The sequence below is a fragment of the Saccostrea echinata genome, unplaced genomic scaffold (assembly GCF_033153115.1).
Source record: "Saccostrea echinata isolate AGI-Se365-2 ecotype Australia unplaced genomic scaffold, CSIRO_AGI_Sech_v1 ptg000016l, whole genome shotgun sequence".
NCBI lineage: Eukaryota > Metazoa > Mollusca > Bivalvia > Ostreida > Ostreidae > Saccostrea > Saccostrea echinata.
In genome coordinates, this window is record NW_026889765.1 from 20764678 (window position 1) to 20836766 (window position 72089).

At 33.3% G+C, this 72089-nt stretch overlaps 1 long non-coding RNA gene and 1 pseudogene across 2 annotated transcripts; one reads left to right on the top strand and one right to left on the bottom strand.

The window, feature by feature from the left end:
• Positions 1–3932: 3932 nt before the first annotated feature.
• On the top strand, positions 3933–14811 carry LOC133188549 (uncharacterized). 2 transcript variants are annotated; one of them, XR_009721305.1, is made up of 4 exons: positions 3933–3969; positions 4559–4633; positions 8585–8978; positions 13221–14811. It is a non-coding gene; the product is annotated as an uncharacterized LOC133188549 (long non-coding RNA). The 2 variants fall into 2 exon arrangements; XR_009721306.1 differs by lacking the exons at positions 3933–3969; positions 4559–4633 and adding an exon at positions 7309–7343.
• An 11075-nt stretch (positions 14812–25886) lies between these two features.
• LOC133188214 (uncharacterized) lies at positions 25887–51271 on the bottom strand (annotated as a pseudogene).
• Positions 51272–72089: the final 20818 nt, after the last annotated feature.

Below are 72089 nucleotides of genomic sequence, written 5' to 3' on the forward strand. Positions count from 1 at the left end.
CAAAAATTTTAACTTTTCTTTTTTAAATTAAAACTTGCATCACTTTATTGCATCTCATCACCGTTTTGAAATATGTTAGATTCCATCGGAAACAAAAACGTCAACTTCCGGTTTTAGGAGATAAACTACGTTATTTTTATATTTGACTTTCTCATAAATATTGCTTATCGATAAAGTACTTGAAATAATTTTATGTATGTTGTAGATACTGCAAATGTCTAGAGAAAAGTCAGATATTTTTATAAAATTCACTTCCGTTCGCGTGTCTATCTGTCCTCAAAATTAGAATTTGTTCTCATAATACTGCTCGGCAACAGTAAACGACTGAAGTCTAAAACTTTCAGGACTGATAGTCAGTCATCAGTTTATTTGAATCGTGAGAAAATCTTGTATCGCCGTTACTTCTGGTTGTGACAGAAAGTGTTCCAAAAAAGTGAATTGTTAATGTTCCAGGATTCGTAGTGTTGTTAGTACGTTGGATTTTCACGCTGACGACCAGGGTTAAATCTGCAGAGTGTCTGAATTTCTTTTATCACTTTTTCAGCTCGGATTTTCGTTTTATTTTCAGAATCGGATGGAAGACCTCTCATTGCTCGCAATGAGTTTCTAGTTATTATTCTTTTTCTGTTTTAATATTTTGCGGTAACGAGTGTGCTGTATGTGTAAATCACGAGTAATTGTCTAAAATTTGGCATTTTCCCGGAAAACCGGAAATTTAGTTTGACATAATAAATATCCGGTTTTGACGGAAATATTGTACATGTGAAATGTGTCAATGTTCTAGGGTGAGAATTATCAAAAACATATATTCTGAAGCCCTTTTCATTTTTTTTTTTTTCATATTTACTAGGCCAAATAAGGCATATTGTGGGTCGAGTTCTTTGTAAACGTATCAAAGCTATTTATTTTTTTCGCTATTTACTTTTTTATTTATTTTTCCCCCTTTCATAATTTTCATTTTGTTATTTGTGTGATATACATGTTATTTTGTGTTTTGTATTTACACCTATTATATGTTTATTGTTGTTTACATGCATATATTTACATTTCAGAATATTTTTCCTTAAGATTCTTTGCAAATTAGAAAATGCTCATGTTCTCATGAACTAACATGGGATGAGTAAGAATAGTTCCATTGTGTTAAGAAATGAATTTAAAAGCTACCTAATTTATACGGTATAAAGTGGGTTGGGGCAGTTTACTCTATTGTTGAGAATCCATGAGGTATACATAAACTAAGACCCTTCTTGAAATATGCAGGCGTGAAGCGTCGTATTCATGTCCTCATGAATTCTCAAAAATCATATTTGTCTGTTAAGTAACTTTATGTTTTCACATAATTTTCATATGTGGGAAAAAAGGTATGATGAAAGGGACAGTTAAGATTATTTTAATACATCCAAATAAAATTTTCTAATCTCTAATAAGATAGGATATCACTACAAGAGTAAACTTTTGTTTTGAAAATCGAATTTTTTAGATGAGTTCAACTTTATCTTATCATATATTATGACAAAAAGCATTGTAAACTTACTACAAATTAAAAAAAAGAAGCGATTTTAGAATGTCAAATGATTTTCAAGCATATGTTAACATTTTTTGTAGATATATTATCATTTAATCGCTCTGCAGATCAAGACTTATTATACGTCTGTAACCCAGGGAAGAATTGTGATATGTACAAAGCAGGCAATGCAGCTGATGGAAGTATGGAGACGTGTTCGAGAACACAAGCTATTTCACCCTCAGGTCTTCACGTGACGTGGTGGCGTGTAGATCTCGAAAGTTTACTCAGTATTCATAGTATCAGGATACAGTTTAAAGATTATGGCACAACAGAAAGTACGTACATATTTTAGATAACTATACGTTCATGTTAAATAATGAAATTTGACTGGTTTAGAATCATTATCGAATTTGTAATGTTACCATCGGCATTAGCAACACTTTAGGCAATACAGTGGCTGCGTCAAATGCATCCTATTCGTGGGCGTACGGTTCGCCTCGCCATACTTCAGTTGAGCGTTTGAAATGAGCTGAATAAACACTAAGTAACTCAAAGCTTTGTTTCGAGTAAGATTGATTGCAAAACAACTCACAGAAGAGAAATGTTTGCCAAAGCTGAAATAATGCAATTCAAGAAGTTATTTATATATATGGATTTTCTGGGTGAAAATTCAGGTCCCAGGGTCTGGGGTTCTGGTGTGAGGGTAGGCTCTGTTAATTAGATTTTGTGAAAATGCATTTTTCTTTGAAAATCTTTTTTTTCTCTGTTCCTGGGCATCTACAAGGCAAACAGTAAAAGTTGTAATAAGAAAGGGTATTCTTACCAGATTCTGGATCACTTGGTCAGGTGTTCTGGTGCTGGGCAGGCCTCTATTAAATTGTAGTCTACTGGAAAAAATATTTTCCTTTGCTATTAACCTATGATGATTAATCACTGCAAAATATGTATTTGAGAGGCCAGTTGAATAAGAGAACTATACAAGAATTTCTTAAAATATAATACAAACAGTTCTCTAATAATTTCTAATGGTCAGAGAGAGTTGTAAATAATAGATAAAGAGACAAAAATACTTTAGCTTCATGTACCAGTCTATTTTGTTGTATTTTATACTTCTATGGATCCTTTACAATGTCGAGTTTTAGATGATTGTTTAGACTTATGTTTAAGACTTAAAATCAGAAATGACTAATATAATATTTCAAATCATTTGGGAAATGTTTCCTCGGCACCATCAGAAGTTCACAATATTGAGTGATTTTGACAGGTATACATGCGTAGCACCGTGTTACTACATATTGTGATTGACGTTGAAAATATCTAACAAACAGATCTGAAGAAAAAAGTTGTTGTGATTAATATTGTAAATAAAACGAAGAAAAATTATATGACATTTGACAAAGGTACTTTATATATATATATATATATATATATATATATATATATATATATATATATATATATATATATATATATATATATATATATATATATATATATATATATATATGGGGGGGGGGGGTGAGGGTGTGTGTGTGAGTGTGTGAGTGTGTTTGTAAACCCTGTCAATTGGACACGTGCTTTAGACGGCACACGTTTAAATGAACACGGAAAAATCCAAATGAACACGAAATGGTGGTGTTCAGTTGGATTTTATCATAAATCAACTGGAAAATGTCCTAGGATGCATCCCATTTCAAAAAAATGAAGTGTTAATTTGACCGGATGCATGAGATCTGTGTAATGAGTGTGTATAAGATGACCACGGATCCATCATTTTTTCTTCTCGGCGAGACTTACACACATTGCGAGTGCGCATGCTCGTTACTCAAATGACGTCGTAAATGACATCACAATACAGTACCCGTTTCACACTTAGTCATGTACATGAGGACGAAGTAAACTTTGTAAAAGGTAAGTAAAAAATCTGTTAATAAATAAATCAAAAATTTTATGTATTAAATATGGCCTATGAATTAATGAGTAAAGATGTGTGTCCATTATGACATTACGGCATTATTGTCTACTCAATATTTTTCCTACGGTATGTATACATGTATATGCTGTATAGTTACAATGTGCATCGTTGCATGATTGCAGTATAAATGGTTAAAACCAATATACTAAAAGTTATTATTATTAATGTTAGTAAAAACATAAAGAATTTTTTTCTATATCTACATGTATGTCTCTGGGAAGGTAAACACGTTCCGTATTGGCATTTGTTGTACTCGCGGAGAGAAACTATTTCTGCATCTAATATTTCAATTTCATTGAATCAACGTTGATCTTTTGCAATGTGTAGCAAAATATATTGTCAAAAATTTTAAATGTTTTCTTGCGTTTCGCATCTTGTTTATGTGTCATGTCAAGTTCGAAGGTTTCGTATTAAAAACGAAAGTAGAGTCGGTCACGCCATGTGTTATGGGCAGGGGAAACGTTCAGTCTGCCTGGGTTATATATAGGTACGTGGGCTGCTAAAATCATTGTTAATATTGTGTACACATTAAGCTGTCAACTAAAAAAACACATGTACTTCTGTGGCGTGAATATTAGAAATAATTTCTGCACATTTAAATTATGAAAGGGGAGGGGGGGGGGGGCAGCTGTTTACTTCTCCCAGGGACATAATGATATAATTGTTAAGCATGTATAGGTCCCTGCTTCAACGTGATCTTCTAGCCCTGACAAACTGAAGATATAGTGCAGCTTATAATATAAGTTGATATTTATGTCAAAGACATGCTGTGCATTTAGACAGTGACATGCCCTAATTTTAATGTACAAAGATTTCAAAGTATGAGAATTTAAAGATTGATACTTGTCATTTTATTGACATGCACTCATTATTGCATTGGGACAATTTTGAGAGAATATATGTAAATATAGCTGTGACAGGGACCTATATACTAGTATATAGGTCCCTGACTGTGATGATTCATGAAAATGATGCGACTTCTACTAAGTTACAGTCATTAAAGAATATTTTCCTATTTATTTATCATCCTGGAATTCATGTTTTAAAACTGATGTTATTATTATAATACATTTCAGGTAGATTCATTGATTTCGGATCAGAAAATTATCAATGTTCATGGATTCCCAGAACACAGCAGGGAGAAGTTTATGGTATGAATGCAATTATATAATATTCATTTAATAGTGAAAATTAATTTAAGCTACATGTCAGGAAAAAAACAAACACTACCTGAAGTTCTAATGATCTGAGTTCATGTTCATGATAATGTGTTTGTGTATATCGGCATGATCTGTATACCTTTTCCTGCATTGTTTCATACTACAGTCATGAATCAGTGTTTTACATGTAATATTTATTTACCTTAATGACAGTCTGTTGGCCCAAGACCGGCAAATATTTGGGAGGATTAATAAATTTAAAATTAAGTCTGTATGTTATCAGTTAATTGTGCCAGTATAAAAAAATTAAAGGTTCAGTTTAAAAGACAAAGATCGAACTTCACCAGTGATACATATAGTCCAGATAAAGAGTAAAATAAAAATTATTTAAATGGGAAAATAAAAAAAAAGATGTTTGAAACTGACAGTCATACCAATAATTTTCATTATTTAGCTATTTTCCATAATAAACAGGACAGATAATTAATACTACACCATTGGCCATTGTTGTCATTGGGGTATACCATGTAATGTATTAATATATTAAACAAATACGAACTACTATAAATTCTCTTTTATTGTGTGCACACTTTTATTTTCAGCAAAAAAAAAAAACAAAACAAAACAAAACAAAACAAAAAAACAAAAACAAAGAAGGAGGAATACACACTTATACATGTATTTATTGGGGTATAATGCAACCACTGAAATTCAAAATGAAGAGATTTACTTCCATTCAGGGATTTAAAAAAAAAAAATAAATGAAAATTAAGATTTTCCAAATGCAGAGAATACAAGTATGTTATATGGAATTATGATTGAACATTTACAAATATTTATAAATCCTTCAAAAGTTTTCTGTCATCAAGGGTGTACATCATAGAGACATAAATAACAGAGATTTGCAGCTGTTTGAAATCTTGCAGTTTTTTTTTAACTCACTCCCACTCTAACATGAGGCACTGGAAAACGCAGGGAAAAGTCATTTTTGTTTTTTTTGAATATGGGATTAATTATGCATAAATTAGTGAAGCTAACATTGGTATTATGTAAAACTGGATCTATTAGCAATTACCGGTAGAATAAAAAAATCAAAAATTTCAACAGGTTTTATGATTTTTCCCCTCAAGGTAATAAAAAATGTAATCACACTAGATGACTCTGCTCACTTATTTACATAATCAATAGAAAGGCCAGAGAAGCTACATTTTATATATATACATGTATATATATATATATACAATACATGTATATGCTTTTAAAGCAGAAACATTCCTTTATTTCGACAGTTGTTCATTGTTAACCATAATTGTTAACATTATCTATTCAACGAAATTAAATCCCACATGAAATTTTACATTTCAGTATAATGAGTAGGGTTACATTCGTAACAACGAAATTTAATGCCCACAAAACCTTCTCAGATAACAAATAACAAAATTTTATCCCCACGAAAATTTGTGCTTCTACAGAATATAATCAACACCTTAATGCTAGTAAAACTTACAGCAGATGCATTTAGTATTTTTAAGTGCATTGACTGGAAAAGCACAGTAATTACTCAGACTGAAGTCAACTTAAATCATTATTTAGTGTTAAGGAATAAGTTGTTTGTAAGTGTATTAAAAATACTAAACAAGACAATAAAAGACAAGACAATAACAACAAAAAATATACATGATATAAGGGGCCTCATTATCTTTTAGAGGGAATCATTATTAATTAATGTTTGATATCGATTGACTGGCAGACCCTGTAAACCTGAGTGATCAATTATGTTAAGAGAAGTTTTTTAATAAAGAGTATCTGTTACCACTTTAACCAAATTTCATTTAAAAGGTAAGCATGTTGTTGATAGTGAACAAGTCTGTGTGCCAAGAATATTATATGTAATTTCAAATGAACAAGAAATATTATCATCTGTGTATTACTTAGATTGCATAAATTAAGCTTTCTGTATATATTTTTTGATGGAATTAGAAGAAGTCTGAAAGATTGTAACCCCCTTCCAATTTTTTACCCTCCATGATTATTTTAATTTCAGTTTTCATATACAAATCAATTACACTCTATGTCAATTTTAAATTATATTCCACTTGAATATACTGTACACCAAAGAGCTCTGATTTTATGGTATTTTATGGAGATAGAGACTAATTCACCCTGGGGTCTAAATCAAATTTAATAAATCTATTGAAATCCTAGCAGTCTGTTATTGAATTTAAGTTAATGCAAGCATTCTTAACAATTGAATAAGAAAATCATATTATATAAAGGTATACATAATGAGCTAATCAGATCTATACTTTACTTTCTTGAATTTCAACATGTTCAGCATAGGGTACATTACACCCTAAGAAAAATATTCAAAGACATTAAAGTATTGATGAACAGAAATCTCTACACATTGTTTATTTAAGTGAGAAAACACATGCAAATAAAGTATTCAATTTATTTATCTTGGACTAAAAACATTTTTGATTTAGTGTATAGAGGGTCCTTAACAGTCCTTTAATTGTCTTTAGTCTAATCGGGATCGGTATTCAACTTAACATTCACTTTCATTTTAATCATGCGAATGTGATTTTGACAGCTGAAAAGAATATGTATTAACTGGTTGTGAAACTTTGTTGAGGGTGTACAGTATGAGATATGTACATTTTATGTCGTCTTCACAAGGAGGGTTTAATTCGAATTGAACGTAAGTTAATACAAATTAAATTTGAACCACATTCACATGGAGAATTTAATGCAAATAAGTTAATTCAAATTAATTTACTGCACATCAAATTTCTTTGCATTAACTCCGTGTGAACACTAAGCAAAGCAATAATTAGAATTAAATTTTGATGCATGCGTAATATAGCACGATTACATGTAAGCCACATGCCATATGTTTGTGGTCAGGCACATTATTTACATGATTAAATACAATGAAACAAATGAAAGCCACCAGTCCTCCTCAATGTTTGGAAATATAGGATTTTTTTTTAATATGATGACCTGAAATTGAAAATACAGTGTTTTATAAATAACTATATTTTGTATTTCCTGTCCTATACACACTAACGGTACATTACTAGATATATTATGTATAATGATATACTGATGATGCTTTATCAATGGATAGTAATTATTCATTTTTATTCCTACATTAACTTATTCAGGTGTGACCGGTTAACAGAGGATGCTTACTCCTCCTAGACACCTGATCCCACCTGTGGAATTTCCAGGGGGTCCTTGTTTTTTGCCAGGCACTTCACAGATTTGTATTGTTTATAGATTTTCTAAGATTGATCACTATTCATTATATTTAATTTTTTTCATTCACATGCATATCTCTTTGAACTCAAAATTGAAGACACCACAGAGGCTTATACATCTGTTTCATATTTGAATATTTTACTAAAGACATTAATGGCAAGGTAACAATTAAACTTTATGATAAACAGTCACGTAACTTTAATTTTTCTATTATTAACTTCTCTTACTTATGTAGCATTATCACCTGCATATGGAGTTTATGTCTCCCATTTGATTCAAAGGGCAAGAGCATGTGTACCAAGTACAAACAATAACTAAAATGAGGCAAGCTATTGGCAAATAAGTTGATGATACAGGTATAGCCAACATTTTGCAAATTCTGTGTTTGTTACAATGACCTTGTTAACAAATATAGTCTACAGATAAGTCAAGTGTTTACTGATGTTTTTCATACAGAAATTGTTAGGCTGTTATTTTCATACTGAAGTGTCTACAGATTTATCCATTCACCCTATTATGACAAGGAGCTCACAGCAGGTGTAACTAGTTGACAGGGGATGCTTATTCCTCCATGATAACTCATCCCACCTCTTTTGAGCTTGAATACTGTTTGTAATCTTGATATTTCATTAAAGGTCTTCAACATTCTAATAGATGGGAATCACTTTATCTTTTCAGTTATGAACATTTCTTAGCAACAAACCCTGTAAGAAGAAGGACGTCTGTTCTACAGCTTGTGGTGGATTATAGAACACATGATATCAACCAAGTTTAAAGGAAGCATGTATAGCCACATTAGAAAGATTTAAGGATTGTGAGAAACCAAATATGACAAATCAGAATAAATTCCATGGGAGTGTGAAAAAAGAGAATAGTAGAGTGTAATCCTCAGGACTTTCTTCAGACTTCCATAAAGTCAGGAAATACTGTTGAACTGACAAAATTAACAAAAATCATGATTGTCAAAAATTCAAGGAAGATGTGCAAGTTAAGACTAAGACGGATTTTAGGAGTTTTGATGACAAAGAATCAACCTTTGGAAATATGGCTTTAAACTTGGATCTCTTTATTGGTAATTGAATTAAACATTTATCTTGATTGTTAATAACCTAACAATTATGATTACTACCATTTAATTTTAACTAATTTTTACATGTAGTTTCTCTCATTGATTTTTTTAAATACATATATTTTCAATTTTCCTGAAAGCTAAAGGACAAGGTGCATGTATGACTTTACACCCCCTCCCTCTTTTTGAGTTTTTAGCTCACCTGAGATGAAAGCTCAAATGAGCTTTTCTGATCACATGTCTGTCTGCCATATGTAAACTTTTCACATTTTCAACTTCTTCTCAAGAACCACTTGGCCAAAGTTAAGCAAAGTACAAAACATTCTTGGGTAAAGGGGATTCTAAATTGTTAAAATGAAGGGCCAATTTCCCTTCCAAGGGGAGATCATCAGGAAAATGCAAATAGGATGGGGTCATTGAAACATCTTTTTTCAAGAAGCAATGAGACAGAAAAGCTGAATCTTATATGGAAGCTTCCTGAGGTAGTGTAGATTCTAAATTATTTAAATCTTGCCACCGGGGGTGGGGGGGGGGGGGGAGGAGGGGGGCACGATGGGGCCACAATACGTACTTACTTATAGGAAAAATCTTTAGATATCTCCTTCTCAAGAACCACTGTGGCAGAAAAGCTGATAAGGTGAGGCCTCAATAGGGAATGGATGTTTTACATTGAAATATATAGGAAAAAAATCTTTAAAAATCTTCTTCTCAAGACTACTGGACTAGTAAAGATAAAATTTAGTTGAAAGCTTCCTGAGATAGTGTAGAATGTAAATTGTTCAAAACATGTCCCCTGGGGGTAGGGTGGGACACAATAGGGGATCAAACTTTTACATTGAAATATATAGGAAAAAATTTTAAAAATCTTCTTCTCAAGAAATATTGGACTAGAAAAGATGAAAATTAGGTGCAAGCTTTCTGGGGCACAATATAGGGATTATATTGGGTAAATCTTTAAAATGCTTAATTCTTCTCAAGAACAACAAAGCCATGATAAATCATATTAATGTGGAAGCATCCTCTGGTAGCGTAGATTCATTTTTTTTTTTAACAAATAATGGCCACTATATATATGATGGGGCCACAAAATACAATCAAAATTTTACATAGAAATACATGTATATTGGGGGAAAACCTGTTGCAGAACAGCAGGGCCAAAGTGACTCAGGTGAGTGTTGTGGCCCATAGGCCTCTTGTTTTGTTGTCAGCCCCTAGCTTTGCTTTGAATCTAATCTCATAAATGCTTTCTCATTCAAAAATTACAAAGTCTAGAGTAAAGATTCATTGAGTTAAAAGTAGGGATGAGTATCGAAATGCAAAAAAAATTAATCATGACAATATTTTGACTTAATTGTGTTTTATGATAAATATTGATGCATATCACTTTTTTTTTACTTCTGTTCTACGTGTTCTACTGTAGAATATAAAAAATCATAAAAGTTTTCACTGTAAAATTGTTAGGAATAAATGCATTCTTCAAACATTATGAAATAAGGTTTGTTTATAAATATAATTTATAAAATAATTAATACAAAATTCTATATCTCAAAACAAAAACAAACAAAAAAAAAAAAAAAAAAAAAACCGAAAAAAAAGAAATTACATTTTGTAAAGTACAGTGTACTTTACGATGACTTGAATTCTTTTCTAATTTTTAAATTGACAAATTAAAAAAAAAGAGTTAAGATAATTTATTGCTTTTAACTGGAAACCAACTTCAGTTGAAAGGTATCTCCATATACTGGTATAACAATACACCCCTAATTAAAAGACTATGTGCGACAAATAAAGGACATAATTATATATTTAATGAATTTATAATTGCAATAAAATCATTAGATACTTTTAGATAAAATCTGTTGAAAGCAGACATGTCAATTAATTTTGTAAATTTAACCGATAAGAGGGATATGCTGAAGACATTAAGTGTATATGTAGACAACATATTTAAACAAGAGTACATGTTTCAAGGAACACATGTGTCACCTGCTTTGTAGTTTCATTTCAGGTGTAAACAAATCTATGAGTGCATGGTCAGCTTTTTACTTAATTACTATATATAAAGTATGATAAACTGATAGTTCATGCATTTGCCTGTAAAAAAAAGACATACATGGATTAAGTATACGACTGCAATAGAATCTGACAATCAAAGAAAATATGGTTCCTTAACCCTCAAAGACATGTCAAATAAACATTTAAATTTGAATTTATTAGAAATAACTATTTATCATTTTATTAATTGTTTCCAACAATCCTCCAAAAGATTTCAGTCTGTCTTTACTGCAACCATTGTCAGTCTTCACGATCCATTGTTGAATACTGATCCCGATGTATTTTTATGGTATTTTAAATATATGTATAAGTTTGTGTGGTATCAGAATATTATACAGTTTCAAAGTACTTTTTCATGAGCTAAACATGTTTCCAACAAGCATTCAAAAGAGATTTCAGTCTATCTTTACCATGTGTTTACTGCAAATCTTAGTCTACATGATCCATTATGAAATACCCATCACGATTTATTTTCATAGTATTTGAATATACTAAAGTTTGTCTGGTAACTGAATATCATAGCCGGTTTCAAAGTACATAATCATGAGATCATGAACATATATTAATGCTAATTATCTAAACCCTGCCTCTCAAAATTCAATATTCATAAGTTTAATTAACTGCCCAAGATATTTTTTGCAAATAAGGTCAAATGTCAAGGTCAAGTGGATTGTAATGCTGATATTTTTTGCCTTATGACAAATAGTATACATGCTAAATAGCATAGACTTACCACTTAAATGTCAAATATATGTTGTATATCAGCACTATGAACTATTTTAAAGGTCAAGGTCACAAGGTCAGTACCTCCATGATAATTTACAAAAGCTGTAGTGCCAAGCAATGTATGTGCAAAATATCAAATCCATACCTCTAATTGAGATATAGGGTGTGACAGACAGACGGACAGCTAGACACAGACAGATGCTTGGTAAAGTGATCCCTCAGTGCCGATCTGCAGGCGACATTGAATAGTGAATGAATTCTAGCAATGGACAGGCTTTCTACAGCGCAGTGTATATATGTGAAAACTTCCTACACACAATATTGTCATTAAAAAGCCCCTGCAACCTTTACATCTAATATTCTTGATAATTACTTTCTTCAAATTTTAATCTGCCATAGCAAGAATGATGCAAGTGATGAAAAATATTTGCTAAAAAGGATCAATTAAAATTTCTAATGTTTAAAAAATGTTTTCTTTACTCTTTATTCATCATAATTTTATGTGAATCTAGTTTTAAATTTTATATTCTGTTTTAATCACCAAATGTAAGATTATCACTATTTAGAAAAAAAATTCTCAATTAAAAAAAAGTTGGGTCTTTTAACTTTTGAGGGGGTGTAAACTTCTTATTTTATTAGTCCCCTGTCGGTGAAACTGGAGGGGACTATAGGTTTTCTCCTTCACGGTCTAACTGTCAGTCTGTTCCATTTGGTTTTCCACACTTCTTTGTTTTATTTTACAGCTATGCTCTGAAAAGTGGGGTTTTCCTTTTAATTTATTTAGTAAGCATGTTCTACATGCTCTACATGTATATGACACATCATGTTCATGTACACATGTACTTAGAGATCAATATTTTTATGATGTTCATTTTTAAATTAATGAATAAACAACTGTTTTAGAGAGTCTTCAAATATTTGCGCACCGTATGTAATTATTTTAATCCCCTACCAGTGACACCGGAGGGGAGTACAGGTTTCCCCCTTATCTGTCCATCAGTCTGTCTGTCAGTCTTCGTCACTTGGTTTTCTGGATTTTTTTTTTCTAAACACTCGCAGATACATGTGTATTCAGCTGATTTTAAGTATATGTGAGTGTACCTGGATAAGTTACAGATCAAGTTTGCATTTCATTACACTTTGTTGATTTTTGACAGAATTATAGCCTTTGGGAACCAGATTACTGTGACTTGCCAGTAGCTTATGCAATACTATCAGGATGATTGTTATTTTGAAATTTATTTTCATTTACAAATAACAATTAACATATACATATAACAGTAGAATGTATAAGGATTACATTTAAAACAAAAATAGCACATTATAAGTACATGTACATTGTAGGGCAACATACAGTTTATAAAATGATAATGTATAAATATGCAGGAAGGATTTTATGATTGGACGTGTTTTTTTTTAAAACATGCTTGATTAAATGATCATTTAAATTTAATTTCAATATAGATGCATGCATGATGGTGGGCTGAAGAAGAAAACCAGGACAAATGAAAATTCCTAGTGTTCATCAGAAAAAATGATCGAATCATGCAGCCATTTTGAGTGCTTGAATGCCCAACTGAGAGAGCCAGCCAATGCGGAAAATATTTCTTGGAAGTTACACCAAATCTGCTGTGACAATTGAATTAAAGCTTTAAAAGTACATTTAAAAACATACTGCCTTAAAATTACATTTGTATATGGTGTAATTATTTCAAGGAGATACAACACACCTGGTTTAACAGTAAGGTCCATAGCTAAACCTGGATATGGAATTTAGCTCACCTGATTCAAAGGCTCAATTGCAAAGGTTCAATTGCACAATTCTGATAAAAAGAAGTCTTTGGTGTCCAACAATGCATTATTTATATGTTTGAGTGTTTACCTCCATTAACTTTTAACATTTTCTAATTTTTTTTAACATTTGGTCAATGTAAACCACATTTGGTATAATGTATCTCAGCTTAAAAGGAGTTATAAAGCTTATTCAAATAAAGGGCTGCATCCTTTTCCAAGGGGAGATAATGAAGAAATATGAAAAATGGGATAATGTCAAAGACATTTAAAAACTTTCATTTTATGATCTATTTGGTCATATAAGACAAATGTTATCCAAGAGTTTTCTTAATGAGCATAGATTCAAGTTTTTTTCATTGCCCCTAAGGTGAGGGTAGAGCTGCAGAAGGGGTTAAATGTTTTGCATGAAAATAGGTATAAGTCAAAAACTAGCAGGGTGACATAAATCAAAGTCATATGCAAACATTACAACATCATATGGATTTAATTTTGTTCAAATTATAGACATTGGGGCTAAAGGTAAGGTTTTCATTTTGCATGTATCTATGTGTCAACATTTAAATTTGTTTAATTTATGGGCATTGGGGTTAGAAACGGACTGAAATTAGGGTTTAAATTGTACATGTATAGAAGTGTCAACTTTTTTCATAGGAATATGGAGGGGGAAAATCTTTAAAAACAATCTTTTTAAGAACAGTAGACACAAAATGTCTCAGGCAAGCATTTTGGCTTTTGGCATCTTCAGTGTATTACATTTTCATTCATATAATTTTAAGATCATAAAAGTACACCCTAGCTTTTCTGAAGAAACAAAGTGAGTTTAATTTTTTAAAATAATAAATGATTTTAATGGAAAAAGATGAATTAAGCCTAGTCATAAAGGTCCAGTTTTCATTTTGAAGTCTTTGTGAGGGTTTTTACTTATTTGAGAAGTAATTTGAATTTGTACTTGGTTGTGTGTGGCACATATCTATATCTGTGTAAACCAGTATATTATATGCAAATATTGTTCAGAATTAGTTGACTTATTAATGAAATTAATTGTAAAGATTCAAGTGATCCTTCTGGTCAGGTGTTTTTTTTTATTACAAGTTCTTTTTTATCATTTTTTTTTTAAATCAAATTTGAAATTATGTAAAGAGATAGGCATTATTTACTATTTATATTTCAAGTCTCAGTGGAAGTAATGTTTGAGGTCCAAAATTGAAATATATCAGTCTGTTTTAATATTTGATCTCCTAGCCTAGCCCGTATTCTTCAATGTGCTAAAATATTCTCATTATATAAATGAATTAATAAAGTAATAAAGTAAATTTGTATTCATTTTTATCAAATATCTATGTATATCTTAAAAGATTCTTTGTTTGCATTTGCAATATCTGGTAACATGCCTCAGGCTGGCCCTACCAAATCTAGGGACCAAAATTTGTCACTCTCCCTGCCACCGTCCTTTACAACTTGGAGTTTATGATGAACTAGTGAATTGTGTATGAAATTACGTATGACTTGGGGTGTGGTGAAGTTTGAGATTGTGATGGCTGGGGCCATGAGAGTTGCTTTGTTCAAGGAAAAAACGCTACTGAAAGACACACGCTTGGGTTTTTCTACAATACAGAGTACTAAATTTCATGGGTGATATTGAGGATATCAAATCTACATTCAATAAAGAAATCAGTGACAATGTTAAGCAACCTCAACTCCCCCCCCCCCCCCGCTCCACATTTTGTGTACTTGTATGAGAACCCCCCCCCCCCCCCCGCTCCACATTTTGTGTACTTGTATGAGACCCCCCCCCCCCCCACTTTTTTTTTTTCAAATTTCCACTTTGATGATACTGATGGAAGGGGTTAAGAAAAATAATATATTATTTAATAAGGTTGGATACAGGTGGTATTGAACCAGGGCTTTGGAGCACACTCCATTAAAGAAATTCTGGAAATATTTAAGGAACCTAAAACCAGTTTTCTTCCTTCTATTGATAGCACATTGCCGAGATCACAAATCCACAAAAGTTCTGTTCACTAAATTCAATTTTCATGCTACAAGAGTTGAAGTGTCTTGATTTTATTCCTTAGTAATAATTCATCATTTATTTATTCAAAATGAAAATAAAAAAAAAAAAAAATAATTAAGCACGAGTTTCAGTGCCCCCCCCCCCCCCCTAAAAACCCATAAAGTTCAACGAATGAACGCATTATCTGAAGACTGGGTATAAAATTGTTGTCCTTCCTCTTTGTGTTTTATGTATGCATCAAGATCATATCCCAGTCACTGTGGTATTTAAGAAATTTTATGTAGTATGTAGATAACCACTACATGTACAACGTTGACTGGTGTAATTTCATGTGCACCATGTAGTTAAACCTATAATTACAAGATTGGTGAAATCATAGTGCACTTTTGAACGTCACAGAAGTTCTTTTTTGTGACCATGGCAACACCGTTCACTGAAATAAAAAAAGTGAAACAAAGAATTCTGTGTATCTTAGCGTACTCTACTTGTATATACCAAGTTTTATTTAAATCGGGCAAAACTGTAGGAAGAGATACAAGAAGTCCACACTTACAAATGACGGACACTACCATTGCATAAAATCTTTCTATCATATAAAATCGACAAGTAGAGCTTAAAACTAATTCAATGCATGCTTTATTTTGATAGCATCAGTCACTTATCTTTAAAGGAAGTACATGTATTACTTGTCAATTTATTTGTATTTCTGGGAAGTTTTTTTTTTCAGTTTTACTACATTTTAATTTGAAGGAAAAAAACCCTGCTCGCCCGGGGACGCAAAACACAGCATTTATTTACTGTGGCCTAATGAAATGAGCTTGTTAGTCCGTTGGCCTGTATATTATAGATTTTTGCAAGAGTATCTGAGGGCCCGGAAATACAACATCGTTATTTTGGTATATTATACTTTTATGTAAATTACTGGAATTTGATTCCTACATTCACTTCCCTCGTGGTGAGCAGAAAAAAAGTCTTATACATGTGTTTGTTGTACTTTTAATCAATATGTTCATGAAAAAGCTGCTGGCTATAACAAACGAGGCAATGTAGCGGTAATAATCTTTTTTTATAGCGGTAATGAGTATGTAGTTGTAATGAAAATTTTGAAAATGTAGCGGTAATGATACGTACCCTCCGAAACATATGACTCGATCTACCCCCACCCCCCCCCACCCCATTTGGCCGACTTATTTCAATACAAACCCCTTTTGATAATTTTTTATTTGTAACAACTTTAAAGATTAAAACGTTTTTATTTTATTTTATTATTTACGGATTTGAATTTAATATTCCAACAAATTTGTCTCTATTAAAAAACTATTGAAAACTATTACATGTACATGTATTACAGTAATAAGTAGATACATGTAAAAGGCTTTTTGAATGGAACAGTTTCATATTTTTTTTCCCGACTAATCAATCATTTAAGACGACAATAGTATTAGGATATGCACGTACTGTAGTCCCACGTGCAAGCCTATTTTCCGAGGCGAAGTCAGCAAGATTTCAGTTCCCCAAGAGCAAGTCTATTTCCCGAGGCGAAGCCGAGGGAAATAGGCTTGCTCGAGGGGAACTTGAATCTTGCTGACTCCTTCAATGATATACTTTAGCTGTTTTATTACACCGATACAAAAAATATTTTCAGAGAATCAGGAAAATGAGTTAATTTACTCTTATTTGGTGAAAATCAGTAGAGGTACAATAATTTTTTTTTTTTTGTATCGGATAAAATTCTGGGAGAAAACTTTTCAAATAATCAAGATATATTGATAACGTATATACTTGATATATCTATATGTTGCGTTAAGTTTTTTTTTTTATTTACTTGTTATTAAGCGTTATTTTTCCCGATTTCTGTTAGGTTTTTTTTTTCGGTAAGTATCTGTCGATGTATAATGGGGGCCTATAGCATATAAATTTGCACTTTCTGCTTGTATTTCACAAACACAGAATTTTAAAAGAAACCACTTTGTATGTGTATTGTTGCCACCACCTTTCCTTCTCTTAAATTTTAAAGTACTGTGGGTATATACTGTTCCTAAAAATAAATCAGCGCTCCGTTCATTAAATGCTGGAAGATAAAAAAGTTAATTTTGGAGACTAAAACTGACATTATTTTGTAAACCATATTGGAAAAACACCATTTCATCATGTCTAGAAAAGTAAACTGTTATAGGTGAATTAAAGCGAACAAATGCTTCCAGTCGAAGAAACCCTAAGGGAAAGATAACGAAGTACGGAGCTAGGGCCAAAATGGTCCGTATTATCGGAGGAAAAGTCACTGTGGATGAGTAAATTTGCACAAAATGCACCCTTAATTGGAATATATATAGACGAAGCTTCAGACTTCTTCTGATGATGGCAATTCAAATGCTAAAACTTTTTATATCGACACAAAATCTCACAATGTACCTTTTGTAGATCATTTAGAAAAAAATCTTAAAAACTGTTTCTAAGGAAGCCTGCACACAGGTATTTTTGAAGTATAATGTGATATTGCACGACAGTGCACGTGCATGCCCCTCTCACTTGTCTAATGTACATATGATTAGAGATATAGATGTTATTGAAAACCTCCATAGGACTGATGAAATAGGGCGTTAAAATGTCTTAATTGGAATGAGAATTATTTCTCTCACTGGAGGGATATTTTGTTAAAATCAGAAAGTACATCAGTGGATTTCGACAATGAATCCCTAAATAATGAAGATTATAGTGACTTGACTGGAATAAAAAAAAAAGGAATAGGTCACATTTAAAATAATATTTGTTTGCCCTTTCCTGACTCAGGGTAATAAATAGTGGGTCGATAGGTAGGTGGGAAAAAATGTTTCCACCTGGAAATTTCAACATACACGTTGAAGGGATGAAAAAATTCAGAAATAAACAAGGAAAAAAAATATCGTTTCCTGGAGGTTTAACAAAAAAAAAATTGAGTCGGACCATTTTTAGCCGGTCGGTCGGAAGAGGGCAAACAAACAATTTTTTAAAGATGGCCCTATGAAACAAATAATGCGTCCCAGACTCTGCAAAAGATACTGACACTGATTTTTCATCAGGCCAAACAAAAAAATATGTCTGGTTCCGGTTACACCTCCATAAAAATTAGGGTAGGTAGGTAGGGATTTTTTTTTTTTTTTTTTTTTTTTTTTTTTTTTTTTTTTTTTTTTAACAAAATGATTTTCTTAATTTTTTCTTTAGAAATAATACCTATCACTGCTTTGCAAATGGCATTTAGATGTGGTGTGATAATATACTAGTCAATATTGGTAGGGGACACCTACATGCTAGTTTGCTTTGGATTTAACACTATTAAACTATGTTTTGCAAGGAGGCTGTCATTGCTGAAACTGCCATTGATGGAAATCGGGGAAAATTCCGGAAAAAATATGAAAATTGCCAAAAAAAAGTTTAGGGTCGGGGGTATAAAATAGGGAAGGTCGGGTAACCGGAACCACACATATTTTTTTATTTGGCCTCATCCAGCAGCGATGATACTGAAATTTGATTTTTTCAAAGATTTATCTCTTACACAAAGAGCGTAGTTCTCTATTATATTTCAACCTCATATTTGTCGGAGCACTTGGATTTTGCCAAACTAATTAATAAAATGTATATGCAATGAAATAAATATTCTAATTATGCACTAAATCATTCATCTTTGATTTTCTCTGTAACAGAAATTTTTTAGCAAGACAATTACATCATAACTAAATTATGAATTAATCATGATATAAAGAGGGAAAAATGTGTTGTAAATAATTAAAATACAAATGAAAAAAAATACACAAAAATGCAACAAGCAGAATATAACACTTATATGGTACACTATTTTATAGTAAAGGTTAGCCAGACAAGGGGGTTTGACTCTTCGTTGACAAATTCATGCCAGCAGTGTGTTGTAGAGTTCACTGGATGTGACAACATTTGAGCACTGAGTTTTTCAAATTCGATCTCTTCCTCTTCATACAAGATAAGTGTTGGTCGTCCAAGAAGTATGTTCATCTTTTGGAAGACCGCATACATGTAGTTCAGCTTCCAGGTGAACATTGAACGAGCTGATAAAGAGTTCCACCATATGTTTTGCTGATTGACTAGGACCGGAAAAGGTACTGTTGCATGTGAAAAGACGTTTGTAATAGCGTAACCGCATAACACACATGCGAATGGAGTTTGAGCGGGTTATGACCCATTAAGTTGCAAATGAATTTAAGGTTCTGGCCTGGCCTGAATTTCGCTCATAAAACTTACATGTAGTACATCTCGAACACAAGCTAAACTTTTAGTTTTTAGGCATATCTATACAGACCATGCTTAGAGTTTTCAACTAAAGTATGACAATGTTCTGATTTGAAAAGGTAAATTTTGTGTTTAAAAAGGGGCGAAATCGCAATGTAATGAAGAACCATCCTTTAAAGTGACATAGTGTCGTTCACTGGCACATATTGTCATCGTTGACATAATGTGCCTATATAATAATTATGCCTTATTTTTCTTCTGCCGAACGAGTGACAATGTGTGCAGAACAATTTTGCACAATGACGCTACAGGCTATACGGTGTGTGCCATGAATTTTCAATTAATTGCTAAATAGTAAAATTAATTTTAATTGCAACCAGCGATTATCATCTTGCAAACTCTGAAGTTCAGGCCGGCAACATGTGTCACAAGGGTCTGCATACTTTGTCGCCGGCGACAGTGTGTGCAGGTATGTGACGGTACATATTGTCGTTTTGTACATATTGTCGTCGGCGACAAATTGTACCTACCCTCACTGCACATATTGTCGTCCATAGGTACATATTATCGCCGGCTGAAAAGTTACACATGTACATATTGTCGATGGCGACATTATGTGCCTCACCCTCACTGTACATATTGTCGCCCCAAAGATAGTGTTGCTCAAAAATTTCTTTCGTTGTTCTTTGTTTTTGTTTTTGTTTTTTTTTTGTTTTTTGTTTTGGTAGTTTTGTGAATGCAATTGGTGTCTGAATCACACTGACGTGTCTCGTATGCTATTTCATGCAACGTGATTGTGACGGTACATTTTGTCGTCCTGTTCATATTGTCGCCGCCGTTCTCAGTGGTGGATCAAGAAATTTCAGACTGAGGGGTTGGGGGTGGGTGCGGGCGGTTCAGAATTTTTTTGACAAGCAAAAAAGTCATTTGTGTGAAAAGATGTGTTAGTGTATATGTTAAGTAAATTATTTAATTATGACATTTTACCTGTAAACTAACTTGAGAGTATCTAAAAGTTAAACAAACAGAATTTACCAAAGAAGAAAAAACAAAATAAAACTACCGGGCGGGGTTGGGGGGGGGGGGGGTGCGCCGGTGCTACATCTGTTTGGTTTTTGAGAAGATTTTTAAAGATTTTCTTTGTATATTCCTATGTAAAACATTTATCAACCATTGTGGCCCCACCCTATCCATAATTTGAACAAAATTGATTTTTTTTGTTTGTTTGTTTGTTATAATGTCCATCTCGAAAATTTTTAATTCGTATATAGACGTCACCGCTTGCCGGTGGAGGGCTGCAAATTTAGACCTTTTCTTGGCACTCAGGGTCATTGAGCAGTTAGAGATCTTTTTCGTGCCAGCACCTCAAAATTGATCGTACGATACGTAACGAAGCTTTCACATAAGTATCGTCTCCTCTGACCAAGCACTTCTTGAAAAAAAAAATTGAAAGAATTTTTTCTAAATATTCTATGAAAAACTTTAATCACCTATTGTAGCCACACCCTTTCCCTGAGGGACATGATCTGAATAAAACTGAATCTACACTTCATAATGAAGCTTTCACATAAGTTTCATCTTTTCTGACACAGTGGTGCTTGAGGAGATTTTTAAAAGATGTCAGAAAATTTTTCCTAATTCTTAGCTACTTCCCTTGAAAGAGGGCATGGTCCTTCATTTGAACAAACTTACATCCCCTTTATCCAAGGATGCTTTGTGGAAGTTTGGTTGACATTGACCCAGTAGTTCTTGAGAAGAAGCTGAAAATTTTACAGGCAGAGGGACGGTCAGATAAAATGTGACCAGAAAAGCTCACTTGAACGTCTAGTTCAGGTGATCTAAATATGTCAACCCCATACCTATTATATCGGCACATGATTGTAAATAAGAATAACTCAAAAAGAATAATTTCCAAAAAATCATTACTACTGAACAAAAAACTAATACATGTATTTTATCTCTAAATATATTTTACAAGAAAAAGAATAGGCTGATTTATCAGATATCTCAAGAATTACGGCATCTTGACATATCATAGTGATGTATATCAATCCTGGACACAATTTTCTGACCAAAAAGTTTCCTCCCTACAGTATTGCGAGTAATGCCGTCTGTCTCTCTCCGTGCGTGTGTGTTTGTCAAATTCTCAAGTAAATATTCGTCAATAGAATATATCGACGACAATATATGCCGACCTTGACTGTACATATTGTCGCCGACGACGACAATATTCTAGTCAATAAAACACTACTCTCTGGCTACATGTTCACTTCCGTGAATAATTTATCTAATCGGCTTATTTAACTTATATTTTGGTAGTCTAGTTGAAGTCTTGCCAGAGTGGCATGTACTGATAATTCCACTTGTATTATAATTTACTGAACACCGAAATATAGAGGGTCCCAAACAGGTTTGCGGGGATGAAATATGGAGCTCATTGAAGATAATGTAACAAAACGATTTGTGCCTCCACTTGAGATTGAACCCCGAATTAATCTCTAAAATGCCAGTCCAATACTCTTTCAACAGAATTCCAATTTAAGGAATTCGAATTAAGCCAATAGCCCAAGCTTATAGGAATCAACGTATCACACAATACAAAATTGTACCCCTCCAGAGATAGATATGTCCTTATTTCTTAAGGAGTGCTAAAACATGAAGGGTAGTTCCTGGACCGGGGGGCAATCACATTCACCCGATAAAGAATACACAGTCACAACTATGGTCATCAAATGTAAGAGAAATCCGTTTGTGCTTGGGATTGAACCCTGGACGTCTTGTTTATCCAGTCCTCTACTAATCGAGCTAATGTGTTAACCGTAGAAACCGTGTTAACCGTCTTTGCATCACACACTGTCGTAATTTTACATAAATATTGCATTTAGTTGAGGGCAACATCGAAAATTTTCACCCCAAGAAAACAATTGTCAACGGAGGCGCAGCCGCGGTTGAACTTGGTGGGTGGAAATTTTCATTGTCAACTACATGCAATATTTTTTAGGAATCACTGTCTAGTTAGTCGAGTATGCCAGGGCATCAACGATAGTTGGAAACGTGGGATAATTTGCATAACGGGCGAAGCCCGTTATGCATAAATTATCCCACGTTTCCAACTATCGTTGATGCCCTGGCATACTCGACTAACTAGACAGTGATTCCTTATATTTCCATTTCATTATGAAATAAAATTGTAAATTTAGATTTCAAAAATGTAGACTAATAGATTTAAATTACACGAGGCCTCACATGTCAATTTCAATAGTCCCCGCCCACTGACGTCGAACACAAAGACAGCCGCACGAGAGTTACATGCATATTAGGCCTCCTTAGAGTCAGACACAAAACAGCCGCACGTGAATTACATGCATATTAGGCCTTCTTAGCTCCTTACCTTTCGCTTGGCGAAATTTGCATTCCGGTGGAATGATCAAGAAATCAACTCTCCTAACTTTCAAAGAGTTATCACAGAGAAAACAAATAGAAATGGAAATATATTATATTATACTAAATATTTTATACAAATACATCTAACGGTGAACCTTACGCGTAGTAATTCCACGCATCATGATTTTTTTGTAATATCACCCGTCGTCAAGTAACAGGCATGTATAGCTGCCCCCTTTTTAACTGATAATATAGTATGGAAAAAATTCATTGACTTAGCGGTCCCCCTCCCCACTTTTTGTTGCAGCAGAGCCAATTAATCCTCCGATGCGAATGTTATTTAAAAGAAAATTCTTGAAAACTATCCCCTTAAAGCCCCCACCCCACCCCACCACCACCACCACCACCATCCCCGTGAAACATGGTTTCGAGTTTGGATAATTTTCCTCTTTTGGTCAAAGATTTTCAGGTAAGTTGTCATTTCCCCCCGGCTGTCCCCCAGTTTCAAAATTATGCTACGTGCATAACTTATGGTGACTGTTGCTAAGTTCTATACCATGCTGGGGGCATGGTATCATCATTTAGATGGTAATATTGTTTTTTTAACAAATGTAACTCGAATCAAATTCAACTAATTAACCTAATTTACATGAAAAATGATATAAAGAATTATTTCAAGATATCAATTTCCACACTACCTCTAGTTAATATTTTTATCGAAATATCATCATAAAGAGTATAATACATCTTAAATATAAAGGTATAACTATATTTTATATTCGTCTTGGGGAATCTACCTTGGCTATTCTACTTTCAAATATAAAATTCCTTAATTAAACAAAATTAAAATTGTGATATGTACATACAAGACTATACACGCTACACAAACGATGATACTTGATTAATTTTTTGTTGACAATAAGTTTTAGCCACTGTAAATAGCATAAAAGTTCACAGTCAAAATATTTCTCATCCCTGTATTTCTTTTTCAGTGCTAATTTCCTTTCAAAATAAATATGCAATTCTCCTCTAGAAGCGAACAAAATACTAGTAATCAAAAAACGTATTACAGTCCCTGAATTGTTCTACTTTCCCACTTGAATGGTGATCGAACGCTGAGTAAACGGCGAGCTAACACTAAACGCAACTTGGTGAAGGGTGATTGAACGTACGCAGAAAGCGAATGGAGCGCAAAGTGAACGAAAGATGAACGATTTATTCGGAATTTCCTTGCCTTGTACGTATTCCATTGTATTCTTTTGTCAGGTAAACCAAAAAATTGTACATTATATATGTAGTCACAGAAAAATGATCGCCGTGGAACATTGTCACAGATATCGAACTCTGCCAGTTACTATAAAGAAAATTATTCTATAAAATGGACATGGTTATTATTTTTGGCCAATAAAATCATTTCATAGCTCGCCTTTCAGAACAATAGATGGCCTATTTACGAAATGAATTACAAGCACATTTCTGTACAAAGGCGATTCGGTGTGAAATGATAAAAAAGTGTCTTAATCAGAAATATTTTTCATAGGTCTGTGGATGTGTCGCAGAAATTATACATGTAGTCAAATTTACTATTTTCCACGATGATTTTTTTCTGCAGATACCTTTGGACACCTCCTCCCCGTGATTTATATTTGAAGATTATACAAAGAGGCATCTATATTATTTTATTATAGATTCAAATTTTAAGAAATTGATATTTAAATAACATGCTGTAATAGTTTAATGAAAATAGACAAATTATATGGCTATGGATTACATGTGATCACTGAGATTTATATTCAGTCTGTATTTTTTCACGTTATTATAATGGGACTGAAATGTCAAACATCCCAAATTCGCTGCAATACACCTGGCGGGGATGCTGAGATTTCTTATTATTGAATTAAGGATCAGTTAAAAATGTAAATATAGGGAAACACTGTCTGTTGATTGGAATAGATAACCATACTTGTAAATCCTTTTTATGTTGCATATATCGCCCTCCAAACTGGGATAGAAGTTTTTGGACTCAACTCACATGGTGCATTGACAAAGTAGACGAACTTCAAATATTATTAGTAGGTGACTTGAATGCAGATCTTCTTAAGTTCCACAAACAAACATAATTCTTGAAATTGTTTCAACACACAATCTTTTTAACATTGAACCGACTAGAGCTTCACACACGTCGAGCACGCTTCTTGACCCAATTCTTACATCTGTTGACATTCAAATATGCGATTCGGGCACTCCAACAATAGACGCTTCTATTAGTGACTATAGAGCAACTTATATACTTGAGGGAAAAAGAAACGCAGGGTAACATAATATGAGAATTGTTTTTTACTGCTCAACCGAAAATTATGAAAATTGGTCAGAGGGATATCTTGGTTACTGTGCATTAAAATCAGTGTTCAAAATTACTCAACCGTGACATGTATGACGTCACGTAGGGAAAGTGGTAAAAAGTCGAAAACACGTACATATTGATGACGACATGTTTTTCAAGACATCTTTTCGAACCATTTGCTGCACTTAAGTTATACACATCGTTTTTCGGTATTTACAGACGATGTGCATTTTTTGCAATCATGGTACGGTTGACGGAGTTCCATGGGGTCTGGCTATTGCATTGCCTAAGTAAGGACAAAGGCAACAACAGGTTTCTGTGACGTTTGTTGTGAATTTTTCCACCATGGAACGTCTTATCTGTCGTCAAAGAGGGCGTAGAATGGTTTCCACCAAATCGTGTCGATGATGTTGACGCGTAACAGCGCCACGTCAAGATCTGGATTTTCATCCTGCCACCTGTATAATCACCACCACATTACCCCAAAACTGCTATTATTACAAAAGGCTATGATAGTCGTTACATCCATGCGCGAATTTGGTTACGTTGGTGTCCCTCTCACTCGCGCACGCGTGCGTCGTTTGCATATTTTTTTCGGCTTGTTAATCCCCGTCCCAGTGCTGCCAGGGTTTGTCGACTTTCTCGCAAACTATCACATTCATCCACTTGACTGGTCTCCGTAAAGTCCATCTTTTCCGTATCGAACATCTTTGGGAGTACGTGGACGATAAGATTCAAAATGCCCAAGCTGGTCTCAATCAACTTAAGGCTGCCTTGTCGGAAGGGTTGAATAATATCCCTGTTGGAAGGATAAGCACACTGAATGGGAGAATCAAGGCTGTAACAGATGCACGAGGGAGACATGTGAGATAATGAGAATTTTCAATTTTCACTTTTGGGGGGTACCGTCATATGAGGTTCAATAACTCATGAATTATTGGAGAAAATCAAATGAGATTTTGGTTACATGTTTATTAAAGATGAAATTTAATGTTAGATAAGAAAACTGAAAAATACGTCTGAAACATATATAACCTTACTTCACCTAAAAAGTTTACCATGCGCTTCTTTTTCCTTTCAGTATATTTCGCTTTCTTCCAGTATAAATTATAATCGTTCGTACAAGTTTAAAGTGTGGGCTTATAACAATTCAGATTTCAAAAACTAAACTCTCGAAAATTGTTATTGGATTAAATGCACCAACGAAGCTGAATCTATAGACCTTGCAGCTGAAATTTTTACATTGAAATTCCTTTCCTGTGTTCATGAATGTTCACATGAACAAACTATTACCGTTCCTTCTTCGTGACAAGCCATGGTTTGATTCAGTGCTACGTGAAGCAAAAAGAATTAGAAATCGTCTTAGTAATAAAGCACTAAAAACTAAAAAAAGATTCCGATTGGTCCACATATAGAAAGGACCGAAATTTAGTTAACAATATGAAAAAGCATGCAATATCAAATTATTATGACAATATAGAAACCTACTTGGAAGATTCAAGTAATATAACAATAAGTTGTATTGGAAGTTGATGAAAGACTCATTTAATATGAAATTATCTTACGAAATACCACCAGTACAAATATTTACTGACCGAGGTTTAAGACAAGTGGCTTATTCAGACTTTAATAAGATTGAAGCATTAAATTCATATTTTTCATATATTTCCTCTATTGATGATTCTAATGAAACACTGCCAAACATGTATGTGGTGCATTATGCAATATTATCATTGATGAACACGAAGTATTAGATAATATATCAATACTTTCCGTAAACAAAGCTATTAATCCTGATTGTACTAGTCATAAATTGTTAAAATTTACTCTTTTTTACTGTTGTTAATCCACGTACTATGTTATTTAGTAAGTCTTTGTCAGAAAAGGTTTTTCTGTCTTTTTGGAAATTAGCTGATGAATTTTATTCCTCTTTTTTAAAAAGGATGGCCCATCTGTGGTTTACAATGTAAAAAATATTCTAATGCAAGAATTAATCTTTTCAATCGCTTGTTCATGTTTGAATTGGACACTATTGATATAAGTCTATTATTATGTGGTGATGTTGATTTGCCTTTACAGATAAATAACAGTATATTTGCTGCTGTTCGTAAATTTATTGAAGAAACATGTAGATTCTCTTACTTGATATGTTATTTAAGGTTAGTCGACACGTTCCTCAAAAATATATAATTTTCCCCAAGAATATGTCATTGAAGTATTGCTACTTAAACAAGTTTCCTCACAAAAAAATTGAGGTACCTTACCAGGCATTTCTGCAAGATACCAGCAGTTGGTGTTTCTTATTGCCTGATGCCACGTGCGTCAGGCAGTATTAGGATTAATTAGTTTTCCATGGTCCGAAACTAAGCAATCATTCTTAATGAACTAGATTTTGTGCAAGCTGATTTGCATCGGAATTTGTTACCTGCATTTAAACAAATACAGATTGCAAAAGAAAGAATCATATTACTGATGCAAAATAATGATGTGTTTAATTCCTCCAGTTTTTTTTTAATGCACATGTTTATTCTTTGCGATTATCTGTACGGACATGTCCGTGTAACATTTTGTCTGCATTTCTAAACTACTGGATCAGTCCATTTGTTTCTACGAAAAGGGTGAGCAATCATTTCGCGCCAAATGTCAGAAGTAAATTATCTTGGCGCTTTTTTTTCTGGAATTGTTCTATTAAATGGGTTTGATAACCTCTATGGAAATAAATAAAGTTTGTTCTTTTAACCTGATTCTTAAGCTTCAGATATTTTTATTAACTGCAAATTTTATCTCATTTTTTAAAAGAACACATTGTATATGGGCAGGCAACACTAAAGCAGTGGATGTTACTATTTTGTTTCCCAGTGATCCATTAAATGGACTAGTCCAATCATAAACAAACTCCCTCCACCTAGTAAAGTCATCTCTTCTTGATTCAGTCTGTTTTCCATCATTTCTTTCATTATTACATTTATTAATAATGTACGTTACAAGGTTAGGTTTGTACTCGTAGAGGAATGGGCTTCACTCCCGTAAGGTTCTTAGTAAAGAATCGGCAAAATGAAGAAGACATCATGATCAGTACTGGTTTTCATTTCATAAAAAAAGCACGTTATTATAGAAGAAACGAGAAAGGTCCTAAAATTGATGGAAAAGAAAAAATTTTAAAACTGTACATAAAGATGTCTTTTAAACTCATTTATAATAGATGTATGTAGACCATCATTGCGTGAGTTGTGTCCGGGGGGGGGGGGGGGGGAGGGGGTATTAGTATCATGTTTTGCTCTAGCTATAAAGTGTACAGGCCATTTACTTTGAGTCCTAGAGCAGCATTGAAATATTTTCGTCTCAAATACTTCAAGACAACTTTCCCTGTTAAAACTGTTCATAATTTTCTTCGTCGTCGAGAACGACGGAAAACAGACTATTTTTCCCAGAATTCCAGTCTACGCTAGCTCACTTGCAGTTTCATCCGAACATAACTAGTCAGCCCGTTGGCTAACTAATAAATGACCAAATAGTGGCATGTCTTCGATATTCGTTAATGTGTAGTATTTGGTTATGACATTTGAGAAAGTCAATTGTACATATACATCTTGTGTAATAAAGTATCTATGTCGCTCCTTGATTACGGAAACGTTTAGCACCTCTCTTGCTTATACGTTCCATAGATATTGATTGATTAGTCAGGCAAGCTTTTTGAAAAGCTATTACTTGTATAATCCTATAAGAAATAGCTTGAGTTTGCCAAAATCACAATTTTTGATCTACTTATTTTTAAAAACCTTTTCAAAATAGTTTAGAATTCACAAGAGAATGGCAATTGTCAATAGATTTTGAAACAGTACAAAGAGAAACAAATTAGATATTTGAGGAACGTGTCGTCAGACCTTAATCGCTTTTCACTTGATATATCAATTTTATTATTTTTCCTAATTTGCACGACATACCAGTACTGTATTGTAAAACATGTATTAGTACATTAGAGGAACTATATAGTTATAAGAACTTGTTTCCAATCCTTTTGATGTTCAATAAAATATGTTCAAAACAATGTTTTGTGAACAGTTAACGCTAGGGGATGTTGAAAGCTGAACGCAAAACTGTGAACATTGAGCGCATGATGCTCTCATGGTAAGCAGACGTTGAACACACGGTGAACGAAAGGTGGGCTAACGGAAAAACGGGAAAGCAGAACGTTTCCTAATATATCAATTATATGTGTTTAGATGACAGTGTGTGTCAGACGTGCTCAGTTGATCGTGTGTATCAGCGGTGATAAGTTGACTGTGTGTGTGCTAAATGTGTTTAGTTGACTGTGTGTATTATACGTGTTTAGATGACAGTGTGTGTCAGACGTGCTCAGTTAATCGTGTGTATCAATAGTGATTAGTTGACTGTGTGTGTGCTAAATGTGCTACGTTGAGTGTGTGTATTATACGTGTTTAGATGACAGTGTGTGTCAGACGTGTTCAGTTGGCTATGTGCTTCATAAGTGTTCAGGTGATAGTTTGTAAATGAAAGTGTTCAATTGGTTGTGTATCAATTAAGTGTATACTTGGTTATGTGAAAAATCAAGGAATAAAATTACCTTTTATATACATATTAGGTCTGATACTAGTATTATGTTTAGTGGTGTTGTTTGCAGTGTAAATAAAAACTTGGCCTTTAAAAAAAGTGAAGTTCAAAATAGGTAGGAAAAACTTATCAAAATTGTATTTTTAATTTATCAGACTTATGCTTGAATATGCTTGAGTAGTTTGGGATGGCTGCTCTAAACAATATTCTGAAAAGCTTGAAAAAGTACAACTTACCGCCGCTAGAATTGTAACAGGACTTCCTATTTTTGTGTCTAGAGAAGCACTTTATTCTGAAACTGGTTGGGAAGCTTAAAAGATCAGGCGATATATTGCAAAAATGACTACTATATTCAAAATTCACAGGGGAGAGTGCCTGAATATTTGCACAAAAGTGTTTCCAAAAAGCGTGATCATGTATCCATATACAATACCCGTGACAAACAAGATTATATAGTTCCGAGATGTAGATTAGAATTATTTAGAAATTCCGTCGTACCTGATTCTGCAAATCAATGGGATTTATTAAAAACAGAGGTCAGAAAAGCCATCTCAATAAATACATTTTGAAGAAAAAAAACTTGATAACAAAAAATTAAAAAACCACCATCGTACTTTTCTTTCGGTAAGCGAGATACCAATATCATTCATACTAAGCTACAATATTACTGTAGAGTGTTTACTAAAGTATGATCCATATAAACGAAATTATTAATAGTCCATTATGTTCATGTCGAAAACATGAAGATGTGTAACATTTCTTTTTTGCATGCAGATGAATAATAGTATTTTTGCTGCTGATCATAAATTTATTGACGAAACATGTAGATTATCTAGTTGATATGTTATTCAATTGCTTTTTCACTTGTATCAATTGTATTATTTTTCTTTAATTTGCATGACATAATGTAATACATAAGGAGAGAAAATAGTAAGTTATAAGAACTTGCTTCCAATCCGTTTGATGTACTCAATAAAATATGTTCAAAACAATGCTTTGTAAATCGGTTAACGCGAGCGATTGGTGAACGCTGAACGCAAAACTGTGAACATTGAGCGCATGATGAGCTCATGGTGAGAGGACGTTGAACGCACGGTGAATGAAAGGTGGACAAACGGAAAAATGAGAAAGTAGAACCTTTCCTAATATATCTATATATTTACAATATTTCAAAATATGTTTATTTACAATTCTTGGCTGTGCTAAAATTCAGAATAAGATGAATTAATGGACTTTTCCAAAGTAAATTCTCAAAAAAGATTCATTTCTATTGATATTATTGTGCTTCAATTGCAAGATTAAACGTTTTCCGCTGTAAGTGTTCTCACCATGAGAAACCAAAACACGAGTGGACACTTGTTTGTACGATTCGGTTCATCGGTGATCATGCATGAATTCCGGGATGCGTTAAGGAGGCTGGGGGGGTCAACAAATTAACCACCAGATTTAACTTAATTTTTTAGATATGATATCTTAAGCTGTCAACTATCATTTGGCAAAGAAAAATTTCAAAAATTTTAGTTTTAAAATTTGATCATTTTCTATATCTTCATATGGAGCTCTTCTTCTAAAGGAGATCAATATAGTCTAAAAATGGCCACAACCTCCAGCCTCTTTAAATCTTGTTCATAAAGAATATTTACATGTATACCTGACTATGTTAACGAGTCAGATCGACTTAATATTTCTATCTTGTTAAATTGTTTTTATCATTTAAAAAAAAAATCTTGTCCATAAAGAACATTTACATGTATACCTGACTATGTTAACGAGGCAGGTCGACTTAATATTTCTATCTTGCTAGGTTGTTTTTTCTGGAGATGGTATTGTTCATTGTATGTTTAAGATGCTTTTAATTAGTTGACTGTGTGTATCAGATGTGGTTATTTGATTGTGTGTTTGACAGTGTGTTGGAGGTGCACAGTTAACCACGTAAAAGTATTTAAGAAGTGAATACTTGGCTGTGTGTGTTGAACGTGCTTAGTTAACGGTGTGCATTACATGTGTTTAGATGACAGTGTGTGTCAGACGTGCTCAGTTGATCGTGTGTATCAGTGGTGATAAGTTGACTGTGTGTGTGCTAAATGTGTTTAGTTGACTGTGTGTATTATACGTGTTTAGATGACAGTGTGTGTCAGACGTGCTCAGTTGACTGTGTGCCTTAGAAGTGTTCAGTTGATAGTGTGTAAATGAAAGTGTTCAATTGGTTGTGTATCAGTTTAGTGTTCACTTGGTAAGTGAAAAATCAAGGAATGAAATAAACCTTTTTTGATACATATCAGGTCTGATATAATGTTTAGTTGTTATTTTTAGTTAAAAAATTAACATTTCTGCCTTCTAACTCTATTTTATAAAAAGTGTCCATTTGCATGTGGGAAGTTAAGGTGTTCAGTCGGCACGTCATACACGTATGTGTGTGTGTGTGTGTGTGTGTGTGAGGGTGTGTGTGTGGGGGGGGGGGTCTCTCCCCACCCCCTCTCTCTCTATCGATCTATCGATATCTATCGATCGATATGTGAACGTAACATCTCCCCACCCCGGAAACAATATTTCAAATACTTAGCCTAGAATGTAATTTTTTAAAGGATAAATGGGATTTAATTTTTTTTAAGATAATAATCTATTCCGTTATGAAGATATTCATATAATGGATGGCTACGACGCGGATTCTGACTTGCTATTAATTATGAATATTTTTTTTTTGTTACTTATCTTCTTCGTCCCCTATGGGATATATTACTTCAACAAGCTGTCGCCATCTATGAAAAATTAGTTTGAGATTAATGAAACATTGAAATGAAGTGGTAAAAGTGCAATATCATTTCTTTTCATCGTTAGTTGTCTAATTTAGAACAAAATTCACCAACCCCAAAACATGGCCCTTTAAATATGTAAAAATCAAAGTAAATATTTCCAAGGAATATTGAAATAAAAAATGAACATCAGAATCCCGGGTTTAAGAAAACAAGTTAGGTTTCAAAAAACATACTTAGGTTCAGAGCTGTATACATGTAGGTGTTAGAACCGGTCATGGTCTCATTGATATTTTGGCCAAAAGCAAATAATTTTAAAGAATTTTCTCATAGTGCAAACGTCTTGCCCCCCAAAATTCAGGTTGATCTGAAATCTATACATTTCCAATCACTTGAAATGCATTTTGGGGCGAGGCGTGTGCTCTATTTTAATTTTTAAAAAAATATAATGTTCCGGATTGCGATCATGTACGTAATACATGAATTAAATAAATTATTGAATTTTAAATTATATTAACAATAGCCGTAATTCATAATAATCATAGGGCATATAAGTGGGCCGAGTCCACTGACACATTCCACATTGGCGACAATGTTAACGGTTTTCTCACACAGCTCCTCCCCTAATTTTCGTTGAAGGATGGGACACCCCTGAAATGAAAGCTCGTCAAATTTTTTCTCACTGGTTAAAATCTCGAGGTGGCATGTCCAGCAAAATGCACATGTTCACAAAAACATCTGAAAATGAAAGTAAAAGTAGGGTAATTCCCAAAGTCTGGGTATGCACATATTATACAATTCAATTCCTTTCCTTTCAAAGTTAACACAAAAATATAAATGGTTCTGAACGTGGAATTTTCTCTTCTTTCATATACATCAAGCATCTTTAGTTCAGATGACCTACTTATTTTATATTCTGCTTGAAAGTTAAGTAACTCTTTCGTTTTAGTGTACTACTTTCTTCCCCTATCGATTCTAAAAATAATTAGAAGTATGTACCCAAGTATTGTCACTGTTCACTGCAGCTTCAAACGCAGATCCAGAAAAACTCTTATGGATATTCCTGCAACATTATTACAAGAAGGTAGATACATGCGATTAAAGCATACGTGTATGTGGCATGTCTCTGCTAGGTGTAAGGAAAACTGAAGACCACACATTCAGAAGGTCTTTCCACTTTCACAGTTACATATTATTAGTTTTGTAATTTATTGAAACTTCTTCAATCCATTGTCTTTCATTACAAATGGCCTCTCTCGGGGCAGTTGTGTTTATCAAACACATTTCGTTTGTTTGTGAAAATAATGCAGAAGTAAGGCAATCTCTAATGCATTATTAATCTAGAATAATCCAATACGTAATTTGTACATTATAGATGTAAATTTGATGCAATGGGAGTATGGTTCCATCACTAATGTAGAAATGCTTTTCAAGATTATTCAAAGTTTTCTTTAAAATTATGGTAGTTTTTCAAATAAAGATCGATTTATATTTTGTATACCTGTTTAGAACTTATTTTCCTTTTTTAATACTTCTTTGCATATATACATGTAGTAGACCATAGGCATGTATATAAAATTATATTTTGGATATTTTAACAAATGTTGTACAGTGTATTAAATGAAATTATAAAGGGATACCTTAATGAAATGAAGATAGATATCAACTTTTTACTCAGACACATTGTCTGAAAGATAACTTGAGAACTTTTCACTTATATCCTAGATGACTTTTTTCTATAAAGAAATATCCTCACTGTTATTTCAATAAATGTAAAAAGAAATAGAGGTGTCAAGTTTATCTAATGTGATGTGATCTTATTGATCTTTATTTGAAAAAAATGTGATGAAATTTGCACAGCAACCACTTTGGAACAATATCTTATTTCAATTCAAAGGTCAAACGAAATGTTTTAAAAATTGGATTGTAATTAATATTTTGTATACAATTGATCTTTTCGACGAAAGTGGTAAATTTAAAACGTTACAAGAACTTCCCCACACAATGATAAATAAACCGAATTTACTACGTGAGTATAAGATTTTGAAAAAAAGTTGTAATGAAATTGAGTATAATGTTTGATATGAAGTGTTGTGTTTTTACCTAGACAAATACTGTAAGACGTTTATTTTTAACAGTGGTGATCATTATGATCCAGGTTAAAAAAAATAATTTTTTAATATGAAAATATGTTGTCCAAAAAGTTAAAATATCCATGTTATCAGTCAATATTGGGTCGAAACTTTTGTGTGAATAAAGAATACTGGCGTAATATTTATAGGAATAAAATCAAACACATGTATGACAAGCATCTTATTAAATTCAGTTATAAATTACTGAAAAATATTCTATGTTGTAATTCTTATTTACAAAAATGTAAACTACGACGAGTAAATGCAAAATGTGAGTATTGTGGAAATGAAAATGAATATACAAAACATCTTATTTTTGATTGTGATAAACAAATGTAAAAGGTGTATGGCACAAGTTGAATACTGTAAAGAACTACATGTATGTTGTACAGAGGAAACATGTTGTTATAGCATAGAATTCTACTTAGAAACAAATTCAAAAATTCATTTTTATAATACTTTTATTTCATATTTAGCTTAATAATTTTATAAAATATATAAATTTAAAATGATATGTAAAATTGAAAATACTATACAAGAAAAGTCCATTGTTACAACGCAAAATGGAAAAATAACGCAAAAGGTAATAAACTGGATTATTAAATTTTGCGTGAATACATTTTGCGTCGCGATCAACGCAGAATGTAATATCGCAAATGTAATAACACGATTTTTGGATTATTATATTTGTGTTATTACATTTTGCTTTGGGATTAACGCAAAATGTGATAATGCTCTTTCCGCTTGTTACATTTTGCGTTATTTATCTTTTGCGGTGAGGACAACGCAAAATGTAACAAAAATGTAATAAAACAAAATGTTTTATTCATTTTGCGTTGATCTCAACGCAAAATGTAATAACACAAAATGCAATAATCCCGGTTTATCACATTTTGCGTTCCTTTTACATTTCATGTTGTAACAGTCCATGTTAGAACAATTTATCAAAGATTCATTTGAAAAAGATTATAGATTATATAGAAAATATAGATATAGATAATAGATTTAGATATAGAAAAGATTAAAGATTATATAGAAAAAGAATATAGATTTCATGATGAACTTCTCAAAAATATAATTACGTGCTTAAAGAAACAGTTTATTCTCTAACAATTTTGTTATAATATGCTCATGTTTTGTTTTCATTGATTGTATGTTTCTGGTTATCCTACATACCATGGATATTGTAAATGGGTATTGTTTAGAATTGTGCAATAAAAAATATTAAAAAAAAAAAAAACAAATGTTGTACATGTATCACAAATAGGTTAAGTTGCAGAACTCGTGTCTGATCCATTTGACTTTTGTTGATATCTACAGTCCCTGAAACGTTCTACTTTCCCACTTGAACGGTGAGCGAACGCTGAACGAACGGTGAACGAACGCAGAGCGAACGGTGAGTGAACGATGTGTGAACGCTGAACGCAACTTGGTGAACGATGTGTGAACGGTGAGCGAAAGCAGAACGCGAACGGAGCGCAAACGCGAGCGCAAAGTGAACGGTGAACGAACGGTGAACGCAAGATTAACGATTTATTCGGAATGCCTCTGATCTTTTCCTTGCATTGAAACTATTCTATTGTATTCTAATGCCTGGTGCTAAAAAGAATAATAAATAATAAATAAATAAACAAATCAATGAAAATTGTCCTAAGAAAGATGATACATGCACATTAAGTAAAATTATTAATTTAAGTTCCTTACAATTATTTCTGAACATATGTACGATGTTTAAATTCAACTTTTTGCTACAGTCCCTGAAACGTTCTACTTTCCCACTTGAACGGTGAGCGAACGCTGAACGAACGCAGAGCGAACGGTGAGCGAACGCAGAGCGAACGGTGAGTGAACCATGAGTGAACGCTGAACTCAACTTGGTGAACGGTATGTGAACGCTGAACGGTAAGCGAACGCAGAACGCGAACGCGAGCGCAAAGTGAACGGTGAACGCAAGATGAACGCTTTATTCGGAATGCCTCTGATCTTTTCCATGCATTGTATCTATTCTATTGTATTCTAATGTCAGGCGGAAAATAAATAAATAAATAAATAAATAAATGAATATTCAAAAATTGTCCTAAGAAAGATGAAACATGCACATTTAGTAAAACTATTAATTTAGTTTCTTACAATATTTTCTGCACATATGTATGATGTTTAAATTCAGCTGTTTAATCACACGATTTTTATCACAGTAAAACATTGTCATTGTTACCGAACGCTGTAGATTAAAAGATAAAATTATTCTAGTTGTAAAATAAATATGTTTATTCTTATTTGATATATAAAACCATTACAAATAATGATTTTCGAAGAGTACATTACTGACTTATAGAATGAATTACAACGGTTGTAACAACCATACATGTATTTTCGTGTCAAGGCAATTCCGTGTAAAATAATGAGAAAAAATTTAAAAAATATTTTTTCTAGTCTGTGGGCGTATTGCATGTATACACTCGTATTTAAGAAAAATTAATGCAATAATATATATATGCGTCTTTTCTTTTTTAATGATTAATTATTTAGCAGACTTCTACATGTATCTGTAGACAATACCCCGTGATTATACTCGGACAAGGTGATACAAAGAAGCATTCATATTATTTGTTATAGATTAAAATTTCAGAACTTGGTATTCAAGTTATACGTGTCATAGATTTGATTAAACAGACAAATGAGAGAGAGAGAGAGAGAGAGAGAGATTCCGTTTTAGCCCCCCCCCTTTCCACAAATGCATGTACATGTACATGTACCTGTGTAAACAAAAATTCTTAATTTTTATCTAAATGTATCAGGCAGTGAAAGTAACCTTTTTTTTATTTGTCAACAAATTCACTTTGTTTGGCAGTCATAATCGGTTTTTATTTTCCTGCTTAAGTTCACCCGGAGTCCACGTGCTTGTCCTGTCAATCAAAATCATTTGACACTGTGCAGGTTTGAAAGTCTCGTCACACCAAAGGCGAGGTGCTACACTGTAGTATTTCCAAGAAGTTTTAATATGTTTTATCATTTCTAGATCTGATTCCAATTTTTCCAATAAATAAATAAAATACATTGGGCATAAACACTTCGAATGAATTTGAAACAAACTCCCTGGCCAATTTAAAATCCCACCGTCGGCGCATGTATATTTTGAACTACTTATTGTTTAACGACTTTTTTAGATGCATGTTTTTGTTTTGAGACTGAAATTTTTGTGCTACAAAACGCGTTATCTTCTTTTTAAATATTAATTTAAAATATGCTGGAAATACTGACTGAGTAACCGATCTACGTGGAAAAAAAAAGGGGGGGTCTTAATCATATTGAATGGCAAACATATAAAGTTATGTGAGGAAAGGAATATTTTGCTCTCTAACAATAGAATTTATATATTAATTGTAGTATATTACATTTAAATAAATATTTTTTAACCACACTATCAATTTAATTCGCTCCATGCAAAGATATTTAATTAACTGGATATCCGCAGTACTATTTATAATTCTCAGAACTAGTTCTAATAACGTACTTCTATAATAATTGGGAAAAAAGTGTTAGTAATAAATACTTTCGTAATTTTGCTGCAGTTGGTAAATTAATTGACATGGATTATTATCTCTCCATTAACGACTTTCGTCTTTAACATAACAACAAAATGTTGCAGTGTTTGAAGTACCCGTATATTGCCCGTATTTAAATTTAATTTTTCAGCATCGCTCTACATAAGTACATACTTATAACAACATTTATTTTCCAGAGTAATTTTATCAATAATCTAACATCTAGTATAGGATAATAATAAAACATATAGTAGATAATTTATTCCCATAAAACAATGATCCTTTATTAAAACACGATATGTTAATTATTGAATTTCAAATCCAGTAAATCCTTACTTACAAAAAAGATGAGTCCTTTCACTTCGGAGTTCCGAATGACAGTGAAGACTGAACGATAAGTGAACGCTGAACGCAAGGTGATCGCAAAGTGAACGAACGGAGAGCGAACGGTGAACGCTTTGTGAACGGTGAACGCGAGCGCACGGTGAACGCAGAACGCAAAACTGTGAACGAAGAGCGAACGGTGAACGCACGGTGAACGAACGGTGAACGCACGCTGAACGAACGGTGAGCGAACGGAAAAATGGGAAAGTAGAACGTTTCAGGGACTGTATCTATCTATCTATCTATCTAATATATATATATATATATATATATATATATATATATATATATATATATATATATATATATATATATATATATATATATATATATATATATATATATATATATATATATATATATATATATAATAATAATAATAATAATAAACATATCTGTTTTATCTAATTATAGCTGAAAGACAGAAAGGGCGTTTTGCTGGATTCTCTCTGTATATCTCAAACACAACCAAAATAAAGGATGGATTTCTCTGTTATAAGAATGACTCAGAACTTCCGCCCTTGGATTTTACTATATTCTGCTTTAAATACGGACAATACATTACGTATTACAATGAAAGACTTCCAAAAACAGATTATCCAAAGGGATACGAGCTTCTTTCAACAACTGAATTGTGCGAAGTAACAGTGAAAGGTCTACTATTTCCCGAAATACATTTTTTCAACATTTACTGTAGAATGCTTCCATTACTTTCTAATTTATTCCTCACATCTACACATAGGTTGCAAAAGGAAAGGAGTGTATGGCAGCGACTGTACTCTACCCTGTCCTGCTCACTGTCAAGAAGAAAGATGTAGTATTGTAAATGGGTCTTGTCTTGGATGTACTTCTGGATGGAAAGGAATATTTTGCAATGAATGTAAGTGATTATATACAGCATTTATTCATCGAGTCATGAATCTTTAGAACAACTGAAAGAGTATTACATTTTCTGAAAGCCGAAATTACATATATGCGACTCGATAAATATTTGTAAGAAAATTACACAATTTCTTGGGAACATTATCCAAAAATTACATTGTAGTTAGCAGGCTCTGAATATCGACGTATCATTAAAAATGAGGATGCCTGCGCGTAGTTTACAATCTAATTTTATTAAATGCCTAGCTTATGAAAATCTGCACGTGGTGATAATTTTGACGAGTTGTCAGATATGGCAAATACTTATTGTCAACAGTTTTATATGAAAAGATAATTTTTTTTTATATATACCATAATATATTTAGCAAAGGTTATCGAAAACTTTGCTGTAGTACAGGAATGTATGTTACAAAGCAAAATGAAATAATGGCGCAGAATATAATAAAATAAAATTCTTACATTTTGTGTTATGACATTTTGCGTATGTATATAATAATGTAAAATGTAGTAACACGCTTTTTGAATTATTAAATTTTGCGTTATTATATTCTGCTTCAAAGTTAACGCAGAATGTAATATCGCAGAAAGTAATGATAGCTGATTCCTACAAATAAATGCATTTATCATAGAAAGTTGGAATACAGTATATTGCAATTAATTTGATTTTTGTTATACAATTTTGAATTCCTTATCCAAAAACTTTTTAATTTTTCTGTCGGTATATGTTTTATATTGATCCTGTGTTTATTACAAAAAAATGTCATAATCCTTGTTAGTTCCCATAACAAAATGATGACCATATTATAAAAATTTTGGAAAGTTTCTTGTTTTGAATCATTGTTTTTATACCTTGTTTTATTTTATAATTTTTTTTAACCCGAATGGGATTTGATTTTATCTAAAGCATAATATGCTAAAGCGTTTCTGTCATATTTTATTGAATTCAACTTAGTGCGCCTTGACAAATTTTTTCTCCCTGAATTTGGATGAATCAGTTTTTACCTCTAGCAACACAAGTAAATATTTCAAATTGTGTAAACTTTGCCACAGGACTGTAAGAACACAAATTGTGAATTGACATTTATTTATACAGGGAAATGACAACAAGATGTTTGCTTTAACTTTTATTTGGCGAATATTGGTCGTGGCATAGTATTTTGTGGGATGCCAATGCACACAACTTTTGGGCAAACTCACACAAATTCAACAAAATTCATCAACACAAACAACATATGTTAAAAAATGACCATCCAGGGTAAACCGCGGGTGGTTACTTATTTAAGGTTACTTATTTAAGTGTAAGTAGTTATATACACAATTTAAGCACAAAACAAAGTAGATCAACATATAAGCAAATATTTTACATACAAAAAGGTTCAACACTTCAACCCCCTTCACAGTTCAATGGTGACAACTTCACAACAATACAAAGTTTATGTTGGACTCAGTTGCTTTGGTGTGCACAAACACCACATGACCGCGAACAATCTAAGGGGAGTTCGCAGTCATCCCACACATTGGGGAGCACCCAAGCAACTGACAAAAAGGCCCCTACGGACAAATGTTCTTTAAGAATTGTTTAAGGATACACATTCCCTTGTTTTGCCTGGAAGAATTCTACCCCCCCCCCCCCTGGATATTATTAAGAAAGAGCTTATTTCCTAGCTCGTTGAGATGTATGCCATATGACAACAAAAACTGCGACATGTTTTTCAACAAATCAGTGTACTTTGTGTAACAATCCCCCAACTTTAAAACTGATGAAGCAGCTACCCTATTGGCCTTGAGACGGGATCGCTCCATCGCTTTGTTGTCCCCAGAGTATCTCCATTTATTTCATGGAAGCATCTGTGACCAGACAAGTGTGGATTGCGGAAAGCGAGCCTTAATAACCTTCAGATGGGATTTGATTTTCTCAATGAGAGTATACAGATCAATTGCCCCAATATCGCTCACCCCACAGTGAATAACCAAAAAATCTGGGGATTCTTCATATTCTGTCAGAAAAAAGAGCTTTCTTTTGAGCTCCAAAAACTTCAAACCTGAATATCCTTGCCACCAGATATTCATATTCAATCTATCCAATCTAAGATTTGTTTCCTCCGGTCTGCATACTGATGCCACCATAGCATTCTTAATAATAGATGAGCGCACACACCACACTGTAACTCCAGGGACCTCTACAAATTTATGTAAGAACTTGGATTGACCTTGCTATATTTACAAAATTACAACTTATTTGCCCCCAACATCTGCCCAATAGGACATCTTATGTATGATTTATATGTCCTAGACGTCCAACGCCCTGCTTCCATTGTGACATCTTGTGAGCAACCAGCTTCAAATGCTGCAGTGGCTGCCCCAGTACTAAATGAATGGGCCCTGTAATGTCCCTGGACCCCAAGAAAATGAAGTGATTTTTTCAAAACTGATTGGAACTGATACCTAGTTAGGGGATTTTTTTTCATAGTGGATAAATAATGGCCCTTTAATTTTTGGTCTAACTGCAAGATAATCTAACAAACTTGCTACTGGACACAGAATTCCCTCACTTTTATCAATGGCTAGAGAAGCCCTCTTCCTATCCTGATCGCATTTTGACATTTTTATGTGTACAAACACCTTGGAGTAATCTGCTCGAAATTGAACGTCAGTCACTTATAAAATTGCATGAACACTATTACCAGTAGACAATGAGAATTCCCCTACCCTGAGAAAACCAAAAAAAGCTAATAAATAGGCAGCTCTGAACCATTTTGTTTCATAACTATCAGGACAATTGCCCGGTAAAATCTCAGCAACTTTTGTAAGCAACTGCAAGGACATAGGTAGCCTTGCATCTGTGGACCTACCTGTTCTTCTCATACCCTCAAAAACCTTGACAACAAGAAAGTTCTTTGTTTCATCAACCCAATTATGAATTTTGGATTGAAAACTAATAGATGATAAGTAAGATCTAGCCGCAGCGTAAGAACACGCAGTACAGTTAAGGTGCCAAATGGAAATATCGGCGAATTTTTTAGATAGAAAATATATTCTTTAAAAGGATGGGAGATTCTTTTTAGGACTTTACTATTATTGAACACATGCAATGTGGTTGAAAACTACATGTTGAGGACGATTAGATTTCTTATTTAGACTTGTCACGTGGTGTGGCAGTCACGTGATTTTAACAAATATATCTGCAGTATTGAGGTCATCTATAAATTCCAATATTGCAAGGGCATAACCAAGTTAAAAATCTAAGTTTAATTTATAATTATTTTCAACACCCTTAGTAGTTTGTGAAAAGTGCTGCAAACCTATATTGATTCTACCATCTAATTGCTAAAGTTACATTTGTTAGACCGTATGTTGAATATTTTGCTGGTCAAGTAAATCAAATATAGACATAATTAATTCATTTGCAAGATTTCAGCAGGTTAGCAGCACTTTTCAAATATCTTTATACTTCTTGAGTTTATGTGTAAAAGCTTGTCATAATTCATCGAGGGTATGCCCTTGCAATATATTGATTTATTAGGACCCTTCTATTACCCTTCAATGAACAAGTGCATTGTGACCAGTGAATTGATAATATATTGCTGTGTGGGATTTAACCAACGACAAAAATACATGCAATAATAAGTATTGGTGTAGTTTAAAGCTATCCAACAGTTTAAAATAGCAAATCATTTCATTTTGTGGTAATACGAAGAACTTATATTTTTGTGTGATGTCATAGTAAGCATTTCCCGTATAAATTAGGCCCCTCCTTATTATAGCCTTAATTGTGCTGCGCACTTCTTAAGTGACAGATAAGCAACAAATTGAACAACATCCCTAAGAGGTGGGGGCCATGAAATTTCGTACCCAAATTCTTTCCGGAAATTATAAAATGAATTTTGCTCTGTTTCATATGCTGTCTTAGTGTTGTAAGAGATTAAAGCATCTAGCAATTTATTCATATGAATTTGTAAATCATGTTGACTAATTTTACTGGAAGAGGGTCTGGTCTGGTGTTTGCCTCTGGTGCAAGTGTCTTGAAGCGGTACCTCTAGAATAACTCCCACAACCTAAATGACCCGAGTCTGCACTATCTGTAAATAACTGTAAAATGCTAGAATCTTCCCATACAGTATCAGGAAAATATGCTACCCCATTGAAATGGTTCCAAAACACCAGCTACATTTTTAGGTCACTTAATTCCAACTGATAATCTTATATGATGATGTGGCTTGAAGACTCCACTAAATGCATCATACATTCTTCGAATAAAAGCTCTACTAGATCTGATTGCCTTTGAGAAAAAAAATGAGCCTTCCAACCAATGACTGCATTTCTTGCAGTGTAACTTTTTCCCTATCTAAGAAAAAAAATTCAATCAGACTCTTCCGAATAACTAACTTTGCTTCTGGGATCTTAATTATCATCTCCAGTGTATTTATTTCAAAACCTAGAAATATTAACTTAGTCGTTGGACCTGAAGTTTTCTCGTGAGTTAGTGGTACTCCTAACTCCCCAACCAAGTTACTAAAAGTAGACATTAGAATTTCACATTCTTCACTACCAGACCTACCTGCAAAAAGAAAATCTAAATAATGATCTAATGTATTCAGCCCAGACTTGAACTGAGTAAGCCAGTGTAGAAAAATTGCAAATGTTTCCCAAATTTTGCAACTAATGGAACAACCCATAGGAAGGCATTTATCTATGTAATACAATCCATCTACAGAGAAACCTAATAAGTAAAGATCCCCTGGATTGATAGGAACTAAACGAAAAGCACTTTTAATATCCATCTTACCTATCAGGGCTCTCCCCTCCCAAATTTGCAATCATATCAACTACACCATCAAAAGATGCATACTGTACTGTACATAAATCTGGGTCTATAAAGTCATTGATTCCATGGGAACTAGGATAGGATAAATGGGTAATCATTCGCCACCCTCAATCAGATTTAGGGACAATGCCAACTGGCGAAATGTGGAGGTTAGAAATTGGAAGTTGATCAAAAAGACCCATGATTCGGCGAAGCTTTATTTCCTTATTTATCGTATCCATCAACTCATCATGGTGTTCAATTGCAGACAATTGCAACACATGACACCTTGGGCCTGTATGATATATTTTAAAACCCTTTGAAAAACCATTTTTTATATAATTAGCAACATATTTGTCTGGGTATGATTGCAAATATTGATTAAGTTTTACAATATTAATAGGGGAATTCCCTAGGGCCCAGATACCTTTGTGGTCTTGGGGTTTGGGTTGGGTGTGACATAGGGGGTCTAACCTGGGGTTGCCCCTGCAGTGGTCCCCTAGGGTGACTTGTGGACTTGCCAACATGATTAGAAAGGGGGCACAGATATTGTGGATTAACCCCAGAACATCTTATACACTTGTACATGTACTGGAAAGAAGGTCTGTCACAATGACGCTTGAAATTGAAATTAAAACACTTGTTGTAGGCTGGGCTGTTTGGTTTAATTGTTAGTTTAGATTGTGGGGATGATGACATAAACATCAACCATAACTCATAGTCTACTTTAGACCAATCTATGGTGGGATCGACACTGCGGCGAAGTCGAAACTGCTCGTCATATTTCTTCCATCCGAAATTTCCCTTCCCACATCTTGATGCCCTTAGTCTTACGTCATGTTAATATTTCAGCAGACCCTGATATGATTCTGGGTGGGCTGAAGCATAAATGCTAGCATATACTAAGAATACATCTGTCCATCTTCTGATATTTTGAATCTTACTGCTAGGTTTAACAACCGTTCTTGAGACCAACCCCCCTTTTTCATTAATTTTTTTTTTTTTTCTCTGAAGATTCTGTTAGGGAAGTGTTATCAAGCAATAAGCTGATCTCTATGTATGTTGAGCTAATGATTCTAGACTTCAACGAGTAATAAGCATTGCTAGCCAATAGTGAATGAATGCTATCTATACATTGATTCTCATAAACAATGCTTGTACCTGACTGAGATTCAATAGCCAAAGCAGGGACAGGTGCTGGTGGAGAGTTTGACTTTCTGGCCACAACTACATTGTCTTGGGTGACGATGTTTCCTGAAAGACATGGTTCCTGTACTGCAGGACTATCGTCAGTGAGTGCCGCTGGTCGCTCTTGCCTTGACCGTTTTGACCTTGATACTTTCCCCACGTGGTCTCTGTCATTTTTCTTATTCTTATTTTTGGTGGCATATCCGCTCGTTAGAGTAAATAATAAACATAAAATTACTAAATTCCAATTAACTAAATACAAACTTTTTTTTCACGCGTAAAATACGAAACACAAATATGGCTTGCGCGTCACTTAAAAATCGACCTTTAAATCCAACACAATCCAGAGAAAATACATACGTTGGATTAAAATTATGTTAAGAACATACTACTTTATTATCCATTAATAATATTTTAAATATATTTAAGACCGATGCAAAAAATTCTTACAAATTTTATGAAAAAACTTGTCATAGAAATATCTAACCTACTCTGTGTGCAGAAGGATAAAATGTACGCTCAACTAGGACCTTAGGTCACCAGCTCAGTTCACAAATATCAAACCTGCTTACTCCGCTACAAAATGTAGTGCATTGCAACCGTAAAGTGAAAATATAATAAATCGCACTACTGTGAAGCCTTTACAGTGTAAAACAACAAACAGAAAATCTATTTTTGTCAAAGGAATAATCATCTGATATTAGGAAAGATACACGGGGTAGCAACGTTGAATGCAATTTTATAAAATATAAGATAACAGTTATACAGCAATGGATTACGTTGGGGTACCTGTGGTCTCTCTTATGATTTTATTATTCCATGTAAGGCAACAGTACATTTATCTATTTAACACAGTACCTAACCTCTGATTACCTTATTAATATATCAGAGTAGGCGACCTCCTGTCTCTGCAGATCTAACAGGCAGGGGAGGAGCTAGGTGTATTGTAGGTCTTGCCCCCACCCCGCTCGGACTCTCTACTGATCCTTTAAGATAATGGAATAATTATTTGGTAATAAATTGTATTAGATGTCCTTTGGTCTACCTTATGAGGTCATACCTCAAAAGGCGATCTTATCAGTTTAACACTTTAGACCTCTGGTTATTATTAATCTTACAGAGTAGATGTACGCCCTGTCTTGCGAGGATAGGGGCTGGAGTTCATCTCCCCCTTTCCCTGGATTTTACACTTATCAAATTCATAAACGAATCAAAACTATATTTTCCAAAATTATAAACATAAAAAACATGAACTCTTTGTCAATTGCTTCTGGGATACATATACCTTATATGAAGAAAATAGGCTAATTATATCATCCCCCATCCAATTACATGATTGTAGAGAATTAATTTTGAGAAATTGTGAACTTTTTTGCTTGTTTGGAGTGGATTTGAAAAATAATTCTTCACAATTTTTTGATTTATTGTCTCCTTACAACTTTCAGTGACCTCGTTTTCCTAATAATGAACAATATAAGATTACCTCTGGTCTACTGATTTTTATATACAATTTCGTGTGACCTCTGATGTATCCTTATTGATGTACAATTTAAGACAACCTCATGTTTCTACATTCTTTATGTGGGAAGCAGAGGTAGCAAAAAGTTTATATGAATACGGAGACCAGAGAACACCCTATATTATACATCATTAGGAAGACCAGAGATCACATTGTGTTGTACATCAAAAGAAAGACCAGAGGTCCTCTTATATCCTACATTTATTGGGAGACCAGAGGTCCCCTTATATCCTGTATCTAAAGGGAGACCAGAGGTCCATTTATATCCTACATCAAAAGGAAGACCAGGGGTCCCCTTATATCCTACATCTATAGGGAGACCACGGACACCTTATATTGTAAAATAGTTAGGGACACCAGAGGTCCCCTAATATGCCACATCTATAGTCAGACCAGAGTTCCCCTTATATCCTACGTCTAAAGGGAAACCAGAGGACACCTTATATTGTACATCAATAGGGAGACCAGAGGTCCCCTGATATCATACACCTATAGGGAGACCAGAGTTCTCTTTATATCGTACGTCTAAAGGGAGACCAGAGGTCCCCTTATATTGTACATCAATAGAAAGACCAGATACCTTATATCTTACATCTGTAGGGAGCCCAGAGGTCCCCTAATATCCTATATCTGTAGTGAGACCAGAGGTCCCCTTATATTCTACGTCTAAAGGGAGAATAGAGGACACCTTATATTGTAAATCAATAGGGAGACCAGAGGTTCTTTATATCCTACATCAATAGGAAGACCAGAGGTTCCCTTATATCCTACATCTATAGGGAGACCAGAGGTCACCTTATATTGTAGAATAATTAGGGAGACCAAAGGTTCCCTTATATCCCACATCTATATTGAGACCAGAATTCCCCTTATATCCTACGTCTAAAGGGAGACCAGAGGACACATTATATTGTACATCAAAAGGGAGACCAGAGATCACATATTGTATATCAAAAGGGAGACCAAAGGTCCCCTTATATCCTACATCAGTAGGGAGATCAGAGGACACCTTATATTGTTCATCAATAGGGAGATCAGAAGTCACTTTATATTTTACATTATTAGGAAGACCAGAGGTCCCTTTATATCCTTCATCAATAAGGAGACCAGAGGTCACCTAATATCCTATATCTATAGGGAGACCAGATGTCCCTTTATATTGTACGTCTAAAGGGAGACCAGAGGTCCCCTTGTATTGTACATCAATAGACAGACCAGAGGTCCCCTTATATCCTACATCAATAGGGAGACCAGAGGTCCCCTAATATCCTATATCTATAGTGAGAACAGAGGTCCCCTTATATCCTACGTCTAAAGGGAGAATAGAGGACACCTTATATTGTAGATCAATACGGAGACCAAAGTTCCCTTTATATCCTACATCAGTAGGGAGATCAGAGGACACCTTATATCCTACATCTATAGGGAGACCAGAGGACACCTTATATTGTAAAATAATTAGGGAGACCAGGGGTCCCCTTACATCCCACATCTATATTGAGACCAGAGTTCCCCTTATATCCTACGTCTAAAGGAAGACCAGAGGACACCTTATATTGTACATCAATAGAGAGACCAGAGATCACATGTTGTACATCAATAGGCAGACCAAAGGTCCCCTTATATCCTACATCAGTAGGGAGATCAGAGAACACCTTATATTGTACATCAATAGGGAGACCAGAGGTCACTTTATATTTTACATTATTAGGAAGACCAGAGGTCCCTTTATATCCTTCATCAATAAGGAGACCAGAGGTCACCTAATATCCTATATCTATAGGGAGCCCAGAGGACACCTTATATTGTACATCATTAGGAAGACCAGAGGTCCCCTTTATATCCACCATCAATAGGGAGACCAGAGGTCACACATATGATTTTAGCAAAAAAGGGTAATATTTTCTACATTTGAAGGAATTAAATGTACATTTATGTATATATATCGATTGAATTAACTCTTTTTGTTCAAAAAATAAGTTCTTCCAGATACCCGGTATATTTTAATCCGAAATCTGACGCTTAGCGGCTAAGCTAGCTGTCAATAGAGATAGATATCTAACACCTAGCTGCTAGGTTAGCCGATACGATATTGAATTCAGGCAAAAAATGTGCAATTTACTGCGCAAGTTTTTTTGTGCACTGTTAGGGAGAATTTCTCCACTTTCCAGTATTGGTCAATCAACTACCTTTCACTCCCTAAATCAAGACACATTCTTTAATCAATCTGTATATTTTATCCACCCCCAACCCGTTAAACCCGTCTCTACAAGCGGTAAACTAGCTTGATTTAAATTTTCTGCAATCTAACAGACAATTAAAATCAAGCTAGTTTATCGCTTGTAAGGACGACGTAAAATGACTTTAAAAGACTAAGATATAAAATCATAATGCTACAGTTCTGCAGCTATATTGTCTTTGAACAATATCTTGCAAATGGAATGATTAAATAATGTGTTATATCAATGCAGAGACCGGAGGTCATCTAGTATGGTATTTCAATAAGGAGACTAGAATGTGCAAAGTGGGCATTGGTGGTAACCAGATACCACCAATGTGAGGATTAGAGGTAAATTAATGATGCATATCAAAAAGGAGATCAGAGGTTATCTTATATTGTACATTAATTGGGCGACCAGAGGTCACATTATACATCAATAGGGAGACTAGAGGACACCTTATATTGTACATCATTAAGGAGACCTGAGATCAACTTATATAGTACGTCAGTAGGGAGACCAGATGTTCAACATAAGGTGACCTCTGGTATCATTATTGATGCACAATATACAATATAAGGTGATCTCTGGTCTCCCAATTGATGTACAATATACAAAACAAGGTGATCTCTGGTCTCCCTAATTATGTACAATATAAGGTGTTCACTGCTCTCCCTATTGATGTAAAATATCAGGTGACCTCTAGTCTCCCTAATTATGTACAATATAAGGTGACTTCTGGTCTCCCTAATTATATATAATATAAGGTGACCTCTGGTCTCCCTATCGATGTACAAAAAAGTGACCTCTGTTTTCCCTATTGATGCACAAAATAAGTGACCTCTGGTCTCCTTATTGATGTACAATATAGGGTGCCCTCCGGTTTCCCTATTGATATACAATATTAGGTAACCTCTTGTCTCCATCTTGAAGTTCAAAATAAGTGACCTCTGGTCTTCCTATTGATGTACAATATAAGGTGACCTCTGGTCTCCCTATTGATGTACAATATAAGGTGACCTCTGGTGTCCCTATAGATGTACGATTTAAGAGGACCACTGGTCTCCCTAATTATTTTAAAATGTAAGGTGACCTCTGGTCTCTAGTCTCCGTTTTGATATGCAATATAAGGTGACATCTGGTCTCCCTTTTGATGAACAATATAGGGTGCCCTCTGGTCTGCCTATTGATATACAATATAAGGTAACCTCTAGTCTCCCTCTTGAAGTTCAAAATAAGTGACGTCTGGTCTTCCTGTTGATGTACAATATAAGGTGACCTCTGGTCTTCCTATTGATGTACAATATAAGGTGACCTCTGGTCTTCCTATTGATGTACAATATAAGGTGACCTCTGGTCTCCCTATTGATGTATAATATAAGGTGACATCTGGTCTCCCTATTGATGTACAATATAAGGTGACCTCTGGTCTCTGGTCTCCGTTTTGATATGCAATATAATGTGTCCGCTGGTCTCTCTATTGATGTATGATACATGTATATGGTGTCCTCTGGTCTCCTCATTGATGGACAATATAAAGTGACCCCTGGTCTCTTTATATAGATGTACAATATAAGGTGACTTCTGGTCTCCCTATTGATGTACAATATAAGGTGACCTCTAGTTTCCGTTTTGATATGAAACATTAGTTTACCACTTGTCTCCACATTGGTGGTATCTTGTTTTGCACATTCTTGTCTCCTTTTTGATATACAATACCTGACGACCGCCAGTCTCCGCATTGATATGACACATTATTTTATCATTACATATGCAAGATATTGCTCAAAGCAGGCTGATAACAATAAATTTGATGTTACCAGGGATGATCCCTCCTATGCATCTGATCCCACATCTATAATTTAGGGATCTGTGTTTTATGCTCTGTTTGCAAATTCCTTTGTTAATAGGATATTTGAGATCAATCTCCATTTGATATCTCAAACTTCTTATGCCCCTGTAATCGAAGATTCAGGGGTATATAGTTTTTGCCCTCTCCGTCTGTCTGTCTGTTTGTCTGTTTATCTGTTTGTCCATAACTTTTGAGTGGGTGGGGCTATGACTTTCATATTTCACATGTGTATTTCTTGTGATAAGACCTTTGTTTTGTACCAACAAATTTGACCTCGTGACCTTGACCTTGATGTTTGCCTTGCATTTGAGAAATTTCAACCCTCGCCAGCTGACATACGGGGGCATCAGTGTTTCACAAACACATCTTGTTATTCATTGTTCACTATATGTTTGTAGTTGAAAATCAGTTAATTTGAAAACAAATTCAGAATATTAAAACTAAATTTGGACTTTTGGAATTTTATTCTCGTTCTTAAAGTCTGTGGATTTTCCTTTTTCTATAGGAACAGAGGTAACCTTTATTTGTAATGTGATATAAAATAACCTTTATTTGTGTTATGATAAAAGAACTGTTGTACTCTTTGTTTTTGTAAGATAAGAGAAATTATTGAGTGAAAGATATATCTTTTTTTTTCTTTTCATGACTAAATGTTAAAAAGCTTATTTTCATACTTTTTGCCTTTATTTTTTTTTTTTTTTTTTTTTTTTGTTTTTTTTTTTTTGTTTTTGTCTTTTAGTTAAGCACAGTTTATTATCGTAGATGACTAATGATAATACTGAACGAATGAAGAAATAGTCTCAAAACAAATACATTGGTTCTCAAATTACTGATAATAATACATGTATTGTGTGATAAAGTTAAGCAGTGAAACATTTGTGAAAGGGGGTAAATGGACGTCCGACACCGAGTCTTAATTATGACATCAACTTGTTGTCATGTTTTAATGTTAAAAACATTACCTTCACGTCTCTGCTAATATATTAGAAAGATCTATATAAAGTTATCAATACAAATGTTTTGGAGTAAGACAGAGAAAACTGTTTATTAAATAAAATTCAATCAAAATATAGGTTGACCTGAGGTCACCATATTGATACAGATGAATTTACTTTTGTGCCTTTAATGCCTGAAGAGTTCATATAATGTTTTATTACTACGCAAAATGACGAACTATTTGCGGGTGGCCCGAGGTCCTAGTTGAGCGTACGTTTTATCCTCCTACACTCTGTGTCCAGCAAGTTGTTTAAAAGTATATTGATCTCGAGCTTCCCGACTTATATAATATAATACCCAGGGCCGCAGGCCGATCCCGACCAAAATTAATACCTTTTGTCCGTAAAATAAAGTCATCGATTTTATATGCATAAAATAGATAATAATATTTGATTTTTTTGATACCCTGTAGTACTAGATTGAAGGATTTTTGAAACATCAGGAAATGTGATTTCAAATAGTCTCAAATAATGTCTTAATTCTAATATCAAATCCAAACAGTGTGTTATCACACTTTGCCTTAATCTCGACGCAACATTCAATATCGCAAAATCTAATAAACAAAAAAATGTATTATAACATTTTGCGTTATATCATTCCGCAGTGACCTCGACGCAAAATGTGATTACGCAAATTATTATATAGTCTGTTTAAAGTCTATATATAATCTATACAAACGCAAACAGTTTATAACACTACATATTCACTGTATCTGATGCCGTATTCACCAGAGGGTCAGTGCGCGTACAGAGGTGATTGTGATGTCACATACGACAAGCCAGGCAACGTTGTAATCAATGGTTAGAACGTTCGGAGCTGAGCTGTGTATCGACCTGAGCATATAAAATGTTAGGCAACCCTATCGCCGGATTATTTTCAAGGCATTTCCGATGCCTTACACACAACGGAAGGAAAACATGGAAGTTACAACATAATATGGAGATTTTTAATCTTTTTACGACAGAAGTTCGTTAATGAAAATGTTGTCGTCATGCTGACTTCAATGTCTTATTTATTCAATTCAGGACTATATAATAAAAACAATTATAGAGTCTTTCAGTGGCAATATGGTTTGTTATTTACAAATTAAAAAATTATCAATATTGACCGAGGCAAAGTCCAAAAAGGGTGTTATTACATTTTGCGTTTTAACATTTCTTGGGAAATTTAGACTTTTAAAAAAAAAATAGGTTTGATAAATTATCAAAGTTGTCGATAAAACGTTAACTATTATTAACTATTGCTTAAAGACAGCAAAGTGTCTGAGGCCTAGAAGTGCACCATCACAACTTCAACACGTGACTGCTACTAATAGAAAATATTCCTTAATAAAAAAGTAAACAGAACAACACTATCCTGGGGTTCAATAATTTCTTTTAGTAAATAATGTAGCTTAAGAACATCTCTTATGCCTATAAGGTGCTGTTGGAATCTAACTGTTCGATCGTTGAAATTGGTATTCCACACATTCGCACGAAACCTTACCCGATGTTTCGCATTATATACATATAACCTGAGATTTTCAATAGATTATATAATGGATGAAAATAAATCATCATACCTGATAAACAAACTTAAATCCATATGAATCACAAATAATATTCACGGTATTTGCTTCTAACCGCCCTTTCACGTATCTTTTTACTTGCCGTCTTAGCCAAATTCTCGTTACATAACATGATCGATTCTCAAGATATTTGTTGAAGTTAATACGCCATCGGTGGGAGTTTTTAATCCAAGTGCCAGATACAGCATGACAGAATGAAAACATTCTTTTTTTATTTTTCTTAATATTTGCAAGTTTTTATTCATTTTCCAAAGTTTAATTACATGTATAAATACCAATATTTAGAAAACTTGTGTTCTAAAATTTACATCATTTTGCCTACTATGACGTCATATTTTATCACTGTTTTAGTCAAGTCAGGGTTTCTAAGTGTTTCCTTAACATACCAGCGCAAATAAGGTAACGAAGCAGTCACAGAAAGCAGTCCCAGGGGACTGCTGGGACTGCTAGGTTTGCTTTCTAGACCAGTCCTAAAACAGTCCCACTGCAGTCCCAGAGCAATACCAGGGAGAACCCACACCATTCCCACTTTTGAAATAAAAGTCCCATGGACTGATTTCTAGGACTGAGTGGGTGTCAGGTTGGGTCTGGTTGTACTTTAGTAGACTAGTTAATTACTTAAGTATTTCTTTATTGTTCTGGAGTAACCACCCATCAACTTTACATTCCTTTTTTGTATGAAATTTACAAACCTTATGTCAGAGGAATTATTATATTAAAATAATATAGTGACGTATTGTCGGTTTATATAGTAGCGGGACTTATTTAGAGCTGTTCAAAGTAAATTTAATATATATATATATATATATATATATATATATATATATATATATATATATATATATATATATATATATATATATATATATATATATATATATATATATATATATTTCTCCAGAATGTATAATAAATTATATACTTATCACAGTGTCCGGCAATAAATATACGTTAGCGATAACGCTTCACAACTTGTGTTGTCGTTTTTTTCTTCTTTTTTTTAATATATATATATATATCGTCTCATCCGAAAATGTTGCCCTTTTAAAGTACACAGTTTGTTGTCTATTGTTTTCATTGGAAGGGGGTGTTAATGAGTGTTGTGCAGGGATTACCAAGTTTGACGTTTTCCAAAGAATAAAGAACTGGTAGGCAGTCTAAATTTTAAATTCTGTCTTTGCATCGATATAGATAAGTTTTGACTTAAAAACCTATCAATCGGTGTATGTTACATTTAAGGTAGATAAATATAAGTTGTGGAAGGTTTTGTTAGTATCAGGTTGATCAAACTTACAAGTTCTGTAGATCGTGCAAATCTAGTGATAAAATCTACAGTACCTACAAAAGGCTTTGATCCGCCTCATTTTCAAAAAAGCTTAATCAGCCTGACATTTTTATGCGAACGGTCAGTAACAGTCCTAAAAACTGATTTAGTTCATAAAGGACCAAATATATTAAATGTTTTGTTTTAATGTTTAAATTATTTTTTTTTTCTACTCTTCTCAAGAAACTCCTCGTCTATTCTGACATCTCTTAAGTTGTTTGCTGGTTACGTTACTGAATAGGAGACATTTCTTTAAATTTCAACGCAGCATTGCTCAATAACATAATTCGTATCGTTAAAATGGAAAACACCTTCAGTAATTTTCTTTCAATGGATGGCACTGTAATAACCGCTAATGATAAAACGCCGATTGATGATAGAAATTTCATTAAGCGTTGCAATTGCGACGCTTAATACCATAAAGTATTGCATAAATAGTTGACATTCTCATCCGCTAATGCTAAACCGCCTCTTAATGAAAGAATTATTTAATTAAACGGTTGGGAATGTCAACTATTAATGCAATAATTTATTATATTATGAGTTGCATTGGGACGCTTAATGCTATTTCTATCATTAAGCGGCATTTTATCATTAGCGGTTGCTACATGTACATGGCATTTAATCACTGTACTCAGGGAGCCGTTCAGAGAAATATTAACGGCAGGCAGATGTATATTATCCAATAAAAGAGTAACATTTTAGCCCAAAACAGAATGTAAGAAAAATTGATTCACTTGCAAATGAAATCCAGAGTATATAAATGCATTATAGTTCAAGTAGTGAAAGAGAGGAGTAATAAGATATCAATGTTGAAAAGAACTATCTGGGTATTCGGACAATATAAGGAAAAGTGAACGGATTTTTTAAATTGTTAAATAAGGATGTTTTTTTCTATATATTTTTTTCTTGACATAAATTAATGTATTTGTTTATTTCTTTAGTTGAGAAGGTTGTCATTTTATACTTTTCCTAGCATGTGAGACTGGATTTTATGGAATTGGGTGCAGTTCATCTTGTATCTGGCATTGCACAAACAATGCTACTTGTAGCAATATTGACGGACATTGCACAAATGGATGTATGGCGGGATGGGTAGGAAAGATGTGTGATCAAGGTACAAATGCGTATTCAAGTGTGATCAAAAGATGAAAATACAAAATTAGTACAGAGATCTCTCCCTAATAACCATTTACCAAAAGAGTGAAGTATTTTCTATAAATCTTAATCATTTCTTGACTCGATCTCTGGTATGAGCAAAGGAAGATTCAAGATTTTTTTTTTTCATTCTTAAGCAACATTTACATACAACGTTTGCTGCACTTTTATCAATAGTAAGTTAACTTGTTAAAAGTGTTCTTGAAATATCGTTAACATTCTGTGGATAAAGTTTTTTCTTTCAGGCAAATGTCATCAATAAAGTTTCTTTTGGGGTACCGGTAATAGTCACTTAAAACAACAACAATTCATTAATCTGTTGGGAAGAACGATAAGGTATTGGAACTTAAAAGACAAGATAGGCTAAGACCTCTTTATGGCCCCTGGTTTGGGGTGTCTTTTAGAATGATGCAATAATTTATCAATAAAAACCTCTGTCACCCCTGCCACAAAATGAACATTGATTCTAAGTTGTGGGATATACAGGGGTCACAGGAACGTCAAAAAAATGTCATTTTCCGAATTATCTCCTTTTCAATGTAAATTTTCATCGATCTTACGGCTCATTTTGTTTCAGAAAACACAGAGCACAAGCTTGCCTATCTAACAAATTTACATATTTCATAAACTAGAATCAGAAAACTAGTATCAGATGCTTCTAGTGTATAAAAAATCTCAGATAGGCAAGCTTGTGCTCTATTTTTCCCGAATGAAAAGCATCAAGATTTGACGAAATTCCACCAGAATTGAGGAAATTCGGGAAAATCTCCTAGTTCTGTACTCTCTTGTGACCTCCTTGTAAGCTTTGAATCAAAATTAGTGCAGCTTTAAAACAAGTATCATTTTAAGTTTTTAACTAAAATCTATCACAGTTTTAACTGTGTTCTGATTTTTACATCAAATAAGGGGCCAGATTCGGCAATTACCATACCTTGTCCTTTATAAATCAATGAAACTATGGGCCAAAAGTAACCACAGAACGACCTTGATGGCTTTTATTTGAACACACCCATAGGTTCTAGCATACATGCATGTATTGAGTAACTCAAGCTGTGTTAGAAACACTATCATTTGTCTATATGTGCATGTATCCAAGATCTCTGTAAAGGTGAAGATGCCACAAATACGGTTCAGTACATTGATGACAATACACATGTAGTCCGGTAAAGAATTTAGCAGAGCAAAAGTTAAAATTTTGTAAGTTAAAGTTGAATTCAAATTTTAAAAAAATAACTATGCAATCAGTTACACTTGGATTAAACACATGCAAAGAGAAACAAGGATAATTCATTTTTATAATATACTTAAATATACCACAAAAATGCGCCTAAAAGAAACTTCCTATTTTTCAGCATGTGTCAATGGAACGTATGGTGTTAGTTGTGCATTTAAATGCAGTGGAAACTGTTTAAATAATATATACTGTGATAAGTCTACTGGAAACTGTAATAGAGGCTGCAATCCTGGATATACCGGGCTTCGTTGTGATAAAGGTTAGTTCTGAGATTGCTGGATTGCTTAACGCAACCAGTGTGATGTTATATTTCTTCTTTTTATTTTTTATTGCTAGTATCGGCGTCGATTTTAATAGAAACACCCGCCATTTGCTCCCCGTTTACGACCGTCACGGTAGATCAGAAGGACGAGCGCTTGTCCATGATCGGATGGTTGTGTGTTCGAATCACGGCCGCGACTGACCTAAGTCGATAAAAAATAGGTATTAACTGTTCCTTCGCGAAGCGCTCGACACTTTTGGAGTGAAAGTTTCGGATCTTTCGGATGAGACCTTAAAAACCGTGTGTATTATACTTTCAATTTAGAAACAGTCTTAATTTAATTTTAATAATATTCTGAAATAAAGTGCGAGTTCAAAGACAGTTAAAATGTTTAAACTAACATTTTTTTTTAATTGATATCTGTAAATAATTCATAACGAATACGATGTTCAATGAATTATGCATGAATCAAGTTTAAATAATTATTGTGTGGAATAATTGTACTTTATCTTTATCCCTGTTAAATGTAAATAAATAATTAATCAACAAACTGGTTTTCATTAATTCATACCATCGCAGGCGTATGCTTAATATGCCCCTTTTTAATGTATTTTAACGTATTGATTCCAGTTTACATCGATCGGAAATACATGTTTGTTATTTTTTTTAATCAAGTAACAGGAAAGTATATTTTCAGACTTTCTTTGAACTTGTTGAAAAAAAGCAGTTCCTCTTCACGGAAGGTAACAATTGCCTATAGAAATTGTTAAAAATTATGTCTATGATGGAAATTGCGGTGGCTAATGAATTAGAGTGCAGAAGGACTGATGGTATAAAAATCTTGAATAGATGTTCGATAAAATTTGAATTCTCAGTCGTATTCAAGTAATTTAAATTACTGTTATATATTTATGTTAGTCGTATTAAAATAATACTGAAGAATATAATTTATTCATGTAATGAGTTAAATACAGTGATAGGCAGCACATATATTAATTATTTCTCTTTCTCCTTATAATTTTAAGACGTTCAGGGAATCGTGTTAATGCAACGCTTCTTTTCTTTCTTTTCCAATGTTTTGAAACAAAGGCAAATTTTAATGTGTCGATCTAATATTTCAGAGGATTCTTAAACTGCTTTTGATTTACGCAATGAAACCATATTTTCCAAAATAATCTTATGAAATAATGAAAATTGCTGATTCGTCCGGCGCCTTCTCTTTTATTCGTTTACCTTACACATGCTAAAGCAAGATACGTTTTTGTATATATTTTAATAATATGAAATTTTCAGTGGTCAGTTTAACAATAGGCCCTCATTGCGTATTGTTCCATGTATGCACTGGACCACTGGTGTAAGGAGTAAATATACAAACTGATTGACCACTCTGCATGCTCAGAGCAAAACTGAGTTGATCTTAGTTTCACAAATTCTCTATCAATTAAATTTAATATATCATAAATCTGGTTGATCGCCGAATTAAAAAAAAAATCGTTGAAATGAACACCGAAGTACACTTATTACTGTTGTAGACTACTTAATCTTAACTTCAGCGGTCGATGTTGTTTCCCTCAGTGTTTCAGAGTTTCTTTTAAGTAATTCTACTGTGTTTAAAACAACAATTTTATTCATGCTATTGCAACATGAAATGGATCAATCGCAACTTCTCGGGCCTTTCCGACTAGCGGAAAAACAACTTCGAATGTATTAGGTATACGCCATAATAACCAACCTTTTCACAAACTTTGAAAAAAATGTTGGAAGACCTCTTATCTGTGGAGTATAGAGTTTAACTTTATTGAATGTAAGAGAGAATTCACGAGAAAGATCCCTCACTGCTGAATGACCATGAGTGCAGAATGCAAGGTCGAAATGTGCACGAAAATGATCCCTCGCTTAATGACAATGAGTACAGTATACAGGTCGAAATTTACACGAGAAAAATCAATCACTGCCTAGTTTTAGAAACTTTAATTGTTGGATATCTTGAAACAGGATAATGGCAGAATATATTTATGACTGTATATTTACACAAAGAAACTTGTCCTTTAGCAAATTATGAAATTAATGGGGGGGGGGGGGGGCTACAATGTTTTGCGATTTTATTTTCAACAAAAGGCGCTTCATATCTACATGTATTATTATTCTCTATCATTTTATTTTAATTGTTAGCATTTTAATTTTAAGGGGTATGTGAGTTCTTAATAAATGCAAATTTAGTTTCTGTGTACTCAAGCGACAATTCAAGCGAAGGAAAGAGCTTGACTCGTGATTTGGTAGAATTCGGTTAGGTACATGTAAATGTTATTTGTCGGTGATTTCAGATGTGCAGACAATTTTAGGATAGTACGGGTGAACAAGGAAGGGCATGTATAGTTTGATTTGCAAAGGAAATTGATATTTTTATTCACAGCAAGAAGTTAAGGGTCTTGTTTGAGTTGGATATGTAAACTGATACTGAATTCATTACATCGGCGTAACTCCGACAGAAAAATTATTAAATTATTAACACACACTGACACTCTGAAGCCGAATGCGTTAAACACAGTAAACAAAATCATGAAATGTATTAAAGTGCAATGAATTATCGTAGAAATATTTACATGTGTAATAGAGAATCAATGTGAATGTATTTCTAACTTAATACATGATCCTCTTTCATTAATAGTAACTTTTCTTTCCTGTTGCACATGGAAAAAACATGACTGTAATTTTAAATGCCGTCAGATGATTCACAAAGCTCAACGAAATATTCGTCAAAACATCAAAATGAGATTTAATTTTCAATATTAGTATACACGTATATTCTCCAAGTTACATGAAATACCCAATATCTATATAGTATACATGAAATGGATTCATTTGCTACTTTGCAGGGTGAAAATCTATGTGGCCACATGTTAAATATACAATCTTTATCGTTATTATTAGTATTGTTTTTTATTCATTTGTTTCAGTTTTGATTAATATTTTATACCGTTCTTTTTTCATTATACGATTAAGACTATACATTATAGGTCTCTAACATCTTCTGTGCCGAGTTGCCGTTCGTGTCTCTCTCTCTCTCTCTCTCTCTCCAAAAAAAAAATCAATATTGATCCAGGCGAAGTGAATGAAGATAGTTTTAGATACAGTCAGTATAAATCCGACTGAGAATAATTTTTTTACTCTTCTGATCTTGTTGTATGTAAATTGATTTCGAATAATTATTCTTAAATTGTTCATTAAAAGTTCAGATAATATACGGTAACTTTGAATTATGTTCAGTTTTTTTTAAGTTGATAAACAAACTTTACAGGCATCTTCAAAATGTTTATCATCTATGGTAAATGCAAGCGACAACACATTCATTTTAATTGTTCTCTCACTTTACCGTAGCTTGAAATGTACGTCGCACACTAACCTGCTAACCCGACTTAACAGAAAATATTAGAAAGAAACCCCTGAAAACCATATTTTTGCAACACTGTAGTAGTTATTGAATTATTATTTTTTGTTTGTTAGAAATTGCAGATAAATCTTAAAAAGTTTGTGTCTTTCCAGGACTTTGCTTTTTACATGTAATTTTTAATTGATACTTGATAAATCATTTTAATTTATCTCATATAAATCTAGTAGTATTTTTTATTTAGAATAACAATATTTATTCTAGAAAGAGGGTGAGAGATGTGTGTTAAATTGCTCAAAATTGTGTTGAAGAACAGAGATGTCTACCCGCCGCTGTAATGTTGCGTAACTAGCTTCCGCCGCGAGTGCCCTTCTGTATAATGCAGCAGTGACACCTATTGTCTTATTTCCTCGCTACCGTACACACTCGGATCGCCTCAGGCGATTTCTTCTACACAAAGGTGTTTCACAGAGTTTCCGATTGTGTGATCAATAATTCTGTAATTCTGCTAGTTATCAACTAACAGACTTGAAACATTTTGAAAGAGCAATAAGCACAGTATTACTGTAAAATCAAACCAGTTTATATACTGAACAAAGTATTATTTTCAATCCAAATTGAGTTAAAATAGATATGCATATGATATTTTTTTTTTTTTCAAACCGCTGATTTTTTTAAATAGATCATTTATTTATTATCACTTAATTCCAAATGAGTTGCCGTGCATTACAAATCTTAACAGTAACAATTGACGTATGAATTAAGAAATACGATTTACAAGTGCAACTGAATAGAAAGACATTGACCCTAAATAAATCTCTCAGGTGGGGATCCAGAAATTCAAGATATGGAAATCAACTATCATGTATTCTATTCAAAAGAATAAAATGAGCAGTAACTAAATCAATGAATACTAAGGATCATTGAGTAAATACAGGACATTAAGGGGGAAAAACAAACTGTATAAACTTTAAAACATTCATTAAAATCATCCTTTTTCCGGGGTGGGGATGGGGGGTGTGCCTAACTTTTCAATATATATTTTCTTTCTAATGCTGGAATTAGGGTATGCTTAAGTGTACAGCAACACAAATTGAGGGGGGTTGGGGGCAGCATCTACGTCAAATTAATGTATGAAAATTACACCAAAATGTCTATTCTCAGAAAGGGGGGCGTCCGCATACTGCGGGTCTGAAATATTGTTATTCAAAATTAAATGCATATAACACATCTAATAAGTTTTATTTTTTCATACATAAATAAACAAAAAGAGGGAGTACACGTAAATTAAAGAAATAAGAAATAATAATATTTTTTTATAATCAGTAGAAAAAAATCACTGTAAAACGCCATGATATTTCGCTAATAAATGCAACTAAAATAGTTTATAAATTGCTAATATGCTGAAAGGTTTTGGAGTTTTATGTTTTCCTTATGAAATATTTTTAAATAAATATAATTCTACTATACATTGATCATAGGAGTTTTATAAAAATATCATTGGGGCATAGTTAAAGAATTATTTAATTTTTGAAAATCAAATAAACCCTCTTTTAAATTAGAAAAAAAATCAATTTCACACATCTGCAGTCTCCCCGAGAGCGAGAACAATAGGGACAGTAATTATCAGTAAAAGTCAGCACTTGTCTAAGTTTTTCATTAGGGACAGTAAACGGGTCAGTAATTGTCTAAGTTTATCAGCACCGACTAAGATTGTCAGCACTTTTCTAAGTTTATCAGCACCGGCAGTAAAAAGGTCAGTAATTGTCTAAGTTTTGCAGTAAAGACAGCACATGGTCAGTAATTGTCTAAGTTTATCAGTAAAAAATGGGAATGTCAGTACGTTTCTGACTTAGTAGTGACGGTAGGCGTTGGCACGATAAAGAGCCCTCACTTTCTATCAAAGCGTTACACATGTAACCAACCTTTACGTGTTACAAAATGGACAAGAGATTTAGGTTTGCAGAATGATTTTAATTGGAAAGATTTTTTTACAAATTTAAAATACATACTAGTATCTAAAGTTCATATCCAGTTCAAAATAAATATATTATATTTATTTATATGTAGGTGATACTGAAATGGAATGATTGAAAAGAAAGAATCAGCGAATGAATGTTTAATAAAAAAATCCGCAATGTTTTTATTATATATACCGATATTGTTACCTGGATTTTGAAATCCGGGGAAAAAAATTTAACTGCTCAATGGCCCTGAGTGCCGAATAAACGTCTAAATTTGAAGCCCTTCTCCGGAATATAGTGACGTCTTTATATGAGTGAAAAGTTCTCGAACAGGAAGTAAAACAACATACAATCAATAAATCAATCCTCATTTGCGCTCCGCTCAATTTGCGTTCTGTATTTGCTCAACGCTCATCGTTCCCTTACCGTTCTCGGATTTCATAGAACACCTTTCTTTCGCTCTGTGAAAGTGTTTCACCCCCTTATGCTCTCCACTATCATAAAGCAATTCAGGAACAGTATTTGCATCCAGCGATAAATTCCAAATGAAAAGAACTGCTAACGATAGTATTGTTCTCCCGCCTACCTCGAAGTCAGTTTTCAAAAGTTAACACATTTGAATGATTTTCCATATCTATATAGATATTTAGATGATTTTTCATAAAACATTTCTTTTTTGGGAAAACAAAGAGAGATAACTTTATTATTTGGTAAAACTTGTGTTTTTCACTATAGAAATCAACGGAAAACGGAAAATATTTTTAATACATCTTCCACCCCCCCCCCCCCGTGAAACAAAAATGCCTTTTTACAGGTAATATGGACTGTCATTTCACAAATTCATACCAAAGCTTTTTGTGTTCCACGGGGGGGAACATATGTTTACAGACAAAAAACTTCAAAAATGCTTATTTTTTTCACCAATTTCAAAGGGGTTTACAAATAAAACATTATATTTTATTAATGATATATGTTTAATTTTATATGAGTTAAACATAAGAAAAGATTTAAGGAACATTTTTTTCATTTCCAAGAATATTTTAAAATGTGGTGATGCTTTAAAGCCCGATTTCAATGAAAAATATCGTCTACCCCCCTTATTTAAAGAGCTGGAATCAGGGGTAATTAACTATTTAACACTGGTATTAAAAATATTAGTCAATTAACATTGAACTGTTCTTTGCATTCAATAAGGAATTTACGGCCAAATTGCCATTAGTTTTGAATTAAATGGGTGTAAAATGTAGGCGGGAATCGAGAGTTAGCGTGCGTAGTTCTTATAATGTTTTGCAAAGTTTTGATAAAAGAGGATATCCGTCACATCACCTAATCATAATGAATGTTTCAATTTTGACGATGAAAGAGTATAGAAATTTACACGTTTTGAAAAATGTAATCGTGAATTATGAATGCCACCGATAAAACATATTATTCAATTTTTTAATGTATCATATATTACATAAACCTCAGAGCACCTCAAGCTGAGAAAAGCGCCCAACTAAGACGTCATAATGTGACGTCTATGAATAGAAAAGCATGCCTCAATGTAAAATAATTCAAAAATTTTCATCGATTTACGTTACGACACTTTCCAGTACAATAAACAAGGTTTCGATCTGGGCAAAGAATGCCGTTTGTATTGAAATGCTATAGTTGAAGATAAACAGTGATCAATCTCATAAATTAGCTATTTCAAAAGAATTCGAATTGAAGATGCCTCGGAGGAATAATCTTCCCTTGTCGACCGGTCACACCCACTGTGAGTCCTACGTATTGATCATTTATTTTTTTTGCATTTTACAAAGGAAAGGGCCAGGACTTGAGATTTTGCATTTAACTGAGGAAGGAACCGGGAGTTGAGACCGACTACTTGTCTTTTTAAAATTAAATAAAAAAAATTAAATAAAAGATTTAACTAAATATTTTATATATATATATATATATATATATATATATATATATATATATATATATATATATATATATATATATATATATATATATATATATATATATATATATATAATTTAAAAGTCGTTAAAAGATGATATCACACAGTGAAAATAATCAGAAAAGAAAAAGAAAATGCACAGTTTCCGAATTTCATTCAACACCAGCGCTCTCTGGATTTAATAATCCGTCTTCAGGTTTACATACATTTGAACTGATTTGTTTTGTTTGGTAACGTTAACTATGACGTCATGAGAGTCTTTGCAGGGAAGGAATTAATTCATGACGTCATAGTATGTAGCATATCGTAAAAGTGGAAATTTGAAATGGACAATAAATAATGATTTTCCCAGCCTTAGTAAACAAAGTACACACAAATTAAATATAATAAAAAGACATAAACACATCGATATATTAAATGTTTGTTCAGTTTTGGTGAAAATAGATTTATAAAACAGTTTTCTTTTACTATTCGATTTTAAGTTTAAAAAATGGATAGACACAGTAGTTTCCTTGAGAGCAAATGTCGAAATGCTCACTGCACGGAGTGTTTCTGATGCCGGGATTATTGATTTGCTGGCGATGGACGCGCATGCGGGCGGTTAATTGGGATCCGGTTTGACCGATGTATTCCTCTCCGCAGTTGTTACAAGTTAAGCAATAAAGAAGGTTTTTGGTTTTGCATGACATATTTTCATTGATAAAAATGTTTTTCCACACTTGGATATAATAGAGAATCCTGTTTGTAGAAAAGGCCACGTACCACATCTCGGATCACCGCATTTTGATAATGAATATTTTTCAGGAATGGAGTTGAATTAAGCTCTGGTCAATATCTTTTTTTTTAAATTGAGTGGTTGTCGTTGGCAGTGAATTAAGTCCGATTTCTGTATAAGTTGTTAAAGATCATTATCCCGTTCAATATTTGTAAAGTTCTTTTTAGCCCCTAGAAATATATTAACATGTTTCGATTATATGTTGCTTCAAAAGAGATTAAATAGGAATCTTTGTCCTTTTTTCTAGTCTTTCTTTAGGTGCGGTCACACCATTCGATTTTTCATTCGATTTTCTATCCGATTTTTCCAATCGGTTTGCTTTCGACTAAAATCGTATCATGTAACCACCCAAGTTGAAAGCAATCCTTCATGCACTTATGTTGAGATCTGCGGTACTCAACATATCAGAACTCCAGCATGCTAGAGATCATTTTGACTTGGAGCTGCGTAGACATCCCCCCATCTTCTCAATAATATGAACGAGTAGTTCTAAACATTATTGGCATGAGTTATAATTTATAAGCGTTCGTCAAGAGATCCAACTTATTTCAAACATACATTGATTGATTGTATGTTGTTTTACGTCCCATTCGAGAAGTTTTCACTAATATAGAGACGTCACCATATACCGGTGAAGGGATTCAAATTTTGACATTTACTCGGCACTTAGGGCCATTGAGAAGTGAGGGATCTTTATCGTGCCAAGGCCTGCCGTGACACGGGGCCTCGGTTCTTAAGGTCTCATCCGAAGGACCCGCAACTTTCACTTCAAAGTGCCGAGCGCATGGCGAAGGAACAGTTGCTACCCATTTTTTTTATCGACTGAGGTCAGTCGCAGACGAGACTCGAACTCACGACCTCCCGAACACGAAGGGAGCGCTCTACCGACTGAGCTAGCGTGACCGGTCAAATATACATTTTAAGTACTAAATGAAGTGGTTGACTAGATTAGGTTTTCTACATCTGATATGTTTACTTCTACAAGTAAAAGCCGGGGGTAACGTCCCTACGCTCCATTTATATCTCAGGTATGGAACTAATGTCACCCCAAAACGAAAAAAAAAGACTAAAAAAAACAATATATGTTTATTACGAAAAAGTAAGTTGCTATCTTTCCTCTTTGAATTATTTTCTTCCTTATTTCTTTTCATTTCGACATGTTGTAGCATTGTATATATATGTACCTCTAGCTTCTGTATATTATGTAATTTGTTACTAATTTTGTATCTTACTCACCGATACTTTGGTCTGAATGAATAAATTTAACTGGATTATAAACCGTAAACTGATCCAAACCAGGTTATACTCGAATAATTTGGCCAAGAATTAGAGTCATTCCTTATAATTTAATTTTAAAATCATTTAGTAACCATGGGTGTAAAATTTCGTTGCTTTTCATTAGTTCAAATTTGCCGCTCAATGATACAACCTCAGTAACGGAAGTAACGGAAGTGATGGGAAGCGAGGGGAGGTAAAAACTGATACATAGGCCTAGCAGCCTTGTTGTTTGTTTACATGTGGTAAGATCGAGTTATTGTTTGAAGTTAAAGGTACATTTATTAAATCTGGAATTTTCCATGAATCCCGAGGACTGGAAATGAGAGGATTGTATGGATACAATTGATTTAGATGGTTGTCGGGGGGGGGGGTGTCCCCATACCAAACCAGGTTATACAGAAATAATTTGTGTTCCTTTTTGGATATTAACCAATCAGAGGCTAGAATACCAACAAAATTAAATTATATTAAAATTACTTTCAATTGGAATTTTTACCATTACAATTACCATTATCATTACTCTCATTTAGAAAAGTAATTAATTAAATAACAATTACAAATGTACTTTGTTAAAGTGATAAACTACATTACACATAACATTTTATAAGAGAAGAAAAATTATGACCACGCAATGTATATCTATAAATTAACTTTCTCTCGGCCAATGTGCTTTCCTTCAGGTCTGTGTCAGAGTGGTTATTTGGTATTCATTTATCATGTTCATGTAATTTACCAATCGACAGATGACAAAGAAAGTGGATCGGAACACCTTCAATTTTGTAGTTTTGTTCAGTCTCTGATGTTAGTTCTGTTTTTTTATTTTCTTTTTTTTTAAGTTAAGTGATATTTAATAAACAGATCATGCTTTAATTGTAAATCGAGTATATATGAAAAAAATTTATGAACTAGCATTTTTAATTAGCTGGGCAGGCATAATCAATGAAGATATAAGTTTAACACAATCAAAGGTGATAATTACCGGTACCTAGATATAGGGTTTGAAGTTAGAGGCGACTCTCAGGCTACCAAATATGAATGATGGACAATATAAGTATTTACATTTGGCCTTAGTTTACCTTTGTGTCTTCAAGTAGATCATACTGATCTTGTATCTACCAAGTCCATTTTACCAGAATGAACTTTGTAAAAAGAAAGCAAAATCAAAGTGAAAAAATACAGTTTGCACCTTAATTGGTAGACACAGTATACATGTATAAATGTCACTTGTTTTGTGGATATTTTTGAAACCTAATGATAACTGTCTTGTCAAGAAGTTCTCTATTAAAACAATTATTTAGTATGTCTATAAATCAGTTGAATAAACATTTTTAAAAAATGGTAAGATATAACAGTTTAATTTTAATCCTTTAATATTGCATGTAAATAATTTTTTTAAAAAAACTCTCAGCGAACTTGACTTCTTTCAGATTCAATAATAAAAAGAGATTAAAATACAAAATGTAATTGAAATGTAATTGAAAAGAAATGGTCATTACTGACATTTTTTTGAAAGTAATGTATTACATTACAATAACTTGTAATTGAAAGATGGTTCCATTACACATTACATCTCATTACTTTGAAAAAATGTAATGATTACAATGCATTAGCATTACACATTACCATTAACCCAGGGCTAACCAGTTCACTTTTAGCCAAAATCGTTTGTAAATCGAATGTAAAATCGTATCGTGTGACAACCCAACCAATCAACTCCATTCAACTTACCGGAGCAAGTCGAATGAACATCGGAGGAAAATCGCATCGTGTTACCGCACTTTTAAGATATGTTGCGGGATTTTATTGGATTCTTCTATGACAGAAAGGATAAGATTTTCTGGATAATGATGTGCAAGAAGAAATGCTATTAGATCTATCAACCTTTGATTTCTAGTATATATAATATATATATATATATATATATATATATATATATATATATATATATATATATATATATATATATATATATATATATATATATATATATATATATATATATATATATATGTCCCATTAAAGCAATACTACATGTATGTTTGATGTCAGGGTTTGGGCTCTTGGTTCGCCAAACAGAAAGTACATTCTTTGCTGTATGCGATAGCTTTTCATTATAAAGATTTTTGTTACAGACTGATTCACACTGTTACATATGTACAATTAATTAAGTCCATTAAAGAAAAACAATAATACAAATGATACTGAGTAAATCAAAATGTTTGAATAGTACATCCATGTACAGGGAAAAGGCATTTCCCTGTCTTTTAAGAATGAAAAAACTCCCATTTCTTTGCATAATCCTGAATGTTTCCGCTTTTTTAAAAATAAATTTCTCGATATATCTGTAGCCCCCTCTTAACCCCCCCCCCCCCCCCCAAGAACTGGCATTTGTTTGCAATATTTTCTTTTAAATATATACTTAATAATCAGTATAAATAAGTGCATAACATCATAATATCTGGAACAGTTTTCAAAAATTACATCAATTTTGTTGACATCAAAAGTTGTGTTCCGACTTGTATTGATCCAATCAATCACTTTCTCCCACAGTTCTTCAACATATGTGCATTCCCGAAATAAATTGAATATATATAAATCTAACTAAAATTCCTACGTTTTTCACTGTTTGGCTTATATCATTTTTTTTAATGTCATAAATATCAATAGGCCCTTTACTGTTTTTTTCCTCAAGGTACTTAGAAACTTTGGACAGAGTTAGTTATTATTTCATCAAAATTACATTGTATAAGTTTCCTTATAGCTTGTTATAACATAGAAAGTTGTTAGTGTTATTACAATATCAAACTGTGTTTGACATTTGTCCATTTGCATTAAACAAATCACATATATACTGTACACCGTGGTCAAACCATTCTTAAGAAATATGTGGTTACTGTCAACTAGTATTACACTATTATACCAAACTGGGTACAAAATGGATACAAATGTGTCAGTACATTTCCTAAATTCAGATATTGAATTAAATACATCATTCCAAAAAGGATCTGGCATTTGTGTAATATTACTTTTACATACATTACAATCATTTGTTCAAATTTTGAAAATATAGATTTAATATTGTCTTCCAAGATGATAAACAGTGATTGTCAAAAGGTCTACGAATCCATGTCATCTTTAAACTCTTCATAAGTCATTCTAGGCCCACCATTTTCAAGAATCTATGTAAGACAATGAATTGCAACTCTGTGACTTTTGGAATTTTATACATATTTATAAAAAAAAATCTTTTCAAGCCCCTGAACAACAACATTTGGTTGATTTGGGAGACTTGTCAATAAATTTTTCATCTTTTGGATAAATAATGTTTTTACTACAGTTATTTTACCTGCTGTAGACAACATCCTTCTCGACCACCTAAAAGCCTTTTTATTCTTCAATTTGGGGTAGAAAATTTTAAATCATTTACTGCCTCTTTATCCAGGATATTTCCATGACACCGAGTCTACCGCTTTTTCATGGTCAATAAGGAGAATTAAGCATGATTTATCTTTTTCTTTACAGTAATGTATTACATCATATAATGTCCTTGTGTTTTCCCCTTAATACCTTCCTGCTAAGAAGCCCTTTTGGTTTTCCTGAATTGATGTGTTCAAAACTGCCCAATGGGGTTTGCAAATGTAGAAGTTTGTAAGTTATATTTGATAAAGAGATTGGTCTCCAACTTTTCAGATAATTTCTTGGCCTGTTTCCTTTTGGCAGAACAGATATTATACCTTGTTATTGTATGTATGCAAGTTTACCAGTTTTGTAACTGCTTATAATGGATGTTTCTAATAAGTAACTTATATCTTACCCCCCCCCCCCAAAAAAACAAATAAAGAACTCTACTGAAAGCCCATAAGATCCAGGAGATTTATTACTTTTCCAGCTTTTTTAAGGCTACAAGAATTTCATCCCTGCATATATCATTATCAACATGTAATTCACCTACCGATTCTTTATTTAATTCTGGAAAATCACAGCCTTTTAATATTTTATCCACATTTACATCATCTAAATATTCATCATTATTTCGTAGAGATTTTGGTAAAAAAGTTTAACTTCATTTAGTATCTATTTTTGATTAATAATTTCCTTCCCATTGTTTCTTGTTAATTTTGTTATATTTTTATTCACGTTTTTACTTTTTTCTAAGCTACAAAATTATCTGGTTGATTTTTCCCCTCCTCTATCCAATAACCATGAGTTCGTATTCTCATTCATATTTCCTATTTTTTTTCTAACTCAGATTGAATTTCAGCCTGTATATCTAAAAGCTTGCAAGGGATATGAATTATAAAGATCGTTTAGTGTTTGAATTTGTTTTTTAATAGACATTTTTTTTTCTAAATCCTCTTTAGCTCTTTGAGATGCATACATCACTGTAAACCTACGAACTTTCATTAAAAGTACATATGGAAATAAAGTATCATGTATTGAAGAAGTATTTTGTTCGAATCCTAATAATCTGTATTCAGATCCTGTTTCATTTATAATATTCTTAACATTAGATACATAATCACTATATCCTTAAGAGAATTATTAAAACGCCAGAAAACCCTCTCCTTTACAAAATTAGTAATAATAAGTTCTATCTCTAGTCTAGAATGGTCAGTTCTGTATCAAGGTAATATATATCTTAATTCCACTAACAATGAACATCAGTTCTTCAGAGATTAAGAAAGAATGAAGACAAGCCTGTTTTGTAGGGTTTCTTGTACTCCATGTATACATTTTAGCTCACCTTTGCCGAAGGCTCAATTGAGCTTTTCTGATCAAAGACTGACCGACATCCGTCTGTCCTCTGTAGT